The 69,996-nt window shown below is 52.0% G+C and overlaps 2 protein-coding genes across 2 annotated transcripts; both read right to left on the bottom strand.

Annotated features, from left to right (window-relative positions):
- Positions 1–16,838: 16,838 nt before the first annotated feature.
- On the bottom strand, positions 16,839–32,331 carry TICAM1 (TIR domain containing adaptor molecule 1). The gene is made up of 2 exons (XM_032177660.2): positions 32,234–32,331; positions 16,839–19,420 (listed from the first exon to the last, which is right to left on the bottom strand). The coding sequence occupies exon 2, from the start codon at positions 19,282–19,284 to the stop codon at positions 17,152–17,154; it is 2,133 nt and encodes a 710-aa protein (XP_032033551.1). The 5' UTR covers positions 19,285–19,420; positions 32,234–32,331; the 3' UTR covers positions 16,839–17,151.
- A 6,369-nt stretch (positions 32,332–38,700) lies between these two features.
- PLIN3 (perilipin 3) lies at positions 38,701–68,734 on the bottom strand. The gene is made up of 8 exons (XM_032177675.2): positions 68,673–68,734; positions 61,921–62,003; positions 60,422–60,620; positions 60,186–60,268; positions 52,929–53,214; positions 48,630–48,829; positions 45,395–45,520; positions 38,701–39,896 (listed from the first exon to the last, which is right to left on the bottom strand). The coding sequence occupies exons 2-8, from the start codon at positions 61,984–61,986 to the stop codon at positions 39,555–39,557; spliced, it is 1,302 nt and encodes a 433-aa protein (XP_032033566.1). The 5' UTR covers positions 61,987–62,003; positions 68,673–68,734; the 3' UTR covers positions 38,701–39,554.
- Between the last annotated feature and the right edge of the window lie 1,262 nt (positions 68,735–69,996).

The raw sequence follows: 69,996 nt of genomic DNA, 5'->3' as shown, positions 1-69,996 counted from the left end.
CTCAGCCTCCCAAAGTGCTGGAATTGCAAGCATGAACCATTGCACCTGGCCTCTATGTTATGTACTGGGGCTTTCTGTAAAATTTCATTTGAAAAACAGTATGTTGCTGTTTGAAAAAAAGCCTGGGCAACATAGTGAGAGCCTGTCTTTACAAAAATAAAAAATAGGCTGGGTACAGTGGCTCACATCTGCAATCTCGGCACCTTGGGAAGCCTAGGCAACATAGTAAGACCTCTGTCTCTACAATTTTTTTTTTTTTTTGGGACAGAGTCTTGTTCTGTCACCTAGGCTGGAGTGCAGTGACGCCATCTCGGCTCACTGCAACCGCTGCCTCCCAGGTTCAAGCGATTCTCCTGCCTCAGCCTCCTGAGCAGCTGGGACTGCAGGCATACACCACCACGCCTGGCTAATTTTGTATTTTTAGTAGAGACGGGGTTTCATCATATTGGCCATGCTGGTCTCAAACTCCTGACCTTGTGATCCACCCGCCTCGGTCTCCCAAAGTGCTGGGATTATAGGCGTGAGCCACCGCCAGCCTCTACAATTAATTTTTAAAATTAACCGGGAATGGTGGCATGCACCTGTAATCCCAGCTACTTCAGAGGCTGAGGTGGGAGGATCAGTTGAACCTAGGAGGTTAGGCCACAGTGAGCCATGATTGCACCACTGCACTCCGTCCTGAGCAACAAAGTGGGACCTTTTCTAAAAAAAAAAAAAAACAAAAAAAACCCCTCTAACTTAGTCCAAACCCCTGCTTTGGGGTAGGGTTACCCTTGAAGAGAAGGGTGGTTCCTTTAAGGTGGGGAGAATGAAGTTCACAGGAAGCCTCCCTCAGGAGGGGCTGGTGCCTGAGGAGCTGGGACAGGGATGCTGGAGAGCTGTGTGTTGGTGTTTGTGTTTTTGGTCAAACCGAGGCTGCCTTCCAGCAAGACTCACCGATGGAGCCAGTAAGCTTCTTTGGTGAACTTGGGTTTCCTAGAGCTGGTTCAGGCTTAGTGGGGAAATCCCCCTTCCCTTTTTCTTTTTCTTTCTTTTTTTTTTTTTTCGAGATGGAGTCTTGCTCTGTCGCCCAGGCTGGAGTGCAGTGGTGCAATCTCGGCAACCTCCGCTTCCCAGGTTCAAGCGATTATCCTGCCTCAGCCCCCCGAGTAGCTGGGATTACAGGCATGTGTCACCACGCCTGGCCTCATTTTTGTATTTTTAGTAGAGACAGGGTTTCACCACGTTGGCCAGGCTGGTCTCGAATTCCTAACCTCAGGTGATCTGCCCACCTCAGCCTCCCAAAGTGCTGGGATTATAGGTGTGAGCCACCACGCCTGGCCCTTTTTTTTTTTTCCCTTTATCTGCCATCTCATCTCACCTCCTTGTGTAAACTTGTTCCATTCTAAAATTCTGGTTTTCTTCATATTAGAACAGTCAAACCCCCACCAGAAAGCACCACCCCGTTAGCTGGGTCTGTGGGATTTTGCTGAGCCCCTGCCATGTGCCAGGCGGGTTCCAGGCCCCCTTGGGGATAAGGATTGAGCTGTTGATACGAACGTCCGGTTAATCCCTGTGTGCCCGCCTCAAGTGGCAGTGGGGAGAGGCCCTGCTGTGGGGTGCCGCATGCTGCTTCCATGGTGCATTGGGTTGGAGGGCTTTTCTCCCAAGGGTGGGTGTCTCCCATCTCTTGGCTTCACGCACCTGCTGTCTAGTTTGATTTGGGACTGGACAGTGCCACAGGTGACAGCTGTTGGGCTGTTGTTTGACTGTTTGGTGTTGCATCAAAGGAGTGGGTTTAAATCAGCAGGTGCTCTCAAAGCTGTCTCCTGGCAGACACAGTACTAGTAGGCATTTATTGAGCACCTACTGTATGCCAGGTACCATTCTCTGTAGTTAAATGCACTGCCTGTTTACACAACAGCCCTGTAAAGGAGGAAAAACATATCAGAGTCCCATGGATGGAAGAAAAATAATGAAGTAGGAAAAACAGCCCTCTTAAGATGAAGGTCATCTTTTTTTTTTTGAAACGGAGTCTCGCTCTGTCACCCAGGCTGGAGTGCAGTGGCGCGATCTCAGCTCACTGCAAGCTCAGCCTCCCGGGTTCACGTCATTCTCCTGCCTCAGCCTCCCGAGTAGCTGGGACTACAGGCGCCTGCCACCATGCCCGGCTAATTTTTTGTATTTTTAATAGAGACAGGGTTTCACCACGTTAGCCAGGATGGTCTGGGTCTCCTGACCTTGTGATCCGCCCGCCTCAGCCTCCCAAAGTGCTGGGATTCCAGGCGTGAGCCACCGCACCTGGCCAGATGAAGGCCATCTTAAAGCTCTACCAGTTTCAGGTGAGGGCTGATCCAGCTGATCCCAATTGTTCCTAAAGACCTGGTTGATGGCTCCCTTGAGACTGGGGTGAGGTGGGTGTCCCAAGATGACCACCAGCAGAAAAGAGAGCATCTTTCTCCCAGTCAAAAGCCAAAGTAGGACCTATCTAAAGTAGGTCCTGGCCGGGCACGGTGGCTCATGCCTGTAATCCCAGCACCTTGGGAGGCCGAGGCTGGAGGATTGCTTGAGCCTAGCAGTTTGAGATCAGCATGGGCAGCAAAGTGAAATCCTGTCTCTACAAAAAAAAAAAAAAAAAGAATTAGCCAGGCATAGTGAGATGTAGTCCCAGCTGCTACTGGGGAGGCTGAAGCAGGAGGATTGATTGAGCCCAGGAGTTTGAGGCTGCAGTGAGCCTTGATGGCACCACCACATGCCAGCCTGGGCAACAGAGTTAGACCCTGTTTCAAAAAAACAAAGCAGGTCCTGTATGGCAGGTGGGGGAACTGAGGCTACTAAGAGACATTAAGATTCCTAAGGACGGCTGGGCACAGTGGCTCACGCCTGTAATCCCAGCACTCTGGGAGGCTGAGGCCGGCGGATCACGAGGTCAGGAGACCGAGACCATCCTGGCTAACATGGTGAAACCCCATCTCTACTAAAAGTACAAAAAGTTAGCTGGGCGTGTTGGCGGGGGCTTGTAGTCCCAGCTACTCGGGAGGCTGAGGCAGGAGAATGGCGTGAAACCGGGAGGCAGAGATTGCAGTGAGCCAAGATCGCACCACTGCACTCCAGCCTGGGGGACAGAGCACGAGACTCCCTCTCAAAAAAAAAAAAAAAAAAAAATGCCTAAGGACACAGACAGCACATGAAGGAAGGGCCGAGATTGGAACCCAGGACCATCAGAGTTCATACCTTGTGCTGATTCTCCATCGCGGACAGCAGACACATGGATCCCTTTCCCCTGCTTTCTGGTGTTGTTTTGGCACAAGCTCTCCCATCCCTGGGGCAGGTGGCCCTCCTGCCTCCGCATCCTGAGCGTCTGTTTCCCTCGGGGATCTGCCAGAATCAGCCCCCTAACCCCAACAAAATCACTCATAAAAATAATCTGAGCTAAATGCTTGCTTTGAAAGCTCAGACCTGGGGATTGTAACTTTAGCCTCATACCTTCTAATGGAGGCCATCTTAAAGCTCTACCAGTTTCAGGTGAGGGCTGATCCAGCTGATCCTAGTTGTTCCTAAAGACCTGGTTGCTAGCTCCCCTGAGACTGGGGTGGGGTGGGTGTCCCAAGGTGATGACCAGGAGAAAAGAGAACACCTTCCTCCCAGTCACATCCCAAGATTCGTGACCGAGCGTGGTGGCTCACGCCTGTAATTCCAGCACTTTGGGAGACCGAGGCGGGTAGATCACGAGGTCAGGAGTTCGAGACCAGCCTGGTCAACATGGTGAACCCCTATCTATTCTAAAAATACAAAAAATTAGCCAGGCATGGTGGCGGGCACCTGTAGTCCCTGCTACTCAGGAGGCTGAGGCAGGAGAATGGCGTGAACCCAGGAGGCGGAGCTTGCAGTGAGCCGAGATTGTGCCACTGCACTCCAGCCTGAGCGAGAGAGTGAGACTCCGTCTCAAAAAAAAAAAAAAAAAAAAAAATGGGGCCATCAACGCCATGGAGGGTAGCAAAAAATGTTCCCAATAATAAAATGACTACCTGTCGTTGATCAGTGAAGAAAAAAGCTCAGAGAGCTCAAGTGGAGCACCTAAGGCCACACAGCCAAGAGGGTGAGCCAAAGTCGTTTGTGGTTAAATGCACTGCCTGTTTACACAGCAGCCCTCTAAAGGAGGAAAAACATATCAGAGTCCCATGGATGGAAGAAAAAAAATAATAAAGTAGGAAAAACAGCCCTCTTAAGAGGAAGGCCATCTTAAAGCTCCACCAGCTTCAGGTGAAGGCTGATCCAGCAGATCCCAGAGAAACAGGCTCACAGAAAGGGGAGGGGGCCTGTCTAAGCTTACCCAGCCCGGAAGCATCGGGGTCAAAGCTTAACCCCCTGCTGGAAGGTGTCGAGAGCCAGGCAGCCCAGCCTGACCTGGGAGATCGGGAAGTGGGGGCCCCCCAAGCTCGCTGACTGCCTTTCCCAGGCTGCTGCCAATCTGATTCCACAGAACTGAAGTCGGGACCTGGAGTTCTGCTCATTTGCTCATCTACTCAGTCAGTGACTTTCTCAGACTCTCCCCAGCCCTTTGAGGGTCTCGGTCACTACTTCATCCTCAGCACCCAGACCAGGGTCTGTCCCACACCAGGTGGCCTGTAAATATGGGCTGAGCGAGTGAACAGTGAACGAGTTGGGAATTCACGTCCTCCTCTGACTACTCGGGGCAGCAGCAGGGTACACGAGCAGGCCCCGATGGCTTTGCCAGACCCCAGGGGCCGCCACCCCCATGGAATTCCAGGACTGTTATCCGAGCAACGTCGACGGGGGGAGAACGCCCCTGCCCAAGGTTAAAGATAGCACCGCTCGAATCACGTCACAGGCCGAAAAGGCCAGATTACCCACCAGGGACATTGAATCCGTGTCCCGAGAGAGGGGTGGGGCGGGGGTGTGGATTCCTGCGGGGAGCTTCGGGACTGGAAAAAACAGAGGGTGCTCTGACTGAGTGTTTACCAAAACATGTATTAGGCAAGACCCGGGCCAAATGTGGGTGGCACCGCCCCTGTGCTGGGCCAGGAGAATGTGCCCGCACTGGTCCCAGATCCTGTTTCTCCAGGGGGTTGTACAAGACACCTTGAACTTCTTCATGAACTGGGACATTCAGAATTCCCCGGAGCAACCCCCTCCCTCCACCCTGTGCCTTGATATCTCCTATTAAAGCTTGTCTTTGAATGTCTGTTAACTTAGTAGACATGATTTAATTATTGATATTAATTCAAATGTATTAATTTGAATTATTAACTTATTAATCATTTGATGTCGGTTAAAGCAATGATCTTGATCCAATGTCATCTCCTCCATGAAGCCTTCCCGGATTATCTAAGGTGCAGCCCCACAGCCAGGGACAGTGGCTCATGCCTATAATCCCAGCATTTTGGGAGGCTGAGGTGGGAGGGTTCGTTGAGCCCAGGAGTTCGAGACCAGCCTGGACAACTTAGTGGGACCCACCCCCTCATCTCTGCAAGAAATATATAAAAATTAGCTGGGTGTGGTGGTGTGCACCTGTGGTCCCAGCTGCTCAAGAGGCTGAGGTGGGAGGATGGCTTGAGCCCAGGAGGTGGAGGCTGTGGTGAGCTGTGATTGCACCACTGCACTTCAGCCTGGGTGACAGAGGGAGACCCTGTCTCTAAACAAACAAACAAACACGAGTTGAATGGCATTTACATTTTTAATGGCTTCTACATTTTTTAATGGAGATATAATTTGCAAAACACAAAATTCAACATTTTAACGTGGATAATTCAGGGGCTTTTAGTATATTTACAAGGTTGCACAACCATCACCAGGATCTAATTCCCAAAAAATAAAGGTTGATTTTTTAAAGCCTATTTAAAAAAAATATTAAATGGCTCAAGCAATAGAAAATACATTAAACAGCCAGGCACAATGGCACACGCCTGTAAGCCCAGCCACTCAGGAGGGTGACATGAGATCATCACTGAAGGCCCAGAGTTCAAGACTAGCCAACAGAGCAAGACCCCATCTCTTAAAAGAAAAAAGAAAAGAAAATACATTGATTTTGGCCAGGTGTGGTGGCTCACGCCTGTAATCCCAGCACTTTGGGAGGCCGAGGCGGGAGAATCACTTGAGGTCAGGAGTTGAAGACCAGCCTGGCCAACATGGTGAAACCCCGTCTCTACTAAAAATACAAAATTAGCCGGGTGTGGTGGTGGGTGCCTGTCATCCCAGCTACTCGGGAGGCTGAGGCACGAGAATCGCTTGAACCCGGGAAGCGGTGGTTGCAGTGAGCCAAGATCGTGCCATTGCACTCCAGCCTGGGCGACAGAGTAAGACTTTGTCTCAAAATAAATAAATAATAAAAAATAAAAATAAAGACAGGAGTCTCACTGTGTTGGCCAGGCTGGTCCCAAACTCCTGGGCTTAAGCGATCCACCTCAGCCTCCCAAAATACGGGGATTACAGGAAAGAGCCACTGCGCCCAGACACTCCTTTTCCTGGGAAGACATAAAGTTTTGCGGCTTCCCTTGGAAACTGGAAACCATGGCAGCCTCCCAGGGCTATAATAAGGCCGCAGCCACTGAACAGGTTAAAAATAAAAGATCCCCGCCCAGGGGCACTTGGGGATGGCATTTGTGAGCCGGGGCAAACCCCAGGGCTGCAGGGAGACACTCTTGGGGGAGGGGACTGGAAAAGAGCCTGCTGTGTGGCCTCAGGCTGGCATCTGCCCCCTCTGGGCTCTAGCTGGGCTGCAAACAACATTAGACAGAGATTTCCAAAGATCCCACAGCTGCGCACCCCTGAGGATTAACTGCCTCTAATTTGTCTCTGAGGGGCCTTTCTGGCTCATCCTAGTCCCGGCCTTGCAGTCTCACCGTGTGACTTTGCTTTTTGTTTTTTGAGACGGTGTTTCGCTCTTGCTGCCCAGGCTGGAGTGCAGTGGCATGATCTCGGCTCACTGCAACCTCCGCCTCCCAGGTTCAAGCAATTCTCCTGCCTCAGCCTCCCGAGTAGCTGAGATTACAGGCATGCGCCACTATGACCGGCTAATTTTGTATTTTTAGTAAAGACGGGGTTTCCCCATGTTGAGGCTGGTCTTGAACTCCTGACCTCAGGTGATCCGCCCGCCTCAGCCTCCCAAAGTGCTGGGATTACAGGCGTAGCCACCGCGCCTGGCCCCCTCACTGTGTGACTTTGCAAAGCAACACTACCTCTCTGTGCCTCAGTCTCTCCATCTGCACAATGGGCAAAGAGAGCCCTGGTGACCTGCGAATGGGGATAGGTATTTGGCTGTCATTATTGTTGCAGTGTATTATTTATATATATATATATATTTTTTTTGAGATGCAATCTCACTCTGTCGCCCAGGCTGCAGTGCAGTGGGGCTCACTGCAACCTCCGCCTCCTGGGTTCACGCCATTCTCCTGCCTCAGCCTCCCGAGTAGCTGGGACTACAGGCGCCCGCCACCACGCCCGGCTAATTTTTTGTGTTTTTAGTAGAGACGGGGTTTCACCGTGTTAGCCAGGATGGTCTGGATCTCCTGACATCGTGATCCGCCCGCCTCGGCCTCCCAAAGTGCTGGGATTACCGGCGTGAGCCACCGCACTAGGCCTATTGTTGCAATTTACGGAGGGACGAGGGGGCTGTTGGCATGGCTGGGGACTGGGCACTTTTCAGGGAGCCTCCTTTGGGCTCTGTCTTTGGAGCAGGCGCAGGAAAGAGGGACCGTCTGCTCCTCAGCCAGGGTCGAGAGAAGCTGGAACCGCTGTCCGATGGTGCCCTCTGGTGGCACTGTCTGCTCATTGCGGCACCTTCTGGGTCCCCACAGATAGTTCATGCGCCCCCTGTCTCCAGGCGTGGGGGACACAAGGCCTGCACCATGGTGGGCCACTCTGCCTCCCCTCGGTCCCTTGGAAGCTCCACGCTCCCTCCTACCCCTCAGGGTTGTTGCCTGTGCCCTGCCCTCCACCCGGAGTGCCCTTTCCTTCCTGGGGGCTGCAGAGAGCTCTGAGCACTACTGGTGGGTTCAGATCCCTGCCCCTGGGTACCCACCCCCTATTCCTTCTGCATCCCCATCACACCCAGGGCAAGCCCACATGAGACCATCCATTCCCGTGTCTGCCTCCCCTTGGAGCTGTGAGCCCTGTGAGGGCAGCAGCGGGATCCGTCCCAGAAAACAGCGTTCACCCGATCTGAAGCCATCCCAGGCATACAGTAGATGCTCAATACACACTGCTCAACGAAGGAATGAATGGATAATGCGGGGAATGAACAAAATACACCAGCTAGCAGGAAGCGAACGTGGAATCGAGAAACGGAAAAACTGACTTGAGGCCAGGCACAGAGGCTCACGCCTGCAATCCCAACACTGGGAGGCCAAGGCGGGAGGATTGCTTGAGCCCAGGAGTTCGAGACCAGCCTGGGCAACATGGTGAAATTCCATCTCTACAAAAAATGTGAGGCTGGGCGCAGTGGCTCACGCCTGTAATCCCGGCACTTTGGGAAGATGAGGCAGGAGAATCATTTGAGGTCAGGAGTTTGAGACCAGCCTGGCCAACATGGTGAAACCCCGTCTCTACTAAAAATACAAAAAAAATTAGCTGCGTGTGGTGGCACATGCCTGTAATCCCAGCTTCTCAGGAGGCTGAGATGGGAGGATTGTTTGAGCCTGGGAGGTCCAGGCCACAGTGAGCTGTGATCACACCACTGCACTCCAGCCTGAGCAACAGTGAGACCCTGTCTCAAACAAACAAAAAAAAGCAGCTGGGCATGGTGGCGCATGCTTGTAATCCCAGCACTTTGGGAGACCGAGCTGGGCAGATTGCTTGAACCCAGGAGTTTGAAACCAGCCTGGGCAACACAGCAAAACCCCATCTTTACAAAAATTACCTGGGTGTGATGGCGTGCACCTGTGGTCCCAGCTACGCAGGAGGCTGAGGTGGGAGGATTGCTTGGCTGGAAGGGTTGAGGCTGCAGTAAGCTGTGATCAGGCCACTGCATTCCAGCCTGGGTGACAGAGTGGGACCTTGTCTCAAAAAAAAAAAATTAAATAAATAAAGTTTTAAAAAGACTTGGGCATCCACCAGGCATGGTGGCTCACGCCTGTCATCCCAGCACTTTGAGAGGCCGAGGCGGGTGGATCACTTGAGGTCAGGAGCTGGAGACCAGCCTGACCAACACAGTGAAACACTGTTTCTACTAAAAATACAAAATTAGCTGGGCATGGTGGCGTGTGCCTGTAATCCCAGCTACTTGGGAGGCTGAGACAGGAGAAGCACTTGAACCCTTAGGAGGCAGAGGTTGCAGTGAGCTGAGATCGCACCACTACACTCCAGCCTGGGCAACAACAGCGAAACTCTGTCTCAAAAAATAAATAAATAAATAAACTTGGGGATCAATTCAAATTCAAACATTTATTGAGCATCTGCTATGGGCCATACCTTGAGATCCCACAATAAAGTCCACAGACAGGAGGACCATAGACATGTGGGGTCATGAATAAGTTGATTGTATTTGTCTCAAACTCCATAGCGCTGTGGAAAGATGAAGCATATTCAGGGGATCTGGTGGGTGCTGTTTTGAATGAATTGAATTATATTATATTATATTAATTATATTATATTATATTATATTATAAATTTTAATTTTTTTGAGACAGAGTCTTGCTCTGTCACCCAGGCTGGAATGCAGTGGTGTGATCTTGGCTCACTGCAACCTCCGCCTCCCGGGTTCAAGCGATTCTCCTGCCTCAGCCTCTCGAGTAGCTGGGATTAAGGTGAGCACCACCACGCTCAACTATTTGCTGTAATTTTTGTGGAGACGGCGTTTCACCATGTTGGCCAGGCTGGTTTCGAACTCCTGGGCTCAAGTCATCCACCAGCCTCAGCCTCCCGAAGTGCTGGGATTACAGATATGAACCACCGTGCCTGGCTGAGCAGAGCAATTTCTGGGACATGCGGCTGGGGTTGGTGGTGGATGGTAATAGTTTCACAGGAAGGACAGGACAGGAAGAGGATCCTGGGGGGCCTTCTGGAAATTCTATTCTGGTGCAAAGCCTGTAGGAAGTGAAGCTCCACCCTGGCCCCTGCCTTCCAGAAGGGCCCTTTATTTTCATGGCCAGAAGCTGTGCAGCCTCAGAGACTTCCTCCTTTCAGTTCCTGGAGGGAGCCCGCAGGGCCGGGCCAGGGCCTGGGTCATGCAATCTCTAGCTTCAGCATCAGGGTGACCCCTGGCAAAGGCTCAGCATCATGCCAAGCCCAAGAGGGCAACAGATGCTTCTAGAAGAAACTAAGGGCCAGGTGCAGTGGCTCACGCCTGTAATCCCAGTACTTTGGGAGGCCAAGGCAGTAAGATCGCTTGAACCCAGGAGTTTGAGATCAGCCTGGGTAACATAGTGAGATTCTTGTCTCTACAAAAAATACAAAAATTAGCTGGGTGTGGTGGTGCCTGCCTGTAGTCCCCGATACCTGGGAAGCTGAGGCTGGAGGACTGCTTGAGCCCAGGAGTTCAATGCTACAGTGAACCACGATCTTGCCACTGCACTCCAGCCTGGGTAACAGAATGAGACCCTGTCTCAAAAAACAGGATGGGCATCAGAAAAGATATTCATGTTTTGCTCAGTGAGAGAAGGCAGACACAAAAGGCCACACAGTGTGTGATCCAATTTCTTTTTCTTTTTTTTTTTTTTTGAGACGGAGTCTCACTGTTGCCCAGGCTGGAGCGCAGTGGCGCGATCTCAGCTCACTGCAAGCTCCGCCTCCCGGGTTCACGCCATTCCCCTGCCTCAGCCTCCCGAGTAGCTGAGACTACAGGCGCCCGCCACCACGCCTGGCTAATTTTTTTATATTTTTAGTAGAGACGGGGTTTCACCGTGTTAGCCAGGATGGTCTCGATCTCCTGACCGTGTGATCCACCCGCCTCGGCCTCCAAAAGTACTGGGATTACAGGCGTGAGCCACTGTTCCCGGCCACGTGATCCAATTTCTGTGAAATGTTCAGGACAGGCCCATCCACAGAGACAGGAAGGGGATGCATGGGTGCCGGGGCTGGGGGGAGGCAGTGGGCAGTGTCAGCTGATGGTTCCAGTGCTGCTTTTTGGGGTGTTGAAAGTTTCTGAAATTAGATAGTGGCAATAGTTGCATAATATAGTGAAAACAGTAAAAACCACTGACGTCTCCACTTAAGAAATAACAGGACCAGGCGTGGTGGCTCACGCCTGTAATCCCAACACTTTGGGAGTCCGAGGTGGGCAGATCACCTGAGGTCAGGAGTTCGAGACCAACCTAGCCAACGTGGTGAAACTCCGTCTCCTACTAAAAATACAAAAATTAGCCGGGCGTGGTGCAGGGCCCCTGTGATCCCAGCTACTCGGGAGACTGAGGCAGGAGAATTGCTTGAAACAGGGAGGCGGAAGTTGCGGTGAGCCGAGATCGCACCACTGCACTCCAGCCTGGGCAACAAGAGCAAAAACTCCATCTCAAAATAAGTAAATAAATAAATGGGACATTTTCCTTTTTCTTTTCTTCCTATTTTTCTTCAAGGCTGTTAGTCTCCCAGGGAATCTGGGCCTTCGTGGCCACGTGGGGCCGGCCGGCGGTGGCCACCAGAGGGCGCTGGGGCAGCGCAAATCGCAGCTGAGCCCCTAGCGCTGGGGACCTGGTCCTGCCTGGAGCTGCCTTCCAGACCTTCCAGAATTTCACCCATGCTGTACAACCTTCTAGAGTTCTCTCCCCGCCCGTGGCTCATTTTGATGTAGGCCTGAGGTCTTAGCTTACTTCCTTCTTTCAGAAACTTCCCTTAATCTCCCCAGGCCAGTCTAGGGTCCCCTTTGGGGTCCCACAGCTTCCCCATCAGAGCCCCCATCACCCCATAACTGCCTGATACTGTCTGTCTCCAGCACTGGACAACATAGTTTTTTTTTTTTTTTTGAAATGGAGTTTCTCTTTTGTTGCCCAGGCTGGAGTGCAATGGCACGATCTCGGCTCCCTGCAACCTCCGCCTCCCAGGTTCAAGCAATTCTCCTGCCTCAGCCTCCCGAGTAGTTGGGATTACAGGCAGAAGCCACCACGCCAGGCTAATTGTTTTGTATTTTTAGTAGAGACTGGGTTTCTCCATGTGGGTCAGGCTGGTCTTGAACTCCCGACCTCAGATGATCCGCCCGCCTCAGCCTCCCAAAGTGCTGGGATTACGAGTGTGAGCCACCGCGCCCAGCCGACAACACAGATTTTTTTCCTGAGGAAACAAAACAGATTTGTCTTGGTCACTTCCACAGTGACCACCAGCATAGAGCTCGCACACAGGAGGTGCTCAATAAATGTTGACAGATAGGTGGAGGGATGACTCCACCTCCTCCTCCCTCACTGTCCAGTTAACCAGGGCAAGGAACGTGTGTCCCCAGGACCCCGTAGAGACTTGCATACAGCAAGTGCTCAATAATTGTTTATCAAAAGAATTCACAGGCCAGGGGCGGTGGCTCACACCTGTAATCCCAGAACTCTGGGAGGCTGAGGTGGGTGGATCACTTGAGGTCAGGAGTTTGAAACCAGCCTGGCCAACATGGTGAAACCCCATCTCTACTGAAAATACAAAAATTATCTGAGTCTGGCCGGGCGCGGTGGCTCACGCCTGTAATCCCAGCACTTTGGAAGGCCGAGGCGGGCGGATCACAAGGTCAGGAGATTGAGACCATCCTGGCTAACACGGTGAAACCCCGTCTCTACTAAAAATACAAAAAACTAGCCAGGCGAGGTGGCGGGCGCCTGTAGTCCCAGCTACGCGGGAGGCTGAGGCAGGAGAATGGCGTGAAGTCCGTGGGGTGGAGCCTGCAGTGAGCCGAGATTGCGCCACTGCACTCCAGCCTGGGTGAAAGAGCAAGACTCCGTCTCAAAAAAAAAAAAAAAAAAAAAATTATCTGAGTGTGGTGGCGCCCGCCTGTAATCCCAGCTACTCAGGAGGCTGGGGCAGGAGAATCCCTTAAACCTGGGAGGCGGAGGTTGTAGGGGGGCCGAGATTGTGCCACTGCACTGCATCCTGGGTGACAGAGTGAGGCTCTGTCTGTCTCAAAAAACAAACAAACAAAAAATATGGAGGCAATGAATTAACGGTCTACACAGCCTCCATATGGGCTAGAATCCAGGAGAGGACACCCAACTCCTTCTTCTGCCCCTGCAGTTCAGTTATGTGGCTGTGAGAGCTCAGATAAGTGACTCCACCTCTCAGGGCCTCAGTTTCTTCATCTGTAAACAACGAACAATGATGATTCCCTTGGCCCAGGGCCTGGATACCCCCCAGGAATAAGGCCCTCAGGTCCTGGGGGCTTTTTTTTTTTTTTTTTGAGATGGAGTCTCGCTCTGCCACCCAGGCTGGAGTGCAGTGGCGCGATCTCGGCTCACTGTAAGCTTGCCTCCCAGGTTCATGCCATTCTCCTGCCTCAGCCTCCCAAGTAGCTGGGACTACAGGCGCCCGCCACCATGCCCGGCTAATTTTTTGTATTTTTAGTAGAGACGGGGTTTCACTTTGTTAGCCAGGATGGTCTCGATCTTGATCTTCTGACCTCGTGATCCGCACGCCTCGGTCTCCCAAAGTGCTGGGATTACAGGCGTGAGCCATTGCACCCGGCCTGTTTTTTGTTTTTGAGAGTTTTGCTCTTGTTGCCCAGGCTGGAGTTCAATGGCCCGATCTCGGCTCACCACAACCTCCGTCTCCCGGGTTCAAATGATTCTTCTGCCTCAGCCTCCCAAGTATCTGGAATTACAGGCGCGTGCCACCACGCCTGGCTAATTTTTTGTATTTTTAGTAGAGACGAGGTTTCACCGTGTTAGCCAGGATGGTCTCGATCTCTTGACCTCGTGATCCGCCTGCCTCAGCCTCCCAAAGTGCTGGGATTACAGGCGTGAGCCACCACGCCCAGCCTGAAGCCTCTTCATTTTCTGAAACTATTTTGCTTCCTTCTTTGATAATTTGTTTACTATTCCTTCCTCTCCTCCCCTATGGAAATGACAGCCAATGACTAATCACTTCTGTCTGGGACAATTCCCAGCACACCTTAGGCGCTCGAAGAACGTTGGTCAAATGAAGAAATAGCCAGTTCACTGCCTCTGCTCAGGTATTTGCAGCCGGTTCCGGCCTGGATGGTCCGAAACCCTCTGTGGGGAACAATCTCACTGCACCCTGGAATCTCATCTCAGAACTCTGCTCCCCAGGTTTCACTTCAGGGCCGCTGCGGCTGCCACCGGGACCAGAGCTCTGACAAAATCTGAGTCAGAGACTAAAATAGCAAGTGGTGCATGGCTGCTGGGTGATTCACACCAGCCTGCTTCCGTGTGGCTGGGCAATGGAGGAAGGAGCCTGCAAAGTCAAATCAGGTTGTCAGGAGGGAGGGGCCCCTCAGCTTCCCGGCTCAATGAGTCCAGTTTCACCTTCGAGGACCCTCCTTTGTTTCCTCCCTTGGAAGTTCAGCTCCTTCCATTGTGATTCCCCGTTTCTGATCTGTGTGACTTTTGGAGTCAGAATTAACCTCTCTGGGCCTTGGTTTTCCCCATCTGTAGGGTGGGTCCATAATAGAAGCTTCTACCTTGTGGGGTCATTTTGAGCATGAAAGTGTGTTTATGTATTTAATTTTTTGTTATATAGATGAGGGCTTCCTATGTTGCCCAGGCTGATCTCGAACGTCTGGCCTCGCCTCCTTATGTGCCAGGACAATAGGCCGGTGCCACCGTGCCTCCCTATTTATTTTTATTTTTATTTTATTATTTTATTATTATTATTTTTTGAGATGGAGTTTCACTCTCGTCACCCAGGCTGGAGTGCAGTGGCGCAATCTGGGCTCACTGCAACCTCCACCTCCTGAGTTCAAGCGATTCTCTTGCCTCAGCCTCCCGAGTAGCTGGGATTACAGGCACCCACCACCACACCCAGCTAATTTTGTATTTTTAGTAGAGACAGGGTTTTACCATGTTGGCCAGGCTGGTCTCAAACTCCTGACCTCAGGTGATCCACTCACCTCAGCCTCCCAAAGTGCTGGGATTAGAGGCATGAGCCACCACGCCCTGCCTATTTGTATTTATTTATTTACTGATACAGAGTCTTGCTCTGTTGCCCAGGCTGGAGTGCAGTGGCACAATCTCAGTTCACTGCAACCTCCGCCTCCCAGGTTCAAGCGATTCTGCTGCCTCAGCCTCTCAAGTAGCTGAGAGTACAGGTGCGTGCCCCCATGCCCAGCCGGTTTTTCTATTTTTAGTAGAGACAGGTTTCATCATGTTGGCCAGGCTGGTCTCTAACTCCTGACCTCAAGTGATCCGCCTGCCTTGGCCTCTAAATGTGCTGGGATAACAGATGTGAGCCACCATGCCTGGCCAATTTATTTATTTATTTTTTAAAAAGAGTTGGATGTCTTATTCAGTTGATAAATAAATAAATACATAAATAAGAAAGATGCGGCTGGGTGTGGTGGCTCACGCCTGTAATCCCAGCACTTTGGGAGTCCAAGGCAGGTAGATCACCTGAGGTCAGGAGTTTGAGACCAGCGTGGCCAACAGGGCGAAACCCCATCTCTACTAAAAATACAAAAATTAGCCGGGTGTGGTGGCGAGCTCCTGTAATCTCCGCTACTCGGGAGGCTGAGGCAGGAGAATCGCTTGAACCCAAGAGGTGGAGGTTGCAGTGAGTCGAGATCTCTTCACTGCACTCCAGCCTGGGTGAGAGAGCCAGACTCCATCTCAGGAAAAAAAAAAAAAATTAGAGATGGGGTTTCATTATGTTGCCCAAGCTGGTCTTGAATTCCTGGCCTCAAGCAACCCTCCCACTTCAGCCTCCCAAAGTTCTGGGATTAATTACAGATGTGAGCCACCACAGCACCCAGTCGTGTTTATGTATTTAGACACTCCAGAATCAACACATGTTAAGTGTCCAACAAACCTTGGCTCCATTCTTATTCTTAGAAGGTCTGTCACCCTGAAAAATATTAATCCCTTCCATGTGCGTCCCCACACTTAATGAGTGCTGCACCTGCTACCCAGGTACGGTGTACCTGATATGTGGTTCTGCATATGATCTGCTGAGGCCTTGAAACAACAGCCTCCACAGACCCATTTCTCAGATGAAAAAGCAGAGGCTCCGACAGGGGAGGCACTTGCCCAACGTCACACAGTGGCATCAGAGTCCAACCTTGGTGGGGGCATCAAGGCAGACCCCAAAGAGAAAGGAAGGGCTGCAGCAAAAACTGCTAAATGTCCCGCAATGGCATTCATTCAAATTCATTCATTCGTTCATTCACTCATCCATTAATTCACTCACTCATTCATTCATCCACTCATCCATTCACTCATTCATTCATTCACTCCCTCGTTCATTCATTCACTCATTCATTCACTCACTCATTCATTCATTCACTCACTCGCTCACTCATTCATTCATTCATTCATTCATTCATTTATAGCTCACTGCAGCCTTCGCCTCCTGGACTCAAGCAATCCTCCCACCTCAGCCCCCTGAGTACTTGGGACTACAGGTATGCACCACCACGCCCAGCTAACTTTTGTATTTTTGAAGAGACGGGGTCTCACCATGTTGCCCAGGCTGCACCCTCCCCGCCCTCAACAATATCTCTTCCCTCCACCTTTCCTGGTATTAGAACCCAGACTCGGGAGGCACATGGCCGTTCAGAAAGGACTACATCTCCCAGCGTTCCTTGCGGCAGGAGCACGGTCATGTGATTATTTTCTGGCCAATGGGATGAGGGCACAGGCCGGTCTACGCCCTCCAAGAAGAGGCGTGCACTTCCCGCTTCCGGTTCCTTTTGCGGGAGCAGGAGCCACGTGTTTTACAGCAAATAGCCAGGCAGAAGGTGTCCCAGAGGACAATGGCGCTGCGGAAGCATTCAATAAATATTTATTATAATTAAAAGACCGTAGCAATACCCCCACCACCAAGACCCCTCACCCAGAAATAGAGAGATTGGAATTGTAAACACCGTATCCAGTTCTGACCACCCTGAAAGCCAGGGCATCATCGTGCCCGTTTTGTCCTAAATGAAGGGCTCCCAGGCAATGTCCTGAAAGTGTCAGATGACCCCATCTCCCACTGTCCACAGGGCACGGGGCAGACCGGGGTGGTCTATGGGGTCCTGCCCAAAGCCGATGCCTGGGTCCAGGGGTGTTCCCCAGGTGGTCAAGCAAGGACATGCGGTCATTCTGCCTCCTGCGTCTTGTCCTCGGGTGCCTGGGACCCTCTCTGGTTCCACATATGGTTGTTCAGCCCCAGCTGTACCATCTGTGCATGGTGGATAATGAGGGGTTGCAGTCCTGGGCTCTGAGGGGATGCAGGTGAGGCCGTAGGGAAGGCTGGGGACTGCGGGAAGGGCAGTGACTGTGGGAAGGCTGCTGGCTGTGGGGAGGGCGGTGGGGGGGTGCCAGCCTGCCACGCGTGCAGGGATGGCGGCTGCGGGCACCCCGGCCAAGTGGGAAAGGGTGGCGGGGCTCCCAGGGGCACCTGGCCCTCAAAGGGCATTCGAGCCCCAAAGGGCGCCCCAGTCCCAAATGACATGTGGCTCCCAAAAGCCACCTGGAGCTGCTCTATCTGTGCCTGGTAGGACAAGTAGCTCTGGAGGTAGGCCGAGTAGGCTGCGTTCAGTGCCGCCGCCTGCATCCGCTCACCGTCCAGGTGTTGGCTCTGTTCCCTCAGGGCTCGGGTGTCCTGTTCCTTCCTCCACATGGCCTTTCGGGCCTGAAGCCTGTGGGGCTTGAAGGTGTTGGCCACCTTCCTGGCGAAGATCTGGGAGTGTTCGTCCAGCCGCACCAGCCCGGAGAGCAGGCTGGCCGTGTCGGAGCTGAGCTGGGCCGGGGAGCTCTCCAGGGGCAGGAAGGGGATGACACAGTCTGACGACCCCTGTCGCTTGAGGTTGCTCATCATGGCTTGGTTCACCTGGTGCAGGCTCAGGCGACAGTCGAAGTTGGAGGTGAGAAGTAGGATGATGAAAGCTGAGTGGTCTATGGCGTCCTGCAGGCAGCTCAGCTCCCCGCGCCCCGGCACCTGGAAATCCTCGCAGAAGGTAGCCCCGTCAGGCACGCCAAGGGCCTCCAGCTTCTCCCGGACCCGCAGGGCGATGTGTTCGTCCGCCCTGGCGTGGAGGATCACAAAGTTATAGAATTTCTGTTCCGATGACGATTCCAGGGAGGAAGGCAACAGGGGGGAGGGGGTCAGGTGAGCTGAACAAGGGGCTGATGAAGGAGGAGGAGGAGGAGGGGATGTTTCTGGGGTGGTGGGAGTAGGTGGGCATGGCTTGGTATTTGGAGAGGTGGTATCTTCTACAGAAAGTTGGAGAGGCGTCTGGTCTTTGACAGAGCAGGAGTTTTTGACTGGCTCCAAAATAGGCAAGGGGAGAGACTGGGGGGCTGCAGACCCCTCGGTGCACTCCACCGGGTAGTTGGTGCTGGTTTCTGGAGCTGTGGGGGTATCAGGGAGGCCAGTGGAGGTTGCATCTGGGGCCACTTCAGGAAGCCCAGGAGGTGGGCTGCTTGGCAGCTCTGGGGGACTGGCAATCTCCCCTGATGGCGGCCAGCTCATCTCCTCAGGCTCCCGGCAGCTACCGGGGACAGGCTCGGGCACCAAGCTGGCCTGGGGGTCGTCACAGAGCTTGCTGGGCCCATGTGGGCTGCGGTGCAGGCTGAGGAAGGGCATGGTGGGGGACTGGCTGATTTCCAAGTTGCTGGCCAGGGAGGCGGGGCTGCCAGTGGATCGCAGGGAGCACCCTTGGCTCCATTCTGAAACACCGTCAATGGGGCGTGGGAGGCTCCTGGTCCCAGAGGGCAAAGCCGACGATGGTGGGAGGCAGCCCAGATTGGACTGGAGCGTCCGGATGCTCCCTGGATCCCCAGCAATGTCCCACCCACACCGGTTTCGGGCCTCATCCTGAAGTTCCCCCAGCCGGTGGTCGGCCCTGGAGCTGAGGGTGCGGAGGGCTTCCTGGTAGGCCACGTCCCGCAGCGAGGCCGGGCACAGCCTCTCCTCAGCCAGCAGGTGGTACAAGCGGGCCACAGCCCAGGACACGTCTGGGGGCTCCTCTGGGTCCTCGGTGCTGTCCACGCCAGCCCACTGGCGGGCCACCAGCCGGGCCACCGCATCGGCCTTCAATGCCTCTAGAGAGATCCTGGCCTCAGTTTCCTGGCCCAGCTTCAGGAGAACCATGGCATGCAGGAGGTCCTGCCCCTGGCAGCCTGGGCGTGGGGTCTTCAGTTTGTGCTTCAGATACAAGAGCTTGTCCTGGCCTGCTGCACCTAGAATGTCGAAGGCACTAGGAAGTGACGGGCCCGTGCAGGCCATGGGAACAGGTGGGTGCAGCCTCCGGCAGCAGAAGCTGGGGGTGGTGAAGTCATGTTCCACACTGCCTGCCTTCTGCACACCTGGCGTCCCCTACCCATTCACTGTGCCAGGTTCCGCAGGAGCTGCCCAAGCAGATCTGTAGGAAACAGGAGAAGTGAACACACTTACCCCCAAGAAAGGTCAGCACGGGAAGGCGGCCCACACACCCCTGCCTGCTTTCCCCGCCTGCCACCCAGACCTAGCCAGGTGACCTTCGGCAACACCTCGCCTCCTTCAACTTCCAACTTCCATTTCTTCCTCTGCAAAATGCTATGAGGCCAGTGTGGTGGCGCAGGCCTGTGATCTCAGCACTTTGGGAGGCCGAAGCAGGAGGATCACTTAAGCCCAGGACTTCAAGACAAGCCTGGGCAACATAGCCAGACTTCGTCTCCACTAAAAATTTAAAAATTAGCTGGGCTGGGTGAGGAGGCTTACGCCTGTAATCCCAGCAATTTTGGAGGCCGAGGCGGGGGATCACCTGAGGTCAGGAGTTCGAGACCAGCCTGGCCAACATGGTGAAACCCCGTTTCTACTAAAAATACAAAGAATTAGCCAGGCGTGGTTGTGCACTCTTGTAATCTCAGCTACTCGGGAAACTGAGGCAGGAGAATCGCTTGAACACAGGAGGTGGTGGCTGCAGCGAGCCAAGATCATGCCACTGCACTCCAGCCTGGGCAGCAGAGTGAAACTGCGGCTCAAAAAGCAAAAAAAGTAGCTGGGCGTGGTGGCACGTGCCTGTTGTTCCAGCTACTCCGGAGGCTGAGATGGGAAGATCGCTTAAGCCCAGGAGGTTGAGGCTGCAGTGAGCTGTGATGGTGCCACTGCACTCCAGCCTGGGCAACAGAGTGAGACCCAGTCTCGAAAAAAAAAAATGCTATAGTCTGAGACTTACCTGGTGTTACCTGAGAGGTAAACACTATTACACTATTTTCCCCATTTACAGATGAAGAAAGTGAGACACACAGAGGTGATGTCACTTGCCCAAAGTCACACTATCAGTGGATGGCAGAGGACGGATTTCAACCCAGGCAGTCTGGCTGTGGAGGCTGTGTGCCTAATGGCATACACTTACAGACTTGTTTTGGGGAATTGAGTTGCATTAACACAGAGATACTTCTGAGCTTGATGACTGAAAGCCAGTAGGTGCTCAATACATGCTTGCTAAATAAAGTAGTCACCCTCGGCTGGGCACAGCGGCTCACACCTGTAATCCCAGCATTTTGGGAGCCCGAGGAGGGTGGCTCACCTGAGGTCAGGAGTTCAAGACCAGCCTGGCCAACATGGTGAAACCCCATCTCTACTAAAAATACAAAAAATTTAGCTGGGTGTGGTGGTCCGCGCCTGTAGTCCCAGCTACTCAGGAGGCTGAGGCGGGAGAATCGCTTGAATCCGGGAGGCGGAGGTTGCAGTGAGCCAGGATCGCACCATTGCACTCCAGCCTGGGCAACAAGAGCGAAACCGCGTCTCAATAAATAAATAAATAAATAATCAGCCTTCTAGATGGTCCTCGAGGACCCAACATCCTGGTATTTGCAGTCTTGAGCAGTCCTTCCAACACTGTCCCAGGGTTGGACTATGAGATTAACAGAATATGGCAAGGGAGCCGGGTGCCACATCCACTCATTTTTCACGAGAAGCCAGAGTTTTAGAAATCTGCTCATTCTTCTCGGGATGACAATCAATTCCAATATTTCTAAGAGACCTTGTGAGTTTAAAAAAAAGTTTGGGCCAGGCGCAGTGGCTCACGCCTGTAATCCCAGCACTTTGGGAGGCTGAGGCGGGCAAATCATGAGATCAGGAAGTCGAGACCAACCTGGCCAACATGGTGAAACCCCGTCTCTACTAAAAATACAAAAAATTAGCCAGGCATGGTGGCAGGCACCTGTAATCCCAGCTACTCAGGAGGCTGAGGTAGGAAAATCGCTTGAACCCGGGAGGCGGAGGTTGCAGTGAGCTGAGACTGTGCCATCGCACTCCAGCCTCGGCGACAGAGCGAGACTCCGTCTCAAAAAAAAAAAAAATTTGGAGCCAGGCCTGGTGGTGTGTGCCTGTGTCCCAGCTACTGGGGAGGCTAAGGCAGGAGGATTGCTTGAGCCAAGGAAGTAGAGGCTGCAGGGAAGGATATATACATAGCATTCATTCATTCATTCATTCATTCATTCATTCATTCATTTAAGAAGTAATTTTTTGGCCAGGCGCGGTGGCTCATGCCTGTAATCCCAGCACTTTGGGAGGCTGAGGCAGGTGGATCACAAGGTCAGGAGTTCAAGACCAGCCTGGCCAACGTGGTGAAACCCTGTCTCTACTAAAAAAAAAAAAAATACAAAACTTAGCCGGGCATGGTGGCGTGTGCCTGTAATCCCAGCTACTTGGGAGGCTGAGGCAGGAGAATCACTTGAACCTGGGAGGTGGAGGTTGCAGTGAGCCGAGATCACGCCACTGCACTCCAGCCTGGGCAAAAGAACAAGACTCCATCAAAAAACAAAAAACAAACAAACAAAAAGAAGTAATTTTTAGCCAGGTGCGGTGGCTCGTGCTGCTAATCCTAGCACTTTAGGAAGCCAAGGTGGACAGATCACTTGAGGTCATGAGTTCAACACCAGCCTGGTTAACACAGTGAAACTCTCATCTCTAAAAAAAAAAAAAAAAAAAAAATTGCCGGACATGGTGTCGGGCACCCGTACTCCCAGCTACTCGGGAGGCTGAGGCAGGAGAATCACTTGAACCCGGGAGGCGGAGGTTGCAGTGAGCCGAGGTCGCGCCAGTGCATTCCAGCCTGGATGACAGAGTGAAACTCCATCTCAAAAAAAAAAAAAAAGTAGTAATTTTTTTCAGTATCTGCCATGTATTGGGTACTAGTGAATACACCAGTAGGCAGACAAGGAAAAACAGCAATAGACTCTTCCCTGGTGCAACTGACTGTCTAATGGTATGTTAGTTATATGTAATATATAAGCATCACATATATTACATACGACAATATAACGGGCATGTGTGGATACACACACACACTTACATGCAACCACTTATTTGAGGACTTACTACATGCTATATTGTGCTCCCCTCTGTTCTTTAAACTGGGCACAGTCCTGCCTCAGGACCTTTGCACTGGCTGCTCCCTCTATCTATATCACTGTTACCCCCCAGGTATCCCTATGGCTCACCCCCTTACCCTCCTTCATGTTTTCGGTCAAGCCTGTCCTGATCTCACTGTGCAGATCTCCCTTTGACAGGGGCCACAAAAGATGGCCCACCATTTTTTTTTTTTCTTTTTTGAGTAGGAGTCTCACTCACTCTTGTTGCCCAGGCTGGAGTACAATGGCACGATCTCGGCTCACCGCAACCTCTGCCTCCCGGGTTCAAGCGATTCTTCTGCCCCATCCTCCCAAGTAGCTGGGATTACAGGCATGAACCACCATGCCTGGTTAATTTTGTATTTTTAGTAGAGACGGGGTTTCTCCATGTTGGTCAGGCTGGTCTCGAACTCCCAACCTCAGGTGATCCACCCATAGCCTCCCAAGTGCTGGGATTACAGGCATGAGGCACCCCACCCAGCTTTTTTTTTTTTTTTGAGACAGAGTTTCACTCTTGTTGCCCAGGCTGGAGTGCAATGGTGCAATTTCAGCTCACCGCAACCTCTGCCTTCCAGGTTCAAGCAATTCTCCTGCTTCAGCCTCCCGAGTAGCTGGGATTACAGGCATGCGCCAGCACGCCTGGCTAATTTTGTATTTTTTGTAGAGACAGGGTTTCTCCGTGTTGGCCAGGCTGGTCTTGAACTCCCGACCTCAGGTGATCCGCCTGCCTCTGCCTTCCAAAGTGCCGGGATTACAAGCGTGAGCCACCGTGCCAGCCAATTTTTTTTTATTTTTGTCTTGTTTTGAGACAGAGTCTCGCTCTGTCGCCCAGGCTGCAGTGCAGTGGCGCGATCTTGGCTCACTGCAACCTCCATCTCCTGGGTTCAAGCGATTCTCCCGCTTCAGCCTCCTGAGTAGCTGGGACCACAGGCGCCCACCACCACGCCCGGCTAATTTTTGTACTTTTTATCAAGACGGGGTTTCACCATATTGGCCAGGCTGGCCTCGAACTCCTGACCTTGTGTGATCCGCCCACCTTGGCCTCCCAAAGGGCTGGGATTATAGGTGTGAGCCACTACACCCAGCCAATTGCTTTTATAAATAAAGTTTTATTGCAACACAGACATCCTCACTCACTTACATATCATCCATGGCTGCTTTCCCACTAGAGTGATGGAATAGCTACAACAGAGACCACGTAGTCTACAAAGTGGAAAATATTCACTCTCTGACCCTTGACAGAAAAAGTCTGTAGACACCTGGGTTATGAGACAGGCATGTGATTTTTTTATTTTCCATTCCACAGAGGGGCAAACGTGACTGAGATCACACAGCTAGTGACTGACAGAGCAGCCATTTGACGCCAACGTTTGTAACTATAACACCAAGTGCCTTTTAATTATTATGGGGCATGACTGGCTATTATGGGTTCAATCGTGTCTCTCCCCAAAATCATATCTTGAAGTGCCAACCTCCAGTAGCTCAGAATGTGACTAATTAAAAGGCCTATTTTTGATTTGTATTTGGCTTTGGTGTTTTTGTTTGTTTGTTTTTGATGTTGAAAGTATTTTTATTTGGCCGGGCGTGACGACTTATGCCTGTAATCCCAGCACTTTGGGAGGTGGAGGTGAGCTGATCACTTGAGATCAAGAGCTCGAGACCAGCCTGGCCAACATGGTGAAATCCCGTCTCCACTAGATATACAAAAATTACCCAGGCGTGGCCAGGCGCAGTGGCTCACACCTGTAATCCCAGCACTTTGGGAGGCCGAGGTGGGCAGATCACCTAAGGTCAGGAGTTCGAGACCAGCCTGGCTAACATGGTGAAACTCCATCTCTACTAAAAATGCAAAAATTAGCCGGGCGTGGTGGTGGGCGCCTGTAGTCCCAGCTACTCAGGAGGCTGAGGCAAGAAAATAGCGTGAACCCAGGAGGCGGAGCTTGAATTGAGCCAAGATAGCGCCACTGCACTCCAGCCTGGGTGACAGAGCAAGACTCTGTCTTTAAAAAAAAAAAAAAAAATTAGCCAGGCATGGTGGCACACGCCTGAAATCCCAGCTACTCAGGAGGCTGAGGTGGGAGGATTGGTTGAGCCTGGGAGGTTGAGGCTGCAGCAAGCAAGCTAAGATCTCACCACTGCACTCCAGCCTGGGCAACAGAGCGAGAACCCGCATCAAAAAAGGAAAAGGCGGGGGGCATTTAGATACAGACACATAACTGCACAGAAGGAAGATGATGTGAGGAGACCCAGGGAGAAGGCAGCCGTCTGCAAGCTAAGGAGAGTCCTCAGAAGGAACCAACCCTACGACACCTCGATCTTGGACTTCCAGCCTCCATAACTGTGAGAGAATAAATTTCTGTTCCTTAAGCCATCCGGTCTGTGGCACTTTATTACCGCAGCCACAGCAGCTAATACACTGCATGTACTCGCAGTCTAGACCAGCCTAAACACTCTCTGTCTGTGTTGTCCAGGACGGCAGTCCCCAGCTACCTGTGTCTACTGGGCACCTGAAATGTGGCTGTGGTAGTGAAGACACACTGAATTTTAATTATTATTATTATTTTTTGAGACAGAGTCTCGCACTGTCGCCTGGGCTGGAGTGCAGTGGCGCAATCTCAGCTCACTGCAAGCTCCACCTCCTGGGTTCACGCCATTCTCCTGCCTCAGCCTCCCAAGTAGCTGGGACTACAGGCGCCCGCCACCATGCCCGGCTAATTTTTTGTATTTTTAGTAGAGACAGGGTTTCACTGTGTTAGCCAGGATGGTCTCGATCTCCTCACCTTGTGATCCGCCCGCCTCGGCCTCCCAAAGTGCTGGGATTACAGGCGTGAGCCACCGCGCTCAGCCAATTTCTTTTTTTAGATGAAGTCTTGCTCTGTCGCCCAGGCTGGAGTGCAGTTGTGTGATCTTGGCTCACTGCCACCCCCCATCTCCTGGGTTCAAGTTATTTTCCTGCCTCAGCCTCCCCAGTAGCTGGGATCACAGGCACATGCCATCACGCCTGGCTAATTTTTGTATTTTTAGTAGAGACAGGGTTTTGCCATATTGGCCAGGCTGGTCTTGAACTCCTGACCTCAAGCCATCTGCCTGCCTCGGCCTCCCAAAGTGCTGGGATCACAGGTATGAGCCACCATGCCTGGCTTGAATTTTAACTTTTATCCAATTTATTTATTTATTTATTTATTTATTTTTATTTTTATTTTTATTTTTATTTTTTGGAGACAGAGTCTCGTTCTGTCATCCAGGCTGGAGTGCAGTGGCGTGAGCTCAGCTCACTGCAACCTCTGCCTCCCGTGTTCAAGAGATTCTGCTGCCTCAGCCTCCCGAGTAGCTGGGATTACAGGTTCGCACCACCATGCCCAGCTAATTTTTGTATTTTTAGTAGAGATGGGGTTGCCTCATATTGGTCAGGCTGGTCTCGAACCCCTGACCTCAGATGACTCACCTGCCTTGGCCTCCCAAAGTGTTGGGATTACAGGTGTGAGCCACCGCGTCTGGCCACATGTTCTTACTTCTAAGTGTGAGCTGAACATAGAGTACACAAGGACACAAAGAAGGGAACAACAGGGCTGGGCACAGTGGCTCACGCCTGTAATCCCAGCACTTTGGGAGGCCGAGGCAGGTGGATCACCTGAGGTCAGGAGTTCAAGACCATCCTAGCCAACATGGTGAAATCCCATCTCTACTAAAAATACAAGGCCGGGCGCGGTGGCTCACGCTTGTAATCCCAGCACTTTGGGAGGCCGAGGCGGGTGGATCACGAGGTCAGAAGATCGAGACCACGGTGAAACCCCGTCTCTACCAAAAATACAAAAAATTAGCCGGGCGTGGTGGCGGGCGCCTGTAGTCCCAGCTACTCGGAGAGGCTGAGGCAGGAGAATGGCGTGAACCCGGGAGGCGGAGGTTGCAGTGAGCCGAGATCGCGCCACTGCACTCCAGCCTGGGTGACAGAGCGAGACTCCGTCTTAAAACAACAACGACAACAACAAAAAACTACTTATCAGGTATGACAGTTATTACCTGTGTGATGGAATAATCTGTACATCAAACCCTGTGACATGCCATTTACCTATATAACAAACCTAGACATGTACTGGTTAATTTTTGTATTTTTGTAGAGATTGGGTCTCACCATGTTGCCTGAGCTCAAGTGAGCCTCCCACCTTGGCCTCCCAAAGTGTTGGGATTACAGGCGTGAGCCACCGCAGCCGGCATTTTATCTAATTTTTAATTAATTAAGGTAGGGTGCAGTGGCTCATGCCTATAATCCCAGCACTTTAGGGGGCTGAGGTAGGAGGATCTCTTGAGCCCAAGAGTTTGAGACCAGCCTGGGCAACAGTGAGACCCATCTCTACAAAAAACAAAAATAGGCGGGGCGCAGTGGCTTACACCTGTAATCCCAGCACTTTGGGAGGCTGAGGCAGGTGGATCATCTGAGTTCAGAAGCTCGAGACCAGCCTAGCCAGCACAGTGAAACCTTGTCTCTACTAAAAATAAAATTAGCAGGGCGTGGTTGTGGGTGCTGGTAATCCTAGCTACTTGGGAGGCAGGTGGATCACCTGAGGTCAGGAGTTCAAGACCATCCTAGCCAACACGGTGAAGAGACAGGAGAATCACTTGAACCTGGGAAGCAGAGGTTGCAGTGAGCCAAGATCGCACCATTGCACTCCAGCCTAGGCAACAAGAGCAAAACTCCGTCTCAAAATAAATAAACAAATAAATAAATAAATAAATAATTTAAATAATTAGCTGGGTGTGGTGGTGCATGTCTGCGGTCCCAGCTACTTGGGAGACTGAGGTCAGAGGATCGCCTGTGGCCAGGAGATCAAGGCTGCAGTGACCAGAGATCGCGCCACTGCACTCCAGCCTGGGCAACAGAGTGAGATGCCGTTTCAAAAACAACAAAATTAAAAAGGTATGGAAGATGCCTCATGGAATATTATATTGGAACATGTTGGGTAATATTGAGTTAAATAAAATATATTATTAAATGCATTTACATATTGGATTAAGAAAATGCATTATTAGGAGATATATATATATATTTTTTGAGATGGAGTCTTGCTCCATTCTCCAGGCTAGAGTGCAATGGCATGATCTCGACTCCCTGCAACCTCTGCCTCCCAGGTTCAAGCGATTCTCTTGCCTCAGCCTTCCGGGTAGCTGGGACTACAGGCATCCGCCATCATACCTGGGTAATTTTTGTATTTTTAGTAGAGACAGGGTTTCTCTATGTTGGCTAAGCTGGTCTCGAACTCCTGACCTCAAGTGATCTGCCAGCCTCGGCCTCCCAAAGCGCTGGGATTACAGGCGTGAGCCACTGTTCGCGGCTGCTTCATGTTATATTTCTGTTGGACAGCACAGTTTTAGACATCTCCACTACAGTCCAGTAATATTGGAGTATGGCCCATTTTCGACACAAGGAAACAGAGGCACAGAGAAGTTGAGTAAGTAGTCCAGAGTCACACAGCTTATAAGGGATACAGCTGGATTGGAACCCAGGCTGTCTGGTTGTAGAACTCACTGAGCTTTTTGGCTCCTTTTAATATTTCCAGATTTAACACAGACTCCAGCTTATGTGGACCTGGTTATGGGGCCTGAGAAACAGCCTCAGCTAGTTTTAATTAAACTAATGTTCATGAAATAAGCATATGGCCTAAGTACTCCTCTAGAGAAGTGGAGGATAAAAGGTTTTTCCTAATAATCTTAGGAAATAATAATAATAATAAAATAGTGCAGGCACAATCAGACAATAAGAAAAAGGCCAGATGCCCAGCTTCTATCTCTGTTGTAAGCTCTACATAAAATGGGATAAAAATGAAAATGGGCTGGGCACGGTGACTCATACCTGTAATCCCAGCACTTTGGGAGGCTGAGGCGGGCGGATCACGAGGTCAGGAGATCAAGACCATGCTGGCTAACACGGTGAAACCCCGTCTCTACTAAAAATACGAAAAATTAGCCAGGCGTGGTGGCGGGCACCTGTACTCCCAACTACTCGGGAGCCTGAGGCAGGAGAATGGCGGGAACCTGGGAGGCGGAGTTTGCAGTGAGCCGAGTTGGCACCACTGCACTCCAGCCTGGGTGACAGAGTGAGACTCTATCTCGAAAAAAAAAAAAAAAGATCCTTTATTCAGGTGGGACCACAAGTCGGCCAAAACTTTTTGAAATGATCAAGACAACTACTTGGAATATGGTCCAATACTCCCACCCCCCGTTAAGTTCGATGATCCACGAATCAACTGCTCTTTCCACCTCCCAGTGGTTCCTGGGAACGGTTGTGTGTATAACTTACAAAGCAAAAAGCAAACATACATTGGCACGTACTCTCCAATTTTTAGCTGATAAGAGGGCATAGATGATAAAGTGTGGAGAAGGGTCGTGCTGGGACAGGGTAGCAGTGGGGCTGGGCGTCATGCTGAAAATTCATTGACTTTAACACTTAGAATTCACACTCTTTTTTTTGAGACGGAGTCTCGGTCTGTCTCCTGGGCTGGAGTGCAGTGGCGCGATCTCAGCTCACTGCAAGCTCCACCTCCTGGGATCAAGAAGTGATCCTCCCACTCAGCCTCCCGAGTAGCTGGGACTGCAGGCACAGGCCCCCATGCCCAGCTAATTATTAATGTTTTATAGGGACGGGGTCTGGAACTCCTGGGCCCAAGCGATCCTCCCACCTTGGCCTCCCAAAGTGCTGGGATTACAGGTATGAGCCACTGCACCCAGCCTATATGTCAGTAAAATATATATACATATATATATATTTTTTAGTTGGAGTCCCACTTTGTCACCCAGGCTGGAGTGCAGTGGTGTGATCTAGGCTCACTACAGCCTCCGCATCCTGGGCTCAAGTGATTCTTGTGCCTCAACCTCCTCAGTAGCTGGGATTACAGAAGCCTGCCACTACGCCCAGCTAATTTTGTTTCTTTTTTTTTTGAGACCGAGTGTCCCTCTGTCGCCAGGCTGGAGTGCAGTGGCGTGATCTCGGCTCACTGCAACCTCCACCTCCTGGGTTCGAGCAATTCTCCTGCCTCAGCCTCCCAAGTAGCTGGGACTACAGGTGCACGCCACCATGCCCAGGTAATTTTTGTATTTTTAGTAGGGATGGGGTTTCACCATGTTGGCCAGGATGGTCTCGATGTCTTGATCTCGTGGTCCGCCTGCCTTGGCCTCCAAAATTCTAGGATTACAGGCGTTAGCCACCGCACCTGGCTAATTTTTGTAATTTTAGTAGAGACAGGGTTTCAGGCTGTTCCCAGGCTGGTCTCGAACTCCTGACCTCAATCGATCCGCCTGCCTTGGCCTCCCAGAGTGCTGGGATTCCAGGCATGAGCCACTGTGTCCGGCCTGTATAGGACTCTTAAAGTAGTGCCTGGCATATGTGTGCCCCATGAACATTAGCATGCAAGACTGAAACCTCCTTGCAAGAAAGACTCAGGGGAGTTTTGCAGAAAACGCTACAAAGCCAGCCAGACTTAGAATCATCAAGGCAGGAGACCTCCACCTGTATGCCTGGCAAATCTCTAAAATCACGTGATTTTTCTTCTCATTCTCTCTGTCCACGGGCCTGAACTCAACTCTATTTCAGTGACTGTTCCAGCTTCCCCCGCCCGCCTCCCCTGCCCACTGCCACCTCCACCTTCTCGAGACCCAGCAAGTTTCATTTCTTACTGTCCATGGCTGGGACAAAGTCCACTCCCCACTCTGAAAAGCAGGCGCCTGGCGGGATAAAAACACCCACGGGGTAGGGGGGTTCTGGCTCTGCCACCTGCTGGCTTGTGTGGTCTGTTTCTCAGCCTCAGCTTCCTCATTTATAACACCCACATGAACTGGTTCTTAGGATGAATGGGAGTCTGTTTTGAAGCTTTGATGTGAAAATATTGTTAAAAACTTTAGATCAGTGCCCAGCAAGGAGCAAGAGCTTGATATAATAATATTAGTGTGACAATAAATATTGGCAGACTTTTTCTCTTCCTCTCCCTTTTTAAAAATTTTTTTGATTTTTAATTTCATTTCATTTTTTTTTTTTTTTTTTGACACAGAGTCTTGCTCTGTCGCCCAGGCTGGAGTGCAGTGGTGCGGTCTCGGCTCACTGCAACCTCCGCCTCTTGGGTTCAAGCGATTCTCCTGCCTCATCCTCCTGAGTGGCTGGGATTACAGGCACGCACCACCACACCAGGCTAATTTTTGTATTTTTAGTTAGAGACAGGGTTTCGCCATGTTGGCCAGGCTGGTCTCAAACTCCTGACCTCAGGTGATCTGCCTGGGATTACAGGCGTGAGCCACCGTGCCCCGCCCCCATTTCATTTTTTTTAGAGACAGGGTCTCACTCTGTCACCCAGGCTGGAATGCAGTAGTGGGATCACGGCTCACTGCAGCCTTGAACTCCTGGGCTCAAGCAAGCCTCCCACCTCAGCCTCCCGAGTAGCTGGGACTACAGGTGTGCGGCACCACACCTGGCTAATTTTTGTATTTTTGGTAGAGACAGGGTCTCACCCATGTTACCCAGACTCCTGTGCTCAAGCAATCCTCCTGCCTCAGCCTCCCAAAGTGTTGGGATTACAGGCATAAACCACTGCATCCGGCTAACTTTCTTTTTGAAATTTTTTTTGTAGAGATGAGTCTCACTATGCTGCCCAGGCTTGTCTTGAACTCGTGGGCCCAAGTGATCCTCCCACCTCGTCCTTCTTAAATGTTTTAACCACCTCTCCCACTCTCCCTCCCACACTCTCATGCAGTCTTTCATGCATCGAATATGCATTTATTGAGCACCTACTAGGTCCAGGAACTGTTCAAAGTGCCACTGCATATCAAGGCGGGCACATCCGCCCTCACAGAGCTCCCAGTCTGGTTCAGAGAGACCAACAGTAAGCGAGAAAATAACCCAAGATCAGTTCAGAGAATGAAAAGTAACGTGAAAGCCATGAGCTGGGGGCTGTTTGGCTCTGAGAGACTGGCTGGGAAGGGGCTACAGGGGACGACGGTGGTCAAGGGAGGCCTTTGAGGACAAGAGGTGACGCTGAGCTGAGACCTAAAGGAGCTGAGGGAGGAGGCTGGGTGGAGATCAGGGAGGAAAGCTTCCGGAAGGTGAAGCCACCTGCCCCAAAGGCCCTGGGGCAAGACTGCGCCTGGCGAGCTGGAGGAACAGTGAGGAAGCCCATGTGGCTGGATAACCATTAGGAGCGGGAGAAAGGAAGAAGGTGTGCGGTGGTACAGGGTGTGAGGTTGGGATCCTGGGTGTCAGGGAAGAATTCGGGGTGTCAAGGAGGAATTTGGGATGTTGGGGAGGGATCCTGGGTGTCAGGGAGGAATCTGGGATATTGGGAAGGGATCCTGGGTGTTGGGGAAGAATCCAGGGTGTCAGAGAGGGATCCTGGGTGTCACAGAGGAATTCGGGGTGTCAGGGAGGGATCTTGGGTGTCAGGGAGAAATTCAGGGCATTGAGAGAAATATGGGGTGTCAGGTAGGAAGCTTGGGTGTCAGGAATTTGGGGTGAGAAGGAATACGGGGTTTCGGGTAGGAATCCTGGGTGTTGGGGAGGAATCTGGGGTGTCTGGGAGGAATCTGGGGTTTGGGGGAGGGGTCAGGCTGTCGGGGAGGAAGCCAGGGTGCTGGGGAGGATCCCGACAGTGGGGGAGGATCTGGGCCAACAGCGAGGGGAGCTGGAGGTTGAGGGGAACGTCGACCTCCCAACGAACGGCGCCAGGCCCCCCCACCGGGGCCCTAAGAGGGAGGCCAGGTGGCCTGGAGTCCTGGCGAGCGGCGCCGGCGCAGGGCCATCCCCCACACCCTCGACACCTTCTCCAGCTCAGGCCCGTCCTCGCCCCTTCCCCACCTACCAGGGATCCGGGGCTGCCGGCTGCGCCACTGGGTCCTGGGGGCTGGGGCTTCTGCGGAGTTGCCCGCGGACGGTAGCGGGCTGAGTGCGCTGGCTCCACCCCGCGGCCCGCGCCCTGGGAAGGAAGCGCGCCGCCCCTTCCGCGTCCCGGGTGAGTGTGGGACGTGAGGTCACGGTTTCGGAGTCCTGCCCCGCAGCACCGGGAAAGTCCCCGGGGCGCCCCGCACCCATGCGCTTTCTCCCCAGCCCTTGCTGTCACGCTCAGCAAGCGTGAGCACCTACTGTGTGCAGGGGGCCAGAAGAACTCGCATCTGCCCTCGGGGAGGCCACAGTCATCTGGGCTGGGGTCCCAGATGAGAAAGTAATCACAACTGTAAAGTGGGATCAACTCCATTAGCGATAGGTGCTTTCCAGGAAATAGATGTAGCAGCTGTTTTTATTTTATTTCTATTGTTTTATTATTTTTTTCTTTTCTTTCTTTCTTTTTTTTTTTTTCCGAGACGGAGTTTCGCTCTTGCTGCCCAGGCTGGAGTGCAATGGCGGGATCTCAGCTCACTGCAACCTCTGCCTTCTGAGTTCAAGTGATTCTCCTGCCTCAGCTTCCTGACTAGCTGGGATTACAGGCATGTGCCACCACGCCTGGCTAATTTTGTATTTTTAGTAGAGACGGGGTTTCTCCACGTTGGTCAGGGTGGTCTCGAACTCCCGACTTCAGGTAATCCACCTGCCTCGGCCTTTCAAAGTGCTGGGATTACAGGCGTGAGCCACGTGCCCGGCCTAATTTTATTATTACAATAATTATTATTATTTGAAACGGGGTCTCCCTATATTGCCCAGGCTGCTGTCAAACTTCCAGGCTCAAGCAATCCTCCCACCTTGGCCTCTCAAAGTGCTGGGATTACAGGTGTGAGCCACTGCACCTAGCTTATAATATTATTTTTAACACCACATTAGATAAGATCTAATAATCACAGTGATTTTGCAGTGGTGACAAGTGTCAGATGTGTTTCCTGTTGCAATGCAATCTGAAAGTATCTGTGGCTTTTATTAGGGACAAAGGGACAAAGTCCCAGGTCCTGCGGCTGTCTTCATTAATAATTGAGGAAATGGTAATTATCAGTTAGAGTCAGTGAAAATAAAGATGTGAATTTTTTTTTTTTCTCCCATCAGAGTTCACAGAGACCCTGAACACCCCTAAGAGGCTCAGGGACCCCAGGCTGAAGTTCACCTAAAAGTTCTTGTGGGGAGATAGCAATGGAAGTTATGTTGATGTCAAATCCCCCACAGTTCCCCTTATTGAGTACTTCTCTCCAGTGAGGGAGAAATTTTATTGAACACTGACTGTGTTCCAGGAATCTCTAGGCTCTGGGAATACAGTAGCCAGGAAGGCAGAAATGGTCTTACCCTTCAGGGTCTCCAGGGCTGGTGGGGGAGAGAACATTAAACACATCCGCCCGGCCTCTCTATCTCCCACCCCAATATTACCAATTCCAGGAGTGTCTAATAGGTGCTTGTCCCCATGCAAAACTGTGCCCAGACTCTTTTTTTTTTTTTTTTTGAGACAGAGTCTCGCTCAGTCACCAGGCTGGAGTGCAGTGGTGCAATCTCGGCTCACTGCAACCTCAGCCTCCCGGGTTCAAGCGATCCTCCTGCCTCAGCCTCCCGAGTAGCTGGGAATACAGGTGCATGCCCCCATGCCCAGCTAATTTTTGTACTTTTAGTAAAGATGGAGTTTCACCATGTTGGCAAGGATGGTCTCGATCTCTTAACCTTGTGATCCACCCGCCTCACCCTCCCAAAGTGCTGGGATTACAGGCGTGAGCCACTGCACCCGGCCTTTTTTTGTTTTTTCTTAAGAGATGGGATTTCACTCTGTCGCACAGGCCGGAGTGCAGTGGAGCCATTGTAGCTCAAAGCGACCTCCAATTCTGGGCCTCAAGTGATCCTCCTGCCTGAGCCTCCCAAGTAGCTGAGACTACGGGCACGCAACACTGTGTTGAATTATTTTTTACATTTTTCTTTTAGAGACAGGGTCTCACTATGTTACCCAGACTGGTCCCTGACTCCTAGCTTTAAGAGATTGTCTCAGTTTGGCCTCCCAAAGTGGTGGGATTACAGACGTGAATCACCGTGACTGGGCTTTGGTGGTCATCTGATCAATGTCTTTTTTTTTTTTTTCTTTGAGACAGGGTCTCAGTCTGCCACCCAGGCTGGAGTGTAGTGGTGTGATCACTAATCACTGTAGCCTTGACCTCCTGGTCTCAAGCGATCCTCCCACCTCAGCCTCCCAAGTAGCTGGGACTGCAGGTGCATGCCACCATGCCTGGCTAATATAAGTTTTTTTTTTTCTTTTGTAGAGATGATGTCTTTCTATGTTGACCAGGCTGGTTTCAAACTCCTGACCTCAAGCAATCCTCCTGCCTTGGCTTCCCAAGGTGTTGGAATTACAGGCATGAGCCACCATGCCTGGCTTGATCAATGTCTTAAAACAACCTTTTCTCCATCAAAATGGGTTTGATGGTTCCCATTTTACAGATGAGAAAACTGAGGCTCAGAGAAGGTGATGGCTGAAGCATTGAGACTTCCAGGGCTGCAGATGGGTGAATTTGGCCACTTGCAGAGAGGTGCAGTTGCCCCCTCTCTTCTTCAGTGAAAGAAACAGGCCAGGTGCGGTGGCTCATGCCTGTAATCCTAGCACTTTGGGAGGCTGAGGCGGGAGGATTGCTTGAGCCCAGGCATTCAAGGCTAGCCCTGGCAACACAGTGAGATCCCATCTCTACAAAAATTAAAAATAAAGAAAAAATGAGGGCTGGGAGCAGTGGCTCACGCCTGTAATCCCAGCACTTTGGGAGGCCGAGGCAGGTGGATCATGAGGTCAGGAGATCAAGACCATCCTGGCTAACACGGTAAAACCCCATGTCTACTAAAAATACAAAAAAATTAGCCGGGCATGGTGGTGGGCACCTGTAGTCCCAGCTACTCAGGAGGCTGAGGCAGGAGAATGGCATGAACCCGGGAGGGGAAGCTTGCAGTGAGCCAAGATCGCGCCACTGAACTCCAGCCTGGGCAACAGAGTGAGACTCCGTCTCAAAAAAAAAAAAAAAAGAAAAGAAAAAATGAGGCGTGGCGGCATGTGCCTGTAGTCCCAGCTACTTGGGAGGCTGAGATGGGAGGACCACGGGAGTCCAAGAGGTTAAGACTGTAGTGAGCTATGATCATGCCACTGCACTCCAGCCTGGGCAACAGAGAGAAACCCTATCTCAAAGAAAAAAAAAAAAAGAAAGATAATATTCCAGTAAAAGTCCAAGTTTTTTTCTACTTTCCTTCTCCACCACCTCCCCTAGAAGCCTCCACCCACAAGCCCATCCATTCTGTTTTCCACTTTTTTTTTTTTTTTTCTTTTTGGAGACTGAGTCTCGCTCTGTCACCCAGGCTGGAGTGCAGTGGCACGATCTTGGCTCACTGCAACCTCCACCTCCTGGGTTCAAGCTATTCTCCTACTTCAGCCTCCTGAATAGCTGGGATTACAGCTGTGTGCCACTACGCCCAGCTAATTTTTGTATTTTTAGTAGAGATGGGGTTTCACCATGTTGGCCAGGCTGGTCTCGAACTCCTGGCCTCAAGTGATCTGCCTGCCTCGGCCTCCCAAAGTGCTGGGATTACAGGCATGAGCCACCATGCCTGGCCTCTGTTTTCCACTTCTGCACACATATCCACAGATCCGTGATCATGATACTGAATATTCTTTGATCTGATTTTCCTTTTTAATTCGCATAGGACAGAGTTCAGCAAAACCGACCAGACAATAAATACTTTCGGCTGGGCGTGGTGGTTCACGCCTGTAATCCCAGCACTCTGAGAGGCCGAGGCGGGCGGATCACGATGTCAGGAGATCGAGACCATCCTAACATGGTGAAACCCCGTCTCTACTAAAAATACAAAAAATTAGCTGGGCGTGGTGGCGGGCACCTGAAGTCCCAGTTACTCAGGAGGCTGAGGCAGGAGAATGGTGTGAACCTGGGAGGTGGGGCTTGCAGTGAGCTGAGATCGTGCCACTGCACTCCAGCCTGGGCAACGGAGCGAGACTCTGTCTCAAAATAATAATAATAAATTTACTGTATTCCATTGTCAATACATCTTTGACACTTTTGCAAGTCAACATATGTATCATGTATGATATTCCAAAACAGGCATTGCTACCTTAAAATGTGGTAGTTATGAGCACCGTGGAGAGAACTTGACTCTTTGAGTCCGAATTCTTTTTTTTTTTTTTTTTAGACAGAGTCTCACTCTGTTGCCCAGGCTGGAGTGCAGTGGCGTGATCTTGGTTCGCTGCAACCTCTGCGTCCCGGGCTAAGTGATTCTTGTGCCTCAGACTCCCGAGTAGCTGGGATTACAGGTGTGTGCCACCACACCCAGCTAATTTTTGTATTTTTAATAGAGAGGGGGTTTCACCATGTTGGCCAGGCTGGTCTTGAACTCCTGACCTCAAGTGACCTGCCCGCCTTGGCCTCCCAAAGTGCTGAGATTACAGGCGTGAGGCACCATGCCTGGCCTGAGTTCAAATTACTACTCAGCTATTAGTAGCTGAGGTGGGGCTGAGGGTGAGCTCTCTGGATTACACCTCATTTTCCCTGGAGATAATAGCATCTATCTGATGGGACTGGGGAAAAGATCGGGTGAGAGCCAGATGCAGTGACTCTCACCTGTAATCCCAGTGCTTTGGGAGGTTGAGTGGGAGGTCGCTTGAGCCCAGGAGTTTGAGACCAGCCTAGGCAACATAGCAAGACCCACATCTGTGTGTGTGTGTGTGTGTGTGTGTGTGTGTATAAAATTTAGCTGAGTGTGACGGTGCACGCCTGTAGTTCCCAGATACTCAAGAGGATGAGGTGGGGCCAGGTGTGGTGGCTCACACCTGTAACCTCAGCACTTTGGGAGGCTGAGGTGGGCAGATCACTTGAGGTCAGGAATTCGAGACCAGCCTGGCTAACATGGTGAAACCCCGTCTCTACTAAAAATACAAAATTACATCCTGGCTAACACGGTGAAACCCTGTCTCTACTAAAAATACAAAAAATTAGCTGGTCATAGTGGCGGGCGCCTGTAGTCCCAGCTACTCGGGAGGCTGAGGCAGGAGAATGGCATGAACCCAGGAGGTGGAGCTTGCAGTGAGCTGAGATCGCACCACTGCACTCCAGCCTGGGTGACAGAGCAAGACTCCATCTCAAAAAAAAAAAAAACTCCATCTCAAAAAAAAAAAAAAAAAAAATATTAGCCAGGCGTGGTGGTGCACGCCTGTAATCCCAGCTACTCGGGAGGCTGAAGTGGGAAAACCACACGAACCTGGGAGGTGGAGGTTGCAGTGAGCTGAGAGAGCACCACTGCACTCCAGCCTGGGCAACAGAGTACAACTCTGTCTCAAAAAAGATGAAAAAAAAAAAAAAAAGGCTGGCACAGTGGCTTACGCCTGTAATCCAGCACTTTGGGAGGCTGAGGCGGGCAGATCACTTGAGGTCAGGAGTTCAAAGCCAGCCTGGCCAATATGGCAAAACCCCGTCTCTAGTAAAATTCAAAAATTAGCCAGGCATGGTGGTGCATGCACCAGTAATCCCTTGATGTGGCTGTTGGTTATAGGGAGTGGATTCCTATGTAGCATTCATTGAACTGTCCATTTAAGATTCATATACTTGGGTGCATATGAATTCAACTTTAATACAGATTAACAAAGAGAAAGTAACATGTGGTTGGTGACGGGGAAAATGAACCCTCTCGTGGACTTAGGGTGGGAGTGAAAAGACTGACAATGATTTGGCCAACAGTCTAGCAGTATTTAGTAAGACTGAGAATGTATCTTTCCCATGTCCCTGGGAGAAGTCCCTGAAGTTCCCCTTCTCTGTAGCTACCGTAGAGAAACACTGTAGATTGTCACCTGGATTTTTTTCTGAGATGGTATCTTGCTCTGTTGCCCAGGCTGGAGTGCAGTAGTGCGATCTTGGCTCACTGCAGTCTCAAATTCCTGGGCTCAAGTGACCCTCCCACCTTACCATGCCTGGCTAATTAAAAAAAAAAAAAAATTTTGTAGAGATGGGGTCTTGCTATGTTGCCCAGGCCAGTCTCAAACTCCTGGCCTCAAGCGATCCTCCCACCTCGGCCTCCCAAAGTGCTGGGATTACAGGTGTGAGCCACTGTGCCAGGCCTGCTAGTGTCTTGATCTTGGACTTCCCTGCCTCCAGAACTGTGAGAAACCAATTTCTGTTGCTCATAAATTACTCAGCCTGGCCAGGCACTTTGGGAGGACATGGCAGGAGGATCGCTTGAGCTCAGGAGTTCAGGATCAGCCTGGGCAACATAGCAAGACCCTATCTCTACAAAATAAATAAATGAATAAATAAATTACCCTGCCTAAGATAGTTCTGTTCTAGCAACAGAGACAGATGAAGACACACACACGTACACACATGGCCTGTATGCAGTTGTGGGTGAAGTTTATTAAGGCAATACTGAATACCAGAGCATTTCAACAAGGCTTACCAGACAGGCCCCAGCACCTTTCTACTCTACAATGAGGCTCAGAAGCTCAGTGTTCCACCCCATCCCCAGGAGGCCCACTTAGGCCAGAAATCCCAAGTCCCTTAGCTACAGGCTGCTATCCAGGGACGTCGGTGTAAACGAAGTGGGATATGAACTACGTCCCTGATTTTTTTTTTTTTTTTTTTTTTTTTGAGACTAAGTCTCACTCTTGTCCCCTAGGCTGGAGTGCAATGGCGCGATCTTGGCTCACTGCAACCTCTACCTCTCGGGTTCAAGAGATTCTCTTGCCTCAGCCTCCTGAGTAACTGGCATTACAGGCGCCTGCCACCACGCCTGGCTCATTTTTTTTTTGTATTTTTAGTAGAGACGGGGTTTCACCATGTTGGCCTGGCTGGTCTCGAACACCTGACCTCAGGTGATCCGCCCGCCTCGGCCTCCCAGAGTGCTGGGATTACAGATGTGAGCCACCATGCCCGGCCTATATTCCTGATTTTTAACAAGGAAAAAAAAAAATCTGCGGGGGAGAACTTTCCTGAAAAATATTTTTTCTGGACATCTCTCTCTACTGACTGATAGGGTGAGGCTCAGAACAGGCTTCTTCCAAGCTCGGAGAGGCTGAGAGATGGGTCAACTGGGTGATGCCCGTTTTGAGAGCCTTAGCTTCCCAAGCGGACAGCACAGAAGAGCTGGGAGGAGTGGCTAGAAAATCAGTTTGAAATGAGCCCTGGGTTGAGGACTCCGGAGCACAGCTGCAGCACAGAGACAGGGCCTGCTGAGTCCTCTCCTCTCCCCTACTTCTCCTCTGGGGCTTTCTCAGTGATTCCAGGGGCAAAGGGTCCCACGAGCCACGTGACAGGTGTGTTCTGGGCCACGTATTCCACCATGTGGTCCAGGGCCTCGCGGGCGCTGGCGACGCGCTCGCGGCTCTGGGCCAGGATGCTGCTGGACAGGTCCTGGAAGGAGTGGATGCTGGAAAAGGTGGCCTGGAGGTCCTCCACCTGGCGGCGGGCCTGCTGCACCTGGTCTTTCACATTGGCGGGGAGGCCCTGAATGCTGGACCCCAGGGAGGTACAGGTGGCCTGCAGTTGCTGGGCAACATCCCGGAACATGGTAAGCGCCCGGGACTCGACCTGCTGAGAAGGGAGACGAGGACACCAATCAGGACCATTTGTTTCAGGAAAGGCGGTTGGAGCTGAAGCCAGGGAAAGGGGAAGAGGGGTTCTACCACTGACCTTGGGGAAAACACTTTCCATAGGCGAAACTTTTTTTTTTTTTTTTTTTTTTTTGAGACGGAGTCTCACTCTCTCGCCCAGGCGGGACTGCAGTGGTGCGATCTCGGCTCACTGCAAGCTCTGCCTCCCAGGTTCACGCCATTCTCCTGCCTCAGCCTCCCAAGTAGCTGGGACTACAGGTGCCTGCCATCACGCCCAGCTAATTTTTTGTATTTTAGTAGAGACGGGGTTTCACCATGTTAGCCAGGATGGTCTCAATCTCCTGACCTCGTGATCCGCCCGCCTCGGCCTCCCAAAGTGCTGGGATTACAGGCATGAGCCACTGAGCTCGGCCTTTTTATTTTATTTTTTCTTGAGACGGAGTCTCGCTCTGTCGCCCAGGCTGGAGTGCAGTGGCGCGATCTCGGCTCATTGCAAGCTCCACCTCCCAGGTTCACGCCATTCTCCTGCCTCAGCCTCCCAAATAGCTGGGACTACAGGTGCATGCCACCACACCCGGCTAACTTTTGCATTTTTAGTACAGATGGGGTTTCACCATGTTGGTGAGGCTGGTCTTGAACTCTACCTCAAGTGATTGACCCTCCTCAGCCTCCCAAAGTACTGAGATTACAGGCATGAGCCACCGCGCCCAGACTCTTTTCTTTTAATTAGAAACAGGATCTCACTTTGTCACCCAGGCTGGAGTGCAGTGGTGTGATCATAGCTTACCACAACCTCTAACTCATCAGCTCAAGTTATCCTCTCATTTCAGCCTCCTGAATAGCTGGGACTACAGGCACTCACTACCACGCCCAGCTACATTTTTAAAATTTTCTGTAGAGCCAGGATCTCACTAAATTGCCCAGGTCTTAAACTCCTGGGCCCAAGTGATCTGCCCACTTCAGCCTCCCAAAATGCTGGAATTACAGGCACGAGCCACCGCATTTGGCCACTAGTCAAATTTTTTAAAAGGCATAGACAAATCACCAAAGAAGATATAGGGAGAGCCCATGAGAAGCTGTTTGACATTATAAGTCATTGAGGAAATGCAAATCAAAGCCATAAGGAGGCCTGGCATGGTGGCTCACGCACTTTGGGTAATCCCAGCACTTTGGGAGGCCAAGGCGTGTGGATCACCGAGGTCAGGAGCTCAGCCTGATCAACATGGCGAAACCCCCATTTCTACTAAAGATACAAAATTAGCTGGGTGTGGTAGCAGGTGCCTGTAATCCCAGTTACACAGGAGGCTGAGGCAGAAGAATTGCTTGAATCCAGAAGGCGGAGGTTGCAGTGAGCCAAGATCATGCCATTGAACTCCAGCCTGGGCAACAGAGCGAGACTCCGTCTCAAAAACAAAAAACAAACAAACAAAAAAACAAAAAAAACCCCACAAGGTATCAGATGATACCCAGTGTCAGTCAAGAGGCGGAGAAACTGGAAGCCTCACGTATTGCTGGTGGTATAGTTACTTTGGAAAACAGTCTAGTGGTTCCTCAAAATGTTAAACCATAGAATTATCACATGACTCAGCAATTCTAGTTGTGGGTGTATGCACAAGAGAAACGGAAACATACGTCCACACACAAAGACATGCACATAGGGGTATAGCAAAAAGTAGAAATGCCTCAAGTGTCCTTTGGTTGATAAATGGGTGAACAGAATGTGATCCATCCGTACAACAGAATATGACTCAGCCATGGAAAGTCATGGGGGCCGGGCGCGGTGGCTCACGCCTGTAATCCCAGCACTTTGGGAGGCAGAGGTGGGCGGATCATGAGGTCAGGAGATCGAGACCATCCTAGCTAACACGGTGAAACCCCGTCTCTACTAAAAATACAAAACATTAGCTGGGCGTGATGGTGGGCGCCTCTAGTCCCAGCTGCTCGGGAGGCTGAGGCAGGAGAATGGCGTGAACCCTGGGGGCGGAGCCTGCAGTGAGCAGAGATTGTGCCACTGCACTCCAGCCTGGGAGACAGCGAGACTCTGCCTCAAAAAAAAAAAAAAAAAAAGAAAGTCATGGGGATTTGACCCAGGCCACAGCATGGATGAGCCCTGAGGACGTCACGCTCAGCGCGAGAGGCCAGACACAAAAGGCCAAACAGGGTGTGATCCCATTTCTATGAAATGTCCAGGACAGGCCCATCCACAGAGACAGGAGGGGATACGTGGTTGTGAGGAAGAGAAAATGGGGCAGTGACTGCTGATGGGAAAAGGGTTTCTTTTTAGGGGCATGAGATGAGATAGGGATAGTTGCGCAATGCTAAGAACCAGTTATGTGTATGCTTTAAACGAATGACTTGTATGGTATGCAAATGATATCTCAATTAAACTGTTAAAAAGAGGCTGGGCGTGGTGGCTCACGCCTGTAATCCCAGCACTTTGGGAGGCCGAGGAGGGTGGATCACGAGGTCAGGAGATTGAGACCATCCTGGCTAACACGGTGAAACCCCGTCTCTACTAAAAAAATACAAAAAAATTAGCCAGGTGTGGTGGCAGCACCTGCAGTCCCAGCTACTCGGGAGGCTGAGGCAGGAGAATGGCGTGAACCCGGGAGGCGGAGCTTGCAGTGAGCCGAGATCGTGCCAATGAACTCCAGCCTGGGTAACAGAGCAAGACTCCATCTCAAAAAACAAAACAAAACAAAACAAAAACTGTTAAAAAACAAAAAGTGGAAGCCAGGCTGGGACAGCCTGGAAGAACTTTCTAGGCAGAAGTTGTAAACCATCGGGGGAGAACATCGTTGAAATCAGGTCCTTGAAAATTTCCTTGGCCAGAGAGTGAGAAGAGCACACACAGGGTTCGAGACCAGCCTGGCCAACATGGTGAGACCCCATCTCTACTAAAAATACAAAAATTAGGCCGGGCGCAGTGGGTCAGGCCTGTAATCCCAGCACTTTGGGAGGCCAAGACGGGAGGATCACTTGAGGTTAGGAGTTCTAGACCAGCCTGGCAAACATGATGGAACCCTGTCTCTACTAAAAATACAAAAAAATTAGCCAGGTGTGGTTGTGGGCGCCTGCAATCCACAGGAGATTGAGGCAGGAGAATAGCTTGAACCCAGGAGGCAGAGGCTGCAGTGAGTTGAGATCACGCCACTGCACTCCAGCTTGGGTGACGGAGTGAGACTGTCTCAAAAATAAATAAATAAATAAAATTAGCTGGGCGTGGTGGCAGGTGCCTGTAGTCCCAGCTACTAGGGAGGCTGAGGCAGGAGAATTGCTTGAACCTGGGAGGCAGAGGTTGCAGTGAGCCGAGATCATGACATTGCACTCCAGCTGGGGTGACAGAGTGAGACTCTATCTCAAAAAAAAAAAAAAAAGGCACGCACTGGGAGGTAGGGTTTTGCCCAGAGCCCTGGCAGCTGCAGGACTCTGGACTTGAGCCAGGGATTACGGGAAGGTGCCCACGTGAGAGAGATAAGATCTGGTTTTTTCATTTGAAAAGTCATTCTGGCTTCTGTGCTTAGCAGTCAGGGAAACAGGAGACAGTTTTAGGCGGCAGGCGGTCCCAGTTCTGCCTCCCAAACAATTTGCATTTATAGAGATATTCACGATATCTTTATGCATATCACTTTTGTAGCCCTTACTATGTGCTTTTGATATGATCTCATTTCAGTTTTTAAAAAATTGATCTGGTTCCGGGCACGGTGGCTCACGCCTGTAATCCCAGCACTTTGGGAGGCCAAGGCGGGCGGATCACCTGCGGTCAGGAGTTTGAGACCAGCCTGGCCAGGATGGCGAAACCCCATGTCTACTAAAAACTATAAAAATTAGCCAGGTGTGGTGGCGCATGCCTGTAATCCCAGCTACTGGGGAGGCTGAGACAGGAGAATCGCTTGAACCCAGGAGGCAGAGGTTGCAGTGAGCTGAGATTGTGCCACTGCACTCCAGCCTGGGTGACAGAGCAATAAATAAATAAATAAATAAATAGGCAGGGCGCGGTGGCTCACGCCTGTAATCCCAGCACTTTGGGAGGCCAAGGCGGGCGGATCACAAGGTCAGCATCCAAGACCATCCCGGGTAACACGGTGAAACCGCGTCTCTACTAAAAATACAAAAAAAATTAGCTGGGCATGGTGGTGGGCGCCTGTAGTCCCAGATACTCGGGAGGCTGAGGCAGGAGAATGGCGTGAACCTGGGAGGCAGAGCTTGCAGTGAGCAGAGATTATGCCACTGCACTCCAGTCTGGGCGACAGAGCGAGACTCCGTCTCAAAAAAAAATAATAATAAAAATAAATAAATAAATAAATAAATAAATAAATAAATAATCGATCTGGGGTCGGGTGTGGTGGCTTATGCCTGTAATCCCAGTGCTTTGGAAGGCCGAGGTGGGAGGATTGCTTGAGGCCAGGAGCTCAAGACCAGCCTGGGCAACACAGTGAGATCCCGTCTCTACTAAAAATTTAAAAAAAAATTAGCCCGGCATCGTGGCACGTGCCTGTGTTCCCAGCTACTTGGCAGGCTGAGGCGAGAGGATTGCCTGAATCTGCAATGGCGAGGCCACAGTGACCTGTGATGGCATCACTACACTCCAGCCAGGGCAACAGAGTGAGACACTGTCTCAAAAATAAATAAACAAATATTTCAAAAATTGATATATAATCCTCACACCATAAAACTCACCCTTTGAAGTGTACAATTCATTGATTTTTAATATATTCACAAGGTTGTGCAAATACTACCTTCATCTAATTTCAGGACATTTTCTGTTTTTTGAGACAGAATCTCCCTCTGTTGCCCAGGCTGGAGTGCAGTGGCGCGATCTCGGCTCACTGCAACCTTCCTTTGCCCCTGGGGAGCTTAAGTGGGTGGTGGGACAGGCAGCGAGACCCATCAGAGAACACAAGAAGCCAAGGCTTGAGATAGAGTGGAGGGGGCCGGAGAATACTAGTCAGAAGTTGCTGCTAGGGGCTGGGCTCGGTGGCTCATGCCTGTAATCCCAGCACTTTGGGAGGCCGGGAAGGGTGGATCACTTGAGGTCAGGAGTTCAAGACCAGCCTGGTCAACATGGTGAAATCCTGTCTCTACTAAAAATACAAAAAAATTAGCCAGGCGTGGTGGTGAGCTCCTATAACCCCATAACCCCAGCTACTAGGGAGGCTGAGGCAGGAGAATCACTCGAACCCAGGAGGTGGAGGTTGCAGTGAGCCAAGATCATGCCATTGTACTCCAGCCTGGGTGACAGAGCAACACTCCGTCTAAAAAAAATAAATAAATAAGGAAAAAAAAAAAAGAAGCCATACCTATGCATGCCCAAGAGGAGAAATCAAGGCAGGCTTCCTGGAGGAGGTGTCATTAGCTCCCCAAAGCAGATGAGGCTAGGAAAATCATTAGAAGCAGGTAGGCCCATGAAGCAGAGGTGTAGAGAGTGGCATCGGGACTCCAAGTAACCCAGGCCACCCCCCAGTCCCTCATGGGTACCTCTGGCTTGGGCGGCTCCTTCTCGGGGCCCTGGAGCTGCTTCTGGTTCCAGCTGAGCCACATCTGGTGCAGCTTCTCCTGGCCTTCTACCAGCTTCTGATCAATGCCTTGCTTGACAGTTTCCATCTGGGGCAGGGGAGAGAGAGGTGAGGGAAGGAGGCTCCCCTGGGAGAGGCGGGATTCCAGAAGGAACCCGGGGAATCCTTCCATCATCTGACTTATATGACGGTCTAGAAAAGAGAAAGGGAGGGAGGGAGGAAGGGTTTCCTGGCTACGGTGAGCTCTGGGGCCTTTGGTTTAATCATTGACACACTCAGGGTCTGTGTGGTTGGTGCAAAGAAGGGCTGCGCATCCCCTGTAGCTCCTCCCATTGCGTCACTTTCTCCTGCGCTTGCAAGGGAGCCTGGACACGTGGCTGGCTTTGGCCAATGGGACATGAGCAGATGGAACTAGCAAAGGCTTAAAAAGTGCTTGTAGGCCGGGCATGGTGGCTCAAGCGTGTAATCCCAGCACTTTGGGAGGTCGAGGTGGGCGGATCACCTGAGCTCAGGAGTTCAAGACCAGCCTGACCAACATGGTGAAACCCTGTCTCTACTAAAAACACAAAAATTAGCGGCCGGGCTCAGTGGCTCACGCTTGTAATCCCAGCACTTTGGGAGGCCGAGGCGGGCGGATCATGAGGTCAGGAGATCCAGACCATCCTGGCTAACACAGTGAAATCCCGTCTCTAATAAAAATACAAAAATTTAGGCCGGGCCGCCTGTAGTCCCAGCTACTCGGAGAGGCTGAGGCAGGAGAATGGCGTGAACCCGGGAGGCGGAGCTTGCAGTGAGCCGCGATCGCGCCACGGCACTCCAGCCTGGGTGACAGAGCGAGACTCCGTCTCAAAAAAAAAAAAAAAAAATACAAAAATTAGCTGGGTGTGGTGGTGGGCGCCTGTAGTCCCAGCTACTTGGGAGACTGAGGCAGGAGAATGGCGTGAACGCGGGAGGTAGAGCTTGCAGTGAGCCGAGATCATGCCACTGCACTCCAGCCTGGGCGACAGCACCAGACTCCGTCTCAAAAAAAAAAAAAAAAAAAAAAATTTGCCAGGCATGGTGGTGCACATCTGTAGTCCCAGCTACTCGGGAGGCTGGGGCATGAGAATCGCTTGAACCTGGAAGGCGGAGGTTGCAGTGAGCTGAGATTGCGCCACTGCACTCCAGCCTGGGTGACAGAGCCAGACTCCGTTTCAAAAAAAAAAAAAGTGCTTGTAATGAAATATGACTCAGCTTTCCAAAGGAATGAAGCAGGCTGACTTCCGCAATCCCAGCACTTTGGGAGGCCAAGGGGGTTGGATCACTTGAGCTCAGGAGCTCCAGAACAGCCTAGGCAACACAGTGAGACCTCATCTCTATATATTACATACAGTTCAAGGGAAAAGAAAAATAGTCGGCCGGGCGCGGTGGCTCACGCCTGTAATCCCAGCACTTTGGGAGTCCGAGGCGGGTGGATCATGAGGTCAGGAGATCGAGACCATCCTGGCTAACACGGTGAAACCCAGTGTCTACTAAAAATACAAAAAATTAGCCAGGTGTGGTGGCGGGCGCCTGTAGTCCCAGCTACTCGGGAGGCTGAGGCAAGAGAATGGCGTGAACACAGGAGGCGGAGCTTGCAGTGAGCAGAGACCGTGCACCACTGCACTCCAGCCTGGGGGACAGAGCGAGACTCCGTCTCAAAAAAAAAACAAAAAAAAGAAAGAAAAAGAAATAACGAGGAATGATGGCAGACATATGCTCCAAGATGGGTGATGGGTGAACCTTAGAGGCTGCAGTGAGTCATGATCATGCACTCCAGCCTGGGCAACAGAGTGAAACCCTGTCTCTAAAAAAAAAAAAAAAGTCATTAAGATAAATGAAGCTATCCATTAGGGTGGGCTCCAGACCATAAAGGGCTGGGCCCCTTAAATGAGGAGATGATTAGAGCCGTGCATGGTGGCTCATGTCTATAATCCCAGCACTTTGGGAGGCCGAGGCGGGCGGATCACTTAAGGTCAGGAGTTTGAGACCAGCCCAGCCAACACAGTGAAACCCCATCTCTACTAAAAATACAAAAATTAGCCAGGCATGGTGGCAAGTGCCTGTAATCCCAGCTACTCGGGAGGTGGAGGCCCAAGAATCACTTGAACCCAGGAAGTGGAGGTTGCAGTGAGCTGAGATTGCACCACTACACTCCTGCCTGGGCAACAGAGCCAGACTCCGCCTCAAAGAGAAAAAAGAGATTAGGACACAGACATACACAGAGGGAAGGGACGACCACGTGAAGACACGGGGAGAAGATGGCTGTCTACAAGTCAAGGAGAGAGGCCCCAAAAGGACACTCTGATCTTGGACTTCCAGCATCCAGAAATGTGAGAAAATAAGTATCTATTGGTTACATTTCCCAGGCAGTGCGACTTTTTTTTTTTTTTTTTTTGAGATGGAGTCTCACTCTGTCTCCCAGGCTGGAGAGCAGCAGCATGATCTCGGCTCACTGCAATCTCTGCCGCCCGGGTTCAAGCGATTCTCCTGCCTCAGCCTCCTGAGTAGCTGGGATTACAGGTGCCTGCCATTGTACCTGGCTAATTTTTGTATTTTTAGTAGAGATGGGGTTTCACCATGTTGGCCAGGCTGGTCTTGAACTCCTGACCTCGTGATCCACCCGCCTCAGCCTCCCAAAGTGCTGGGATTACAGGCATGAGCCACCGCACCTGGCTGCGATTTTTTTGTTTTTTGAGATGGGGTCTTGCTCTGTTGACTAGGCTGCAGTGCAGTGGCACAATCATGGCTCACTGCAGCCTCCAACTCCTGGGCTCAAGCAATCATCCCACCTCAGCCTCCCAAGTAGCTGGGATTACAGGCACGCACCACCACAGCCGGCTAATTGTTTTAAATTATTTTTTGTAGAGATGGGGACTTACTATATTGCCCAGGTGGGTCTCAAACCCCTGAACTCATGCGATCCTCCTGCCTTGGGCTCCCAAAGAACTTGAGGGACTCACACAAAGAGGTGTGAGCCGCTATGCCCGGCCCCAGACAGTGTGGTTTGTGGCAGCAGCCTGAGCAAATGAGTGTACAACCAGATACAGTGCCAGGAGCAAGCGCGTATGGCCCCGCCAGCATGCAGAGGGGTGAGCGATAAGCCACTGAGCTCTGGGTGGGTGTCTGCTGCGGGGTGAAGGCTGCTGGCTCAGGGCCCCAACTCCCCGGAACCTCACCAGGCTTAGGGCCTGTGACAGCTGCAGCAGCGCCTCCTGTGCCCTCTGCTTGGTGGCTCGAAGCTTGCCCAGCGAGTGCTCATAGGCGTGCTGCCGCAGCCTCTCCGACAGGGAGCCCAGACGTACGAAGTAGCTCTGTTCCTGCCGCTGCTGCTGCACGGATGCGACGTCGAAGCCATCCAGGGACGTGGCGATGCGGGCTGCAAGGAAAAGGAGAAGAGTCTCTGTGAAGACCAGAACACACAGCCGGGCTTGTCCCATGCAGATGGTCCCAGGAATCACTGTCCAGTTTATTTCTTTATTTAGAGACGGAGTCTCGCTCTGTCGCCCAGGTTGGAGTGCGGTGGTGTCATCTTGGCTCACTGCAACCTCTGCCTCCCGGGTTCAAGTGATTCTCCTGCCTCAGCCTCCTGAGTAGCTGGGATTACAGGTGCCTGCTATTGTACCTGGCTAATTTTTGTATTTTTAGTAGAGATGGGGTTGCACCATGTTGGCCAGGTTGGTCTCGAACTCCTGATCTCCAGTGATTCATCCGAATCGGCCTCCCAAAGTGCTGTGATTATAGGCGTGAGCCACCACGCCCAGGCATGCTGTCCAGTTTATACCCCAGTTCTACTTCTTATAAACCTTGAAGGCCTGGGAACAAAGGATTCTGCCTTGGTTTTCCCTATCTGCAAAATGGGGATAAGGAAAATTAAACCTCACAGGAATCAGAGACCTTAGACTAGCGGGAGGGTCTCAAGCTATGGCCTGCAGGCCAGACCTGCCTTGGACAACCTGTGAATATAGTCCTGAATGTTCATTATGCAGTCCTGCAGAGAATAACAGCAATACATCGCATATACTACAGAGGTCCCATAACATTATAATACCATAGGCTGGGCGCAGTGGCTCATGCCAGTAATGCCAGCCCTTTGGGAGGCCGAGGCGGGCAGATCACTTGAGGCAGGGAGTTCAAGACCAGCCTGGCCAACATGGCTCTACCCCATCTCTACTAAAAATACAAAAATTAGCCAGGCGTGATGGCACTAGCCTGTAATCTCAGCTACTTGGAAGGCTGAGGCAGGAGAATCGCTTGAACCCGGGAGGTGGAGGCTGCAGTGAGCTGAGATCACACCACTGCACTCCAGCCTGGGTTGAGAGTGAGACTCCGTCTCAAAAAAAAGATAATAATGACATTTCAGCCAACAATGGACCGCATATACTACAGTGGTCCCATAAGATTATAATACCATATATACCGTATTTTTCCTGTACCCTTTCTTCTTTTTTTTTAAGACAGGGTCTTGGTCTGTTGCCCAGGCTGGAGTGCAGTGGCACGATCTCAGCTTACTGCAGGCTCAACCTCCCAGCTTCAAGCTGTCCTTCAACCTTGGCCTCCCGAGTAGCTGCGACTACATGAAGTTGGGAGTACGGCAAGACACCTGGCTAATTTTTGTATTTTTTGTAGAAATGGGGGTCTCACTATGTTGCCCAGGCTGGTCTTGAACTCCTGGACTCAAGCAATCTGCTCGCCTCAGCCTGCCTAAGTGCTAGGTTTACAGGTGTGAGCCACTGCACCTGGCTTCCTGTACCTTTTCTATGTTTAGATCTGTTTGTTTTGTCGGTTTTTATTTTTTGAAGTACAATGTTGCTCTGTTGCCCAGGCTGGAGTGCGGCGGTGCGATCATAGCTCACCGTAGCCTTGACCTCCCAGGCTCAAGTGATCCTCCTGCCTCAGCTCCCAAATAGCAACTGGGACTACAGGCGTGCACTAGCACACCCAGCTAATTTTTAAATTTTTTGTAGAGACGGGGTCTCGGTATGTTGTCCATGCTGGTCTGGAACTCCTGGGCTTAACTGATCCTCCCACCTCAGCCTCCAAAGTGCTGGGATGACAGGTGTGAGCCACCGCGCCTGGCCTCCTCCCATGTTCGTAGGTTCATATGTATATATGCATGTATTTATTTATTTATTTACTTATTTTATTTATTTGTTTTTTTGAGACAGTCTCACTCTGTTGCCCAGGCTGCAGTGCAATGGCATGATCTCAGCTCACTGCAACTTCCACCTCCCGGGTTCAAGCGATTCTCCCGCCTTAGCCTTCTGAGTAGCTGGGATTACAGGTACGTGCCACCATGCTTGGCTAATTTTTGTATTTTTAGTAGAGACGGGGTTTCACCATGTTGGCCAGGCTGGTCTCTAACTCCTGACCACGTGATCCAGTTGCCTCAGCCTCCGTAAGTGCTGGGATTACAGGCATGAGCCACCACTCCCAGCCTTTATTTTTTTTGAGACGGGATTTCGTTCTTGTTGCCCAGGCTAGGGTGCAATAGCGCAGTCTCGGCTCACCACAAGCTCTGCCTTCCGGGTTCAATTGCCTCAGCCTCCCAAGTTAGCTGGGATTACAGGGATGCGCCACCACACCAGGCTAATTTTGTATTTTTAGTAGAGATGGGGTTTCTCTACGTTGGTCAGGCTGGTCTCGAACTCCCGACCTCAGGTGATCCATCCGCCTCAGCCTCCCAAAGTACTGGGATTACAGCCATGAGCCACCGTGCCCAGCTGCATGCATGTCTTTATTTAATCCTGCTCCTTCTGTACCCATGCTTTTTTTTTTTTTTTGAGATGGAGTCTCACTGCCACCCAGGCTGGAGTGCAGCGGCCCAATCTCAGCTCACTGCAACCTCTGCCTCCCGAGTAGCTGGGATTACAGACATCCGCCACCACGCCTGGCTAATTTTTGTTTTTTTTCTTTTTTTTTTTTTTGTTTGAGACGGAGTCTCGCTCTGTCACACAGGCTGGAGTGCAGTGGCGCAATCTCGGCTCACTGCAAGCTCCGCCTCCTGGGTTCACGCCATTCTCCTGCCTCAGCCTCTCCGAGTAGCTGGGACTACAGGTGCCCGCCACCACGCCCGGCTAATTTTTTGTATTTTTAGTAGAGACGGGGTTTCACCGTGGTCTTGATCTCCTGACCTCGTGATCCGCCCGCCTCGGCCTCCCAAAGTGCTGGGATTACAGGCGTGAGCCACCATGCCCGGCCTAATTTTTGTATTTTTAGTAGAGACCGGGTTTCACCATGTTGGCCAGGCTTGTCTCAAACTCTTGACTTCAAGTGATTCGCCCACCTTGGCCCACCAAAGTGCTGGGATTACAGGCTAAGCCACCGTGCCCTGCCTATATCCTAAGCTTCTTATTTGCAGAAATCCCAATCTCAGCACTCTGGGGGGCTAAAGCAGTAGGATCACTCCAGCCAAGGAGTTCTAGATCAGCTGGGATGACAGAGGGAGACCCCGTCTTTACAAAAAATTAAATAAAGAAAAATTAGTTGGGCATGATGGTATGTGTTTGTAGTCCCAGCTACTCGGAGGCTGAGGTGGGAGGCTCACCTGAACCCAGGAGTTTGAGGCTGCATTGAGCTATGATTGCACCACTGCACTCCAGCCTGGGCAAGAGAGTGAGACTCTATCTCTAAAACAAACAAATAAAAAAGGGCCAGGCACGGTTCACACCTGTAATCCCAGTACTTGGGGAGGCCGAGGTGGGCAGATCACGAGGTCAGGAGTTCGAGACCAGCCTGGCCAACATAGTGAAACCCCATCTCTACTAAAAATACAAAAAATTAGCCGTGTGGTGGCAGGTGCCTGCAATCCCAGCTACTCAGGAGGCTGAGACAGGAGACTCACTTGAACCCGGGAGGCAGAGATTGCAGTGAGCTGAGATCACGCCATTGCACTCCAGCCTAGGTGACAGAGCGAGACTCTGTCTCTAAATAAATAAATTAATTAATTAAAGAAGAATATCAAATAAACAGTGCAGGGAGTGCAAGTATATGACCGAGATCACTGGAGTGGCATGTCTGGCCTCGCAGGAACACCAGCATTGTTGTCACAGTTCAGTAAGATCTCAAGTTTAGACACATATTTATGCAGGAGCGGAGTGAGCGAAGAGGGAAGAGGAGGAGGGCGGGGAGAGGACGGGGCAGGTTGTGCAGGACCTTTCGGGCTGTGACGAGGACTTGGGCTTTGATCCCAAGGGAGGTGGAGTCCATGGAGGGCTGTGGGCAAAGGAGGGACGGGCTCTGACTCAGGTAGTCACAGGCGCCCTCTGGTGGCTGCTGTGGGGAGGAGACTGTGGTGGGTGAGGGCGAGAGCTGGTGAGCAGGACAGAGGGGACAGTGTTAGTGATGAGATTCCAAGATGCCGGGGAGAGGTGGCAGCGACAAGGTGGCAGTGAGGCACAGACCCCAGGAGGCCGACAGCGGCTTCCGGTCACGGGGACTGGGGAGGGGTCCCAGAGCAGCCCGCTGGCCACGCTTACCCAGTTCGGCATCCGTAAGGGGCAGGTGGTTGTCCACCCACTCCTCTGACTTCCCCAGCACCGTGTCGACCCCACTCAGCACCATCTGGCCCACGCGGGAGCCCATGACCGATTGGACCCCGCCGGTCACTACGGACTTTGTCTTGTCCACGCCGCTCTGCACAGCACCACGGGTCGCATCCACTGCCTCCGACACTCGGGTGGCCACCGTGTCCTTGGCGCTAGACACCATCTCTCGGGCCCCCGACACCTTGGACGAAACAAGCTCCTTGGTGTCCGCCAGGACCTAGGAGAGGCAACAGCATCAGCATCTCTGCCTTCCCTCCATATCTGGGCACCCCTCCCCTGCACCCCAACTTCCAGGGAGACTGAGGTGGGGAGCGCCATCCCCCAGGTGACCCAGCATTGCTGCCTTCCCTCCGTACCTGGGCACCCTTCCACTGCACCCCAACTCCCAGGGAGACGGAGGCAGGGAGCGCCATCCCCCAGGTGACCCCAGCATCTCCGTCTTCCCTCTGTACGTGGGCACCCCTCCCCTGCACCCCAACTTCCAGGGAGACTGAGGCAGGAAGCGCCATCCCCCAGGTGACCCTGAGTCTGGAGTCGTGGGCATGACCCCATACTCTGCAGCTAGACTACCTAGGCTCTGTCCCTAGCTTGCTACTTCTCAGCTGTGTGGCTTCGGGCAAGTCACTGTACCTCCCTGTGCCTCGTTTCTTTCTTTCTTTCTTTCTTTTTTTGGAGACAGGGTCTTGCTCTGTTGCCCAGGCTGGAGTGCAGGAACACCATCTCAGATCACTGCAACCTCTGTCTCCCGGGTTCAAGCAGTTGTCCTGCCCCAGCATCCCAAGTAGCTGGGATTACAGGTGCCTGCCACCACGCCTGGCTAATTGTTTTTTGTTGTTGTTGAGATGGAGTTTCACTCTTGTTGCCCAGGCTGAGTGCAATTGTGTGATCTCGGCTCACTGCAACCTCCGCCTCCTGGGTTCAAGCGATTCTCCTGCCTCAGCCTCCCGAGTAGCTGGGATTATATGCATGTGCCACTACGCTCAGCTAATTTTTTATTTTTAGTAGAGATGGGGTTTCACCATATTGGTCAGGCTGGTCTCAAACTCCTGACCTAAAGTGATCCGCCCACCTCGGCCTCCCTAAGTGCTGGAATTACAGGAATGAGTCACTGCATCCTGCCTGGTTTTTTTTTTTTTTCAATTTAATTTAATTTTTTTTTGAGATGGAGTCTCTCTCTGTCACCCAGGCTGGAGTGCAGTGGCACAATCTCGTCTAACTGCAAACTCCACCTCCTGGGTTCAAGTGATCCTCCTACCTCAGCTTCCTGAGTGAGTAGCTGTGACCACAGGCACGTACAACTTCTGGCTATTTTTTATCTTTTCTTTTTATTTATTTATTTATTTATTTTTTGAGATGGAGTTTCACTCTTGTTGCCCAGGCTGGAGTGCAATGGTGTAATCTCGATTCACTGCAACCTCTGCCACCTGGGTTCAAGTGATTCTCCTGCCTCAGCCTCCCAAGTAGCTGGGATTACAGACACATGCCACCATGCCGAGCCGATTTTTGTATTTTTAGTAGAGACGGGTTTCACCATGTTGGCCAGGCTGGTCTTGAACTCCTGATGTCAGGGGATCCACCTGCCTGGGCCTCCCAAAGTGCTGGGATTACAAGCGTGAGCCACTGCGCCCAGCCTTATTTTTTATTTTTTGTAGAGACAAAAAATACAAGAAATTATCCAAGTGCAGTGGTGCGCATCTGTAATCCTTACTACTCTAGAGGCTGAGGCGGGAGAATCCCTTGAACCCGGGAGGCGGAGTTTGCAGTGAGCCAAGACTGTACCACTGCACTCCAGCCTGGGCAACAGAGCAAGACTCTGTCTCCAAAAAAAAAAAAAAAAAAGCTTTGCATGGAATCCTTTGACTAGGCCCCACCCAGCACATAGTGAGCGCTCATCTATCAATACCTGCTGTTCTAGAATCTAAGTCTTTTTTTTTTTTCTTTTGAGACAGGGTCTCACTCTGTCACTCAGGCTGGAGTGCAGTGGTGCAATCATAGCTCACTGAAGCTTTGATCTCTTCGGCTCCAGTGATCCTCCCACCTCAGCCTCCCGAGTAGCTGAGACTACAGGTACACACCACCACACCCGGCTTATTTTTTTATTTTTCGTAGACACAGGGACTCTCCATGTTGCCCAGGCTGGTTTCGAACTCCTGGCCTCAAGCAGTCCTCCTGCTTTGGCCTCCCAAAGTGCGGGGATGACTGACGTGAGCCACTGTGTCCAGCTGAAGCTAAGTCGTTAGACAGATCTCTATGCAGAGGGCTCTGTGCAAAGTTGAAAACCCCACCTGCCCCATTCCTACCCAAGTTGGTGCTTCCCTGAAGACAGTCCTCTTGTACTCATGAGAGCTCGTCTTTTTGTGGGGGAAGAGGGTGTGAGAGTCAAGTTTTTTGTTTTTGTTTTTTTGACACAGTTTTTGCTCTTTTCACCCAGGCTGGAGTGCAATGGCACCATCTCGGCTCACTGCCTCCCAGGTTCAAGCGGTTCTCCTGCCTCAGCCTCCCCAGCAACTGGGACTACAGGCGCCCACCGCCACACCTGGCTAATTTTTTGTATTTTTAGTAGAGACGGGGTTTCACTGTGTTAGCCAGGATGAGCCAACGCCCCCGACGAGAGTCAGGTTTTAACAGCAGCACTACTCAGTGAACACGCACGTTCTCACACTGGCCTAGATTAAAATCTAGCTCTGACAACACCACCGTCCCCGAGAACCTGGGGAAAGTTACCTCTTCACAAAGGGGGAAAAAACTCATAGGGCCCAGAATTGAGAGAGCATTGCACCTCTCAAAAAGTCAAGAGCTCACAGCAGGCCAGGCACGGTGGCTCACACCTGTCATCCCAGCACTTTGGGAGGCTGAGGTGGGAGGATCGCTTGGGCCCAGAAGTGTGAGAACAGCCTGGGCAGCATAGTAAGACCTCACCTCTACAAAAAATACAAAAATTGGCCGGGCACGGTGACTCACGCCTATAATCCCAGCACTTTGGAAGGCCGAGGCAGCTGGATCACCGGAGGTCAGGGGTTTGAGACCAGCCTGGCCAACATGGTGAAACCCCATCTCTACTAAAAATACGAAAATTTGCTGGGCGTAGTGATGGGCGCCTATAATCCCAGCTACTTGGGAGGCTGAGGCAGGAGGATCACTTGAACCCAGGAGGCAGAGGTTGCAGTGGGCTGAGATCACACCACTGCATTCAGCCTGGGCAACAGAGCGAGACTCCATCTCAAAAAAAAAAGCTCACAGCTGCAGCTCCGTTCAACGACCTTGAAGAATTCACCCTGAGCTTATCCCTTCTATAAACAGAAGGACTGTTGACCTCCCACGGTATCAGTGAGAGAGAAAGGGAATGCAACGGCTTGGCCCTAAGATGGGGGCTCCTGGTTGACGTTTCCCATCTTCCTGTGAGCTCAGCAGTTTCCATCCCCCCTCAGCCAGGACCACTACTGGTCTTTGCTGATAAGGTGTAGGCATGGCTGGGCACAGTGGCTCACAACTGTAATCCCAGCACTTAGGGAAGCCAAGGCAAGTGGTAGGATTGCTTGAGCCCAGGAGTTTGTGTTTTGTTTTGTTTCTGAGATGGAGTCTCGCTCTGTTGTTCTGATCTCGTGATCCACCTGCCTCGGCCTCCCAAAGTGCTGGGATTACAGGCGTAAGCCACCGTGCCCGGCTAGCCCAGGAGTTTGAGACCAGCCTGGGCAATATAGCGAGACCCCATTCCTACAAAAAATTAAAAAATTAGCCAGGTGTGGTGGTGCACACCTGTAGTCCCAGCTTCTCAGGAGGCTGAGAGCTGGGAGGATTGCCTAAGTCTAGGAGGTTGAGGCTGTAGTGAGCCGAGATCACGCCACTACACTCCAGCTTGGGCAAGAGAGCAAGACCTTGTCTCAAAAAAAAAAGGCGGAAGTTGACAAGTTGACACCCGCTCTGCTGTTTCCCAGCTAAGGCCATTTCTGCATAAATGGGAGGCGAGGAAGTGTAACCATGATGGGACAGCACAGCCCCCTGGCATACAGTAGGCACTCAATAGCGGGTGGATGAATGAGCTGCCTGTCCCTGCAGGTGGTCTCAGGGAAAGTCCAAGGATGCTGGGATGCGGCTGGCTTGTCTTGCCTCCAACCCAGGGATCACCTATTTCTGATGCTAGAGACCCAGACACAAGCAGGTGGTACCCAAGGGTGGCCCTTCTGTAACCACTGGGCTGAGGCGGACATGGAGCACCTGAATACTTAATAAGCATCTACCTGACGGGCGCGGTGGCTCACACCTGTAATCCCAGCACTTTGGGAGGCCAAGGCGGGCAGATCACCTGAGGTTGGGAGTTCGAGACCAGCCTGACCAACATGGAGAAACCCCGTCCCTACTAAAAATACAAAATTACCCAGGCATGGTGGTGCATGCCTGTAATCCCAGCTACTCGGGAGGCTGAGGCAGGAGAATCACTTGAGGCAGGAGAATTGCTTGAGCCTGGGAGGTGGAGGTTGCAGTGAGCCGAGATCGCACCATTGCACTCCAGCCGGGGCAACAAGAGCAACACTCCGTCTCAAAAAACTAAAAAAAAAGCATCTACCCTGTGCCAGGCTGCCCACTGGGCACTGGACACAGCCACAAAGCAGGCGGCCTGTGCCCTGGTCCCAGCTGGGGAGCCAAACAATAACCGATTAAGCTTCACAGTTATCTGAAGGAGGGTGTTTTTTCTTTTTTTTTGAGACAGAGCCTTGCTCTGTTGCCCAGGCTGGAGCGCGGTGGCGCGATCTCAGCTCACTGCAACCTCTGCCTCCCAGGTTCAAGTGACACTCGTGCCTCAGCCTCCCAAGTAGCTGGGATTATAGGAACTCACCATCATGCCTGGCTAATTTTTGAATTTTTAGTAGACATAGGGTTTCACCATGTTGGCCAGGCTGGTCTCGAGCTCCTGACCTCAAGTGACCTGCCTGCTTCGGCCTCCCAAAGTGCTGGGATTAACGTGTGAGCCACTGCGTCTGGTCTGTGCCTAATTTCTTCATCCCAGGCTGTTATAGGTTGAATTATGGCCCCCTCAACCCCAAATTCATATGTTGAAGACCTGATCCCCAGGGGTAAGAACGTGACTGTATTTAGAGACAGAGTATTTAAAAAGTGGTGATTAAGGGAAACTGAGGTAGGGCACAGTGGCACACTCCTATAATTCTAGCACTTTGTGGGGCTGAGGCGGGAGGATTTGCTTGAGCCCAAGAGTTGGAGACCAGCCTGGGCAATATGGCGAGACTCTGTCTTGACAAAAAGTACAAAAATTAGCCAGGTGTGGTGGATGCACCTATAGTCCCAGCTACTCAGGAGGCTGAGGCAGGAGGATCTGTTGAGCCCAGGAGTTTGAGAACAGCCTGGGCAACATGGTGAAAACTCGTCTCTACAAAAAATTAAAAATAGCCAGGCATGGTGGTGTGTGACTGTCGTCCCAGCTACTTGGGAAGCTGAGATGGGGGGATCACTTGAGCCCAGGAGTTCAAGGCTGCAGTGAGCCATGATCACACTACTGCACCCCACCCTGGGTGACAGAGTGAGAACCTGTCTCAAAAAAAAATTTTTTTTTTTTTATGTGAAGAGCCAACATTTGATACAAGCCATGCCCTGTTCTAGGCCTTCAGGTATTAACCCCAGGTCAGCATCGCCATTCCGTAGAAAAGAAAGTGGATCACCTGAGGTCAGGAGTTCAAGACCAGCCTGACCAACATGGTGAAACCCCATCTTCTACTAAAAATACAAAAATTGGCCAGGTGTGGTGGCGCATGTCTATAATCCCAGCCACTCGGGAGGCTGAGGGGGGAGAATTGCTTGAACCCGGGAGGCGGAGGTTGCAGTGAGCTGAAACCGCACCAGTGCACTCCAGCCTGGGCAACAAGAGTGAAACTCCATCTTAAAAAAAAAAAGAGGGGGCCAGGCACGGTGGCTCACGCCTGTAATCCCAGCATTTTGGGAGGCCGAGGCGGGCGGATCATGAGGTCAAGAGATCGAGACTATCCTGGCCAACTTGGTGAAACCCTGTCTCTACAAAAAATATAAAAATTAGCTAGGCGTGGTGGCGGACGTCTGTAACCCCAGCTACTCAGGAGCCTGAGGCAGGAGAATGGCTGGAACCCGGAGGTGGAGGTTGTAGTGAGCCGAGATTGCACCACTGCACTCCAGCCTCGCGACAGAGCAAGACCCGGTCTCAAAAAACAAACCAAAAGAAAGTGAGGCCCACAGAGGCAAAGTAACTTGTGTGAAGGCCACCCAGTTGCTGAGGGGTAGGACACAGTTTGGAACATGGTGTTTTTTTTGTTTGTTTGTTTTGTTGTTTTTGAGACAGAGTCTCGCTCTGTCGCCTAGGCTGGAGTGTAGTGGTGCGATCTCGGCTCACAGCAACCTCCGTCTCCCGGGTTCAAGCGATTCTCCTGTCTCAGCCTCCCGAGTAGCTGGCATTACAGGCACCCGCCACCACACCCAGCTAATTTTGTATTTTTCGTAGGGACAGGGTTTCTCTGTGTTGGTCAGGCTGGTCTCGAACTCCCGCCCTCAGGTGATCCGCCTGCCTCGGCCTCCCAAAGTGCTGGGATTACAGACATGAGCCACCGCGCCCGGCCAGGAACATGGCGTTTCGATGTTTTCACTTTCCTGCCTCCAACCTTTTCTGACTAATAAAATAGTTATGGGGGTGGCAACATTCTGTGTAAAGGGCCACATAACTAAGATTTTCAGTACCGTGGGTCACAGTCTCTGTCACAACTACTCAACCTTGCCATTGTAGGGTGAAAGCAGTCATAGACAATAGGTAAATAAATGAGCATGGCTGTGTGCCAAGAAAACTTTATTATAAAAACAAGTGGGCTGGGCACCGTGGCTCATTCCTATAATCCCAGCACTTTGGGACGCCGAGGCAGGCGGCTCACCTGAGGTCAGGAGTTCGAGACCAGCCTGGCCATCATGGTGAAACCCCATCTCTACTAAAAATACAAAAACCAGCCGGGCATGGTGGCAGGCGCCTGTAATCTGGCTCGCTTTGTAATTATTCCTTCAGCTGCCCTGTGGGGAGTGGATTCCGGGTGGGGATGGGAACCGACAGGAGAGGGAGCAGGGAGGATGCCATCACGCTTGTCTAGTTAAGCTGGGACCAGCGCACTCCACACCCAGGTAGGTCCCCGTCTCGACGGAGCCCCCGAGGACGGACATCATTACCTTCTCCGTGGGCTGCTGCAGGACGGGGAGATTCTCCTCCAACTTGTCCAGCCCCCTGTGGGCGTATTCGCTGGCTGATGCAACTGCCAAAAAAAATTAAGATGCAAATGTGACTGTTGGAAGGTCACCTAGTAATGGTTCAGGGGGACAGGACCAAAAGCTGGGTAAACCCCTCTACTCCCCACCCAGGGAAATGGCCAGAAGGGGGATTCAGTGCCCCCTGGGACTTCACCCACTCTGGGGCTCCAGCTTGGAGAGGATCGGCTGAGCCCCGCTGACAGCGGCCGCCGTGAGGGTCCTCACTCCCTTCTCTGCCACGTCGCAAACGGTCTTGACATGCGGGTAGCTCTCCTTGGTGGAGGCATAAGCCGCAGATACCATGTCGCAGGTGGAGCTGATGAGAGGCATGCTGGCCACACGGTCCACCACACTGGGCTACAGGAGAGAAGGGGCTCAGGCAAACTGGGCGGGGGAGGATGCGGAGCTCAGCCGGAAACTCAGGGTGCCCTGCGGTTTTGCTCTCACTCCCGGCCAGTGAAACGGCTCAGTTTACCCACACTTTGCATCCAGGCAGTTGCACAAGCCAGGAACCTTGGGGTTTCACCACGTGCTTCATTTTTATTTTATTTTTGAAACGGAGTCTTGCACTGTTGCCTGGGCTGGAGTGCACTGGCGTGATCTCGGCTCACTGCAACCTCCACCTCCCGGGTTCAAGCGATTCTCCTGCCTCATCATCCCGAGTAGCTGGGATTACAGGTGCCACCGTGCCCAGCTAATTTTTTTGTATTTTTAGTAGAGACAGGGTTTCACCATGTTGGCCAGGCTGGTCTTGAACTCCTGACCTCATGATTCGCCCACCTCAGCCTCCCAAAGTGCTGGGATTACAGGCGTGAGCCAACATGCCCGGCCCACGTGCTTCCTTTAACACAGCCTATTTACGTGAGCCTGCACTTTATCCCAGCAATGTGCCAGGTGGTGATAGGGGACAAGAGTCCCATTCTCATGGCAGTTAGGGTCTAAACTGGGGGCTGCAGACCATAGCCCATGGGTCACATCCAGCGCACCACTTGATTTTTTAATTTTAATTATTTCTGGGGCCAGGCGCAGTGGCTCACGCCTGTAATCCAAGCACTTTGGGAGACCGAGGTGGGCAGGTCACTTTGGGTCAAGAGTTCGAGACCAGCCTGGCCAACATGGTGAAACTCTGTCTCTACTAAAAATACAAAAATTAGCCGGGCGTGGTGGCGCATGCCTGTTACCCCAGCTACTCGGGAGGCTGAGGCAGGAGAATCGCTTGAACCCGGGAGGCAGAGGTTGCAGTGAGCCGAGATGTCACCACTGCACTCCAGGCTGGGCAACAGAGCAAGACCCCATCTCAAAAAAACATGTATATAATAAAATCACCTGAGGATGAGAGATCTGGAATAGAAACTGGCTTCCTAGGAGGTCCCTGAGAGAGCCTTCAGAGGTGAGGATGATTTGGCTTAGCGGCTGGGGAGGGCAGGTAGTTTCAGACAGAACCCTGCTCCCTCAGGCCCTCCAAGGGCCTTTGAGATTCCCCCCTCCCAACTGGGGACACCAGTGAGTGGTCCATACCCCACTGAGGAATAAATCCCTTTGGCTCCGTGAGCTGCTGGCAGATCCCTGGCTCTCTGCCAGGGCACCCTGGTGTGGGAAGCCTCACTGCACAGGAATCACAGGGTCGGCGCAGTCCCTGGTCCTGGCCCTTCCTCACCTGCTGGGCCGGTTCTTCCGCTGTCACCTGGGTGCTGCCATCAGCCTCTGCCCCGTTGGCAGACATGGTCTCTGCAGCAGACACTGTGGAGAGAGGAACGTCAGGTACAGCCTGCCTGGCCCCACCTTCCAGGAGAAAGTCCAGGCCCACGCTGCAGCTGGAAGACAGGGTTCACACCTGCCCATGACTTACAGCCATGCCTTTCAGTCCTTAGCAGGCACAAGAGTGACCTCTGGACTTTGTTCAATAGCAAGTGCTGAATCTAAAGCTTCGGGATGGGGCTCACCTGGTCCCCTATTTCTTTTTTTTTTTTCTTTTTTTTCTTTGGAGACAGTCTTACTCTGTCGCCCAGGGTGGAGTGCAGTGGGGCAATCTGGGCTCACTGCAACCTCCACCTCCCGGTTTCAAGCGATTCTCCTGCCTTAGCCTCCCCAGTAGCTGGATTACAGGTGCCCGCCACCACGCCCAGCTAATTTTTGTATTTTTAGTAGAGGCGGGGTTTCACCATATTGGCCTGGCTGGTCTTGAACTCCTGACCTTGTGTTCCACCCACCTTGGCCTCCCAAAGTGCTGGGATTACAGGTGTGAGCCACCACACCCGATCCTTTTTTTTTTCATTAAAGACAGGGTCTTGCTCTGTCACCCAGGCTGGAGTACAGTGGTACAATCACAGCTCACTGCAGCCTCCAACTCCTGGGCTTAAGGGATCCTCCTGCCTCAGCCTCCCAAGTAACTAGGACTATAGGCACACACCACCATGCCCACTTAATTTTTTCTTTTTGGGTAGAGATTGTATCTTTTTTTTTTTTTTGAGACAGAGTCTTGCTCTGTTGCCAGGCTGAAGTGCAGTGGCACGATCTCGGCTCACTGCAACCTCTACCTCCCACGTTCAAGCAATTCCCCTGCCTCAGCCTCCCGAGTAGCTGGGACTACAGGCGCGTGCCACTACACCTGGCCAATTTTTTGTATTTTTTTTAGTGGAAACGGGGTTTCACCATGTTGGCCAGGATGGTCTTGATCTCCTGACCTCGTGATCCGTCCGCCTCAGCCTCCCAAAGTGCTGGGATTATAGGCGGGAGCCATTGCGTCTGGCCAATGGTATCTTGCTATGTTGCCCAGGCTGGTCCCGAATTCCTGGTCTCAAACAATCCTCTTGCCTCGGCCTCCCAAAGTGCTGGGATTACAGGCATGAGCCACCGTGTCCAGCCCTGACCCTGCATTTCTAAAAGGCTCCCAGGCAGTGTTGGTGCAGCTGGTCCCTGGGATACACGTCAGGAAGCAAGGCTTGCGAACAGTCCCTTCCAGGGCTCACCTGTACTCCAGCAAGCCAGGTATGACCTGAAACCTCTGTAGAGGACAATTTGCCAATAGCTGTCAAGTTCCAAGAGCCATCTTCCCCTTGACCCAGAAACCTCACTTCAGGGAAGATCCCACACCTGTGTTTCCGAATGGGCAGAGCTGTGTGGACTTACTGGCCACAGCATGACACTGGAAACAACCTGGATGCCCAGCGAAAGGGGAATAAGAAAACAGCAAGTGTGGCCAGACGCAGTGGCTCACGCCTGTAATCCCAACACTTTGGGAGGCCGAGGTGGGTGGATCACGAGGCCAGGAGTTCGAGTCCAGCCTGGCCAACAGAGTGAAACCTCGTCTCTACTAAAAATACTAACATTAGCCAGGCATGATGGCGGGCACCTGTATTCCCAGCTACTCAGGAGGCTGAGGCAGGAGAATCGCTTGAACCCAGGAGGCGGAGGTTGCAATGAGGTGAGATGGCGCCACTGCACTCCAGCCTGGGCAACAGTCCGTCTCAAGAAACAAAACAAAACAAAAACAAAAATAAGTGTATCCCAATGCAGTGGCTAAAGAATGAGATTTAAAGGCCCGGTGCAGTGGCTCACGCCTATAATCCCAACACTTTGGGAGGCCAAGGCGGGCGGATCACCTGAGGTCAGGAGTTCGAGACCAGCCTAACCAACATGGAGAAACCCCCATCTCTGCTAAAAATACAAAATTAGCCAGGCGTGGTGGTGAATGCCTGTAATCCCAGCTATTCGGGAGGCTGAGGCAGGAGAATTACTTGAACCCGGGAAGCGGAGGTTGCAGTGAGCTGAGATCATGCCGCTGCACTCCAGCCTGGGCAACAAGAGTGAAACTCCGTCTCAAAAACAAACAACAAAAAAAGAGATTTAAATGTAACTGACATGGGCCACCTGTGGTGGCTCACACCTCTAATCCCAGCACTTTGGGAGGCCGAGGCAGGAGGATCACCTGAGGTTAGGAGGTGGAGACCAGCCTGGCCAACATGGCGTACAAAATTAGCCAGGTGTGGTGGTGCAGCCTCCATTTTGATTATCCAGTATCAGAGGTGAGGCAGAGAATTTGAACCAGGGGTTGCCTCTGCACTCCAGCCTGGGCAACAAGAGTGAAACTCCGTCTCAAAAACAAACAAACAAAAAAAGAGATTTAAATGTAACTGACATGGGCCAGATGTGGTGGCTCACATCTCTAATCCCAGCACTTTGGGAGGCCGAGGCAGGAGGATCACCTGAGGTTAGGAGGTGAAGACCAGCCTGGCCAACATGGCGAAACCCCATCTCTACTAAAAATACAAAAATTAGCCAGGTGTGGTGGTGCACGCCTCCATGTTTAGTTATCCCAGCTACTCAGGAGGCTGAGGCAGGAGAACTGCTTGAACCCAGGAGGTGGAGGGTGCAGTGACCTGATACTGCACCACTGCACTCCAGCCTGGGTGACAGAGCAAGACTCCCATCTCAAAAAAAAAAAAAGAAAGAAAAAAGAAAAAGAAAACAAACAAAAGATTAAGTGTAACTGACATGACATGGACAAAGATCTACTCAAGGGATAAAATGTGTTAAATAGGGCCAACTTTGTTTTCTTTTTTGAGACAGATTTCCACTCTGTCGCCCAGGCTGCAGTGCAGTGGTGCGATCTCGGCTCACTGCAACCTCTGTCTCCTACGCTCAAGCGATTCTCCCACCTTGACCCTGCAAGTAGCTGGGACTACAGGCACGCACCACCACACCTGGCTAATTTGTGTGTGTGTGTGTGTGTGTGTTTGACAAGGAGTCTTGCTCTGTCGCCTAGGCTGGAGTGCAGTAGCGTGATTTCAGCTCACTGTAACCTCTGCCTCCCGGGTTCAAGCGATTCTCCTGCCTCAGCCTCCCGAGTAGGTGGGATTACAGGCATGCACCACCACGTCTGGCTAATTTTTTGTATTTTTAGTAGAGATGGGGTTTCACTATATTGGTCAGGCTGGTCTCGAACGCCTGACCTTGTGATCCACCCGCCTCAGACTCCCAAAGTGCTGGGATTACAGGCGTGAGTCACCACACTCAGTCGTGTGTTTTTTTTTTTTCTTTTTCTTTTTAAGTAGAGATGGGGTTTTGCCATGTTGCCCAGGTTAGTCTTGAACTCCTGAGCTCAAGGGATCCGCCCACCTTGGCCTCCCAAACTGCTAGGATTACAGGCGTGAGCCACCGCACCCAGCCAAAGTCTAGGCTTTTTTTAAAAAGTGAGATAACATGCCTGCCTGCACTGCAGAGCTATGAAGTGCAGGTCAGGGGTGTGGGGAGGACGGGGCTCCCCAGGTGAGTCTCTGCAAGTGGGATGAAGCCACAACTCCCTTTTCCTGGACTAGTGAGATGTAGCTGGGACACCATCATCAGATGAGATTCTCAGGGGGAAGCTAGGAGTTCCAGCTCCACCTATGCTGTGCTCCCTGGAGCAAGGCGCCTTCCCCTCCTCTGACCTCGGTCATCCCACCTGTAATATGAGGCTAAATGGTTGGGCACATGGCTCACACCTGTAATCCCAGCATTTTGGGAGGCTGAGGCAGGTGGATCACGAGGTCAGGAGTTCGAGACCAACCTGGCCAACATAGTGAAACTCCGTCTCTACTAAAAATACAAAAATTAGGTGCGGGTGTGGTGGCGGGCGCCTGTAGTCCTAGCTACTTAGGAGGCTGAGGCAGGGGAATTGCTTGAACCTGGGAGGCAGAGGTTGCAGTGAGCCAAGACTGCGCCACTGCACTCCAGCCTGGGTGACAGAGGAAGACTCCATCTCAAAGAAAAAAGAAAAAGCCGGGTGCAGTGGCTCACACCTGTAATCCCAACACTTTGGGAGGCTGAGGCGGGCAGATCACCTAAGGTCGGGAGTTGGAGACCAGCCTGACCAACATGGTGAAACCCCACCTCTACTAAAAATACAAAAATTAGCCGTGCATGGTGGCCGACACCTGTAGTCTCAGCTACACGGGAGGCTGAGGCAGGAGAATTGCTTGAACCTGGGAGGCGGAGGTTGCAGTGAGCCAAGACTGCGCCACTGCACTCCAGCCTGGGTGACAGAGGAAGACTCCATCTCAAAGAAAAAAGAAAAAGCCAGGCATGGTGGCTCACGCCTGTAATCCCAGCACTTTGGGAGGCTGAGGCGGGCAGATCACCTAAGGTCGGGAGTTTGAGACCAGCCTGACCAACATGGTGAAACCCCATCTCTACTTAAAATACAAAAATTAGCCATGCATGGTGGCTGACACCTGTAGTCCCAGCTACACAGGAGGCTGAGGCAGGTGAATTGCTTGAACCTGGGAGGCAGAGGTTGCAGTGAGTCGAGATCACACCACGGCACTCCAGTCCAGGCAACAGAGTGAGACTCTGTTTCAAAAAAAAAAAAAAAATGGGGCTAAAGGTCATGCCTGCCTTATGGGCTGCTTTCCCGGGGAATTCTGGTGTGAGCCTAAGAACCTGTGGCCTTGACTCTGAGCATCTTTTCCCAGAGGAATGAAGCCCCAGCCTCCTGGTGGCCTTGCTTCGATGTCCCCTAAGCAGAACTCAGCAAAATGATGATGTTTTGCGAGCACTAGATCTGGAGTCCAGATTGGGCTCTCTTTCCTTTTTTTTTTTGAGACAGAGTCTCGCTCTGTCGCCCAGGCTGGAGTGCAGTGGCGCAATCTCAGCTCACTGCAAGCTCCGCCTCCTGGGTTCACACCATTCTCCTGCTTCAGCCTCCCGAGTAGCTGGGACCGCAGGCACCCGCCACCAAGCCCGGCTAATTTTTTGTATCTTTAGTAGAGATGGGGTTTCACAGTTTCACTGTGTTAGCCAGGATGGTCTCGATCTCCTGACCTTGTGATCCGCCCGCCTCAGCCTCCCAAAATGCTGGGATTACAGGCGTGAGCCACCACGCCCGGCCTTGTTTTTTTTTTTTTTTTTTTTTTTTTTTTTGAGACTGGAGTCTTGCTCTGTCGCCCAGGCTGGAGTGTAGTGGCGTGATCTCGGCTCACTGTAACCTCCGTCTCCCAGGTTCTAGCGATTCTCCTGCCTCAGCCTCCAGAGTATCTGGGATTACAGGCGCCTGCCACCATGTCCGGCTAATTTTTATATTTTTAGTAGAGGCGGGGTTTCACCATGTTGGCCAGGCTGTTCTCGAACTCGTGACCTCAAATGACCCGCCCACCTCAGCCTCCCAAAGTGCTGGGATTATAGGTGTGAGTCATCATGCCCAGCCCTGACTGGGTTCTAATCCCAGCTTGGCAACTCACTAGGAATAGGAGTTTGGGAAGGCAGCATTCCCTAGGAGTCTTGCTTGCCACGTCCGTGAAATGTGTGTAAGTGTTTCACAAGAGTCTGGAGTCCCTGCAGACTGGAGGAAACACTGCTCCAGGGAAGCTCAGCTCCGTGCCCGGCACGTAGTAAGTGCTCCATAAACCATCTCACCGCACTCTGGCTTCCACGGACAAAGGGGTAAAGCCAGCCAGGAACCAGCTTCCTGCTAAGTACAAAAGTCCCCCAACTGGGAAGTCAGGTGAGAAGACATACCTACCTCCCAGTGATCATTGCCTAAATCTATGCTTCTCCTCACCTCCTTCGGAGCCTGAGCTCACCTGAGCAGGGGGCCAGGTAGGCAGGCATCAAAGTCCTGGCCTCGACGGATTCTCAAGTCCCACTTAGGACTCAGGCAGCTTCCTCCCGTCCCCTCTGTCCACCATGACTTCCTGGAACTGATGTAAGCAAGGGTGGCCATGGCAGATGTCAACACCCTATGAAACCCCTGGGGGTCAGTGACCTGCCTTGCCGCTGGTTCCAGAAAGGGAGCTCCAGGCCTGAGTCAGCCATCCAGCAACTTCAAAGCATGCTAAGACTGGACTTCCAAAATTCCAAGAGCCCCAGGTCCCACTGCCAGGCCCACCCGGGACAAGAACCCCAAAGCAGTTAAGGGGTTGGCCTTCCTACTTTTAAGGCACCCCGCCGCCACGCCCACCCGAAGGAAGTGGGCACGCTTTACCCAAGACATCTGTAGGGGAGGGGGCTTTGCGGTGGCGGGGGGTGTCTCTGAAGACCCCGGAAGGGAGGGCGGAGATTCTGCCCGCAGGAGGATACTTGCCTGCAAACTGCGTTTCCAAAAGCAAACTGTTCAAAATTTAGAGAAAACCTGGTGGGCGGGGGGCGGTATTTAGCTCACCCCCCTCAATATCACCCCTTCTAAGGGGCTCTTTTGCCCCTCAAAAGTTCCAGGAAGTGAGAAGAGGGTTTCAAAGTCTGAGCTTCGTTGCAGAAGTTGGATTTTTCTGGGGGGAGGGGTGACCAGCCTGGGCTGAAGACCCCTCCCCAGGCCGCAGAGTCCAGCAAATCCCACCCCCGAGAAAGGCCCTCCCCGACCCCTCCGCCCCTGGGTTGCCCCAGGACTCGGTGGACACCGCCTCCCAGCTCAACTGAGGCGCCCCCGCCACTCACCGCGGTCAACGGGACGGCCCAGGAACAGTGGCCGCGACTTCCAAACCAGCTTGGAAACCGTCCGGGCCGGGGCGGGGCTGGCTTTTACTGCGCGGTAGGTGGGGGGGGGGGGCGCACGGGAGTGACGGGCGAGAGGACCAATCAGATTGAGGGAATGCCCGCTCCAGGCCCGCCCCTCTCCTCCCTGCCCCGCCTCCACTGGGTCCCGCCCCTCGCCAAGTCGTGAAGTACGGGAAGGACTCCGCGCCCTGCCCCTGAAAGGGAGGGGGCACTCCCGGACCACGCCTGTCCCAGCCACGGGACCCCCGCTCCGCAGCTGGGGACCCTATGAAGTTGGCCCTGGGAGGTGAGTGCGATCGGGGGCGCCGCACGGTTGCTGGGATTCCCCAGGTCGCCCATTTCCCCTATGGCCAAACTGAGGCTGCGAGAACCCTGGGAGAGTTGCAGGGTGACCCTCGCCAGCGCGTCAGGGGCCACGCCCTCCACCATGGGCTCCAACTCAGCTATTTATATATATACACACACTTTTTTTTTTTTTTTTTGAGACACGGTCTCGCTCTGTCGCTAAGGCTGGAGTGCAGTGACGCGACCTTGGCTCACTGCAGCCTCCACCTCCTGGGTTCAAGCGATTCTCCTGCCTCAGCCTCCTGAGTAGCTGGGATTACAGACACGTGCCACCACGCCCGGCTAATTTTTTGTATTTTTAGCAGAGACGGGGTTTCACCATGTTGGTCTTGAACTCCTGACCTCAAGTGATCTGCCCGCCTGGGCCTCCCAAGTTGCTGGGATCACAGGTATGAGCCAGCACGCCCGGCCCAACCCAGCTATATGAGTGACTTGAACCACCAGGGGAACTCGTCCGGCCTCCGGCCTGATCTGCCCAACATCAGACCACTTCATCCTCCCAGCACTTATTGTCTTTTTATCATCCCTATTTTGCAGAGAAGGAAACTGAGGCCCAGAGAGGGTCAGCCAGGGGCAATGCAGGGGTCAGGCTCCAGGCTCTGTGACTGCTGGATCAACCTTTTCCTGAAGCTGCCCCCACTTGGATTTTACCCCACCCCTCTCCACCTCCCAAATTATTTATCCTCTTGGTCTATAAACCAAGGTCTCAATCTCAGATGGCCCTAGGGTCCAGGGAGGAGGTGAATATTTCTGCTTAGGAGGTGGCAGTGATGCTCTGCTTAGAGGGGCAGGGGAGAGCAGTGTCCTATGGGAGACCCACCTGGAGAGTCACAGATCCGCAGGAAGTTCAAGCCGTAGACATGTCCTGCCTGTTAGGGAACAATTGAACCAAATGAGACCCAACTGGGGCTTTGTCCGG

The sequence above is a fragment of the Hylobates moloch genome, unplaced genomic scaffold (assembly GCF_009828535.3).
Source record: "Hylobates moloch isolate HMO894 unplaced genomic scaffold, HMol_V3 SCAFFOLD_15, whole genome shotgun sequence".
Classification (NCBI taxonomy): Eukaryota; Metazoa; Chordata; class Mammalia; order Primates; family Hylobatidae; genus Hylobates; species Hylobates moloch.
This window is presented reverse-complemented; position numbering and strand designations above follow the sequence as displayed.

Bases quoted from the DNA above. Each gene is read 5' to 3' on its own strand.
- TICAM1 (XM_032177660.2), bottom strand. From the start codon at position 19,284: ATGGCCTGCACGGGCCCGTCACTTCCTAGTGCCTTCGACATTCTAGGT.
- PLIN3 (XM_032177675.2), bottom strand. From the start codon at position 61,986: ATGTCTGCCAACGGGGCAGAGGCTGATGGCAGCACCCAGGTGACAGCG. The intron at 45,521-48,629 runs GTGAGGTTCCGG...CCCCTGCCCCAG, and splicing joins TGTCACAGGCCCTAAGCCTG to ATGGAAACTGTCAAGCAAGG. The intron at 39,897-45,394 runs GTACCCATGAGG...CTCCCTTCTCAG, and splicing joins AGGAGCCGCCCAAGCCAGAG to CAGGTCGAGTCCCGGGCGCT.